At 38.9% G+C, this 72,089-nt stretch overlaps 3 protein-coding genes and 1 pseudogene across 6 annotated transcripts in view; 3 read left to right on the top strand and 1 right to left on the bottom strand.

The window, feature by feature from the left end:
- The window catches only part of LOC145781275 (alpha-(1,6)-fucosyltransferase-like), a 9,537-nt gene extending 8,906 nt beyond the window's left edge, over window positions 1–631 (top strand). Inside the window, exons 9-10 of the mRNA XM_082593052.1 lie at window positions 128–278; window positions 536–631. Of these exons, the coding sequence (XP_082449178.1) occupies window positions 128–278; window positions 536–631 (247 nt within the window). The remainder of the gene's footprint in view (window positions 1–127; window positions 279–535) is intronic.
- Window positions 632–18,952: 18,321 nt separating this feature from the next.
- LOC145780737 (malate dehydrogenase, cytoplasmic pseudogene) lies at window positions 18,953–22,310 on the top strand (annotated as a pseudogene).
- On the bottom strand, window positions 22,294–35,038 carry LOC145780738 (uncharacterized). Of its 4 annotated transcripts, none has more exons than XM_082592363.1 (9): window positions 33,238–35,038; window positions 32,697–32,785; window positions 30,436–30,602; window positions 29,885–29,973; window positions 29,055–29,185; window positions 28,183–28,349; window positions 27,638–27,726; window positions 26,982–27,142; window positions 22,300–22,425 (listed from the first exon to the last, which is right to left on the bottom strand). In XM_082592363.1, the coding sequence occupies exons 3-8, from the start codon at window positions 30,571–30,573 to the stop codon at window positions 26,986–26,988; spliced, it is 771 nt and encodes a 256-aa protein (XP_082448489.1). In that variant the 5' UTR covers window positions 30,574–30,602; window positions 32,697–32,785; window positions 33,238–35,038; the 3' UTR covers window positions 22,300–22,425; window positions 26,982–26,985. The 4 variants fall into 4 exon arrangements, with proteins under 4 accessions (XP_082448492.1, XP_082448489.1, XP_082448491.1 ...); XM_082592365.1 differs by having other exon boundaries at window positions 32,697–32,769; XM_082592366.1 differs by lacking the exon at window positions 26,982–27,142 and having other exon boundaries at window positions 22,294–22,425.
- Window positions 35,039–58,016: 22,978 nt separating this feature from the next.
- Window positions 58,017–72,089, top strand: part of LOC145780954 (uncharacterized) — a 15,132-nt gene continuing 1,059 nt past the window's right edge. The window contains exons 1-6 of the mRNA XM_082592633.1: window positions 58,017–58,102; window positions 61,747–62,121; window positions 67,573–67,764; window positions 69,227–69,601; window positions 70,724–70,915; window positions 71,988–72,089. The exon at window positions 71,988–72,089 is cut by the window's right edge and continues 58 nt beyond it. Of these exons, the coding sequence (XP_082448759.1) occupies window positions 58,057–58,102; window positions 61,747–62,121; window positions 67,573–67,764; window positions 69,227–69,601; window positions 70,724–70,915; window positions 71,988–72,089 (1,282 nt within the window). The 5' untranslated portion in view covers window positions 58,017–58,056. The remainder of the gene's footprint in view (window positions 58,103–61,746; window positions 62,122–67,572; window positions 67,765–69,226; window positions 69,602–70,723; window positions 70,916–71,987) is intronic.

The raw sequence follows: 72,089 nt of genomic DNA, 5'->3' as shown, positions 1-72,089 counted from the left end.
TAGACTGTGATTAGTAATTCAAAAAAGCGTCCTTTGAATTATACACAGGTTTTGTTTGAAGATATACTATATTAAAATAAGTATTTTAACATTGCATTTTCTAAATTACACTTACCTGTATACAAAGCTATCCTGATTACGTATTCCTGCATGAACCGTTGTTAAAACAGCAACACTCCTCTCTCTTCCGCTATTGGAAAGGTGCGCTTATGGGAGCTGCCATTGACTTTACTGTTTTGTCGCAGTCTGACTACTTTGTAGGAACTTTTTCATCCAATGTAAGTAGCCTATGTGTTGTTTTTTCATACAATGTACATCGTGGCATAACTAATGTGGGTAAAGGGGGCATCTGCTGTCACATTGATTCAACTTCTGCAACATCTGCAGACGTTGAATCAATGCAAAAATGACGGATTTTCTGTCTGGGAACTCAATCTATTGCAATCTCAATAATGTTTATTGTAAAGGTGAGCATATCCATTTGCTATTATTCCAATACTTTTGTAGGTGTGTTAACAGTGTCTTTTTTATTTAGTTTGGGCGCTTGGTATACGAACTAATGCAAGCCAACGGCGAGAGGACCCATGTGGTCACAGCGGTAAACCATAATCTCTTCGTGGGAAAATTGTAACGTAAGATTCCCAAATCCGTTCGTCTGCATGCAATGACCCAAAAATAAACACACTTTCGAAACGTCTATTCAAAGTGTATTCCAGTAAAATTAGCCCGAGGCTATCGAAATGACTGGTGCAACGCCGTACACCTAAAAACTGTCACTACAATACAAATTACTTGGATAAAAGACGGAACTTTTGTCCAGCTAGCAAGCACTAAGCCAACAGTTAAATGTGCGGCCAACTTTCAAACAATCATTTTACGAATGACCAGAATAGATAGCAATATCTCAAATTCACGTATGCAGTACTGTGACGCAATAATGAAAGACAATTATGAAGTCATTCCAACAGGTGTTTAAAGCTGATGTAATATTTCCTGTTTAAACAGGCCCAAACAGGTCTGACAGGTTTGACACAATTCTTATGAACGCTGGTGCAATTTTGGCACATTTTCTAGCAACTTCCATGACGTAATATTCAGTAGACTTGAACGGTTTTATATGACGTTTGATTTGTACAGAGATTGGCCGTAACATAGCGGCCCCTAGTTATGACAGTCTAACATGGCATAACTAAAAAAGAATTGAAGGACAATCGTGAGCCAATGAATAAAAACACATGATACACAAATTGTTTGAATCACTCACGTTTAAGTTAATACGCAAATACAAAGGGCATGCAAAGAATGAACAACAATACGGAAAAAACACGATGATACATGAAATTGGTACCATAGGTATTAGGTACACGCAAAAAATGACGCTATATACCATGGTTGCGATAATAACCGACTGTTCTGGGCTCAGACAAGGGTCGGCCACCGCAGACAAAACCAGGCTCAAACCATAACACTTAGGTGTTCTTTACGGGGGCGAGGCACGAAATATCCCTCAACACGTAGTCTACTTTCACTTTCCCCGTACTCTCATCATAGTTGCAGACGGCAACTTTGGCTCTACGAACCACAGGCTTCCCTTTCCTAATTTGTGGAACTACCTCATGCACCCTCCCAAGTTGATACTTCCCACGTTTACCAATGTCTTGGAGAGAACCTACCACTACAAGTTGACCAGGCTCCAAATTCTCGGCCATTTTTAGCCATTTTTTCCGGCCCTGAAGACCTGGCAAGTAAAAATCGATCCATTTACTCCAAAACTGCTGAGAAAGTGACAAATTGAACCGATAATCCCTTCTTAATTGGTCACGATCATGTGGTTGCCCAACAGCACAGTATGGGTCTAAGTATGGGGTCAAAAGTGAGGCAGGGGTGATGACAGTAAAATCCCTAGGGTCGTCACTCAAAGGTACCAAAGGGCGTTCGTTCACGATCCGAACGGCACTACCTGTGTACGTAAGCAGTTCAATAAAATTAGGCTTACGTATTGAAGCGGCCAAAATGTGAAAAAAGTACTTGGTCATATCGGCCACGAAACCAAATCTACTCAGCCAAAATCCAGCCAAGAGATCTGCCAGAGGATTTAACAAATCAGGACGCGAAAACATTACCTCATTAACACAAGTTCCTCGAAATTCAGATTGTTTTAAAGCCTTCTTCCTTAAAGCAGCAGCTCTATCTGACGCCAAAACAAAATTGTTAGGTAAATCAATATCTTCCTTCAACGGTACAGGTATCTCAAATCGACCATCTTTCAACTCATTATTCGGTGCGACAAGTTCTCTAGCCAAAATATCATTGCGAGACAATTCACAGGTTTCATTTTGCAAAGTCAAATCCTGAATGACTTTATTCAGGTCTGCTATTTCCATATCACGAGACTGAATTTTACGCTGAAAGCCAGAGATGACATCCGACTCTGAAGACGTCTGCACTCTGCACACTTTAGCAACGCTTTCAACTAAGGGTGACTTACCACCACAAGCCAACCAACCGAGAGGAGTGAGCAAAGCATGCGGTTCACTACGATTGTCACCAACACGCTCTTCTTTTGTCCACATCAAATAAGCGTTGTCATTGCCAATCAGTACATCTACAGTACTACAATCATTCAAATGAAACATATTCACGTCATGAAAATGACGGAAACCACTTAAATCTTGTTTATGGGGTAAAGTTTTAACATCGTCAGCCCAAGCTGGGTTAACCACCGAGATTATATCACAAAACAGTTCATCAGTCTCTAACGACTGGATGTTGAGTTTAACAAGGTCAGCACAAGTAGGTTTCTGACCAGCCAGAGTATCCATTTTAAACGACGCTTTATCATACGGTTTAAGACCAAGTTCGCACACCAAGTCACTCGAAACAAAGGTCAACTGCGAACCAGGATCATGCTGACAATACACCAACTTCGATTTGCCAGTCATTGGATTCAAAACACGAGCAGCAGTAACGCGGTTAAAGGCTGCTTTAACATTTCCAATCTTAACATTACGCACAGGAACTCTGGCACCAGCCTCATCTTTACCGACCAAATCCAGAGAATCACGTGACGTCACATAAAAATCATGCAGAAGAAAATAGTGTTTCCTATCGTTGTTAGGCCCACACTGACGACAGTTGTTTGCATGATTACAGTCCCTAACCATATGCTGGCGCAAACAATTCAAGCATTTGCCAGCTTTCACAATGACATCTCTCCGATCTTTAGGTGTCAAGCGCAAAAATTCTTTACAATTAGACAAAAAATGATATTCAACTTGACCACGTGACGAACAATAAAAACATGCCGGTATGTCACTACGTCTGGCCACACCGCCGCGCGGTGCGCCAACAGCAGTCGAGTACTGCGAACTCCCTGAAATCACATTATCATGGGGTTTTACCGACGTCTGCCTAACCGGACATGAAGGCAATTTTCCTTTGCCAAACTTTGTAAAATGCTGCGACTCACCAGAATCGCCCATTAGCATAATGCTAAAATCAGTCGACTTGCGCGTTTCCTCCCGTACTACAAAATCAAACAAACTCTGAAAGGTAGGTTCCTCAGTGCTACCATACTGATCACCTAAAAAGTCAAGATAACGCTGCTTAGCGTCAAACGGGAGTCGCTTAGCCAAATCCAAAACAAAACGTCCTTCTAATTTATCACGCTGACCATAAGCTTTCGCGTAAAGCAAACACTGCGACAATTCATCTTTAAACTCTTTCAAATCACTGGAAGAGATAGAAGTCAATTTGCTACCATAGCGATACTTTCTAATTTCCGGTTCTGCGAAAAGACCTCCACGAACTCCAAAACGTTGAGACAAGCGAGCTAATGACATTTCTATCCTGTCTTCCTCTGACAAGCCAGGAGTGTCGGAAACCAAATTAGCAATCGTTTGTGCAGCTGTTCTAACACAAGCTGCTTGCAACAAAGTCAAACGAGTTCCCTTAAAGGGCGAAGCTGCCATCAAGGCCATAACACGATTTTTAAAGAAGACAAATGGCATATTATTACCATCGTAACCAATCAAGGCCGCCTTATCGAAGAACGTCCTACTATTTTGGTATTCAAAAAAGCAATCCTGCTGTTGAGAACTCGATTTAGCGGGAGAAGACAAGCTATATCCCTTAAGGGGCTGAGTGGGCTCAGTCCCATGCACAGCCCGATCACGATCCTCAAACACGTTAAAATCAGGAGACACGATACGCCTCTCACAACCACCCAAATTACGTGTAGCTGGGCGATCAACAACTAGCGGCGCAGAAAACTTTGAAGGGGGCAAAGCATTACTGCTAATGGCGGCCCCGTGACCTGTACGCTCTGGGGGAAGAGTTCGGCTAAAATTCGCAGGCCTTGGCACTAGGTCCTTCGGAAGACCCTTAGCCGCGGCCCCGAGACCTCCTGAAACAGCTGGAAAACGTGTGGATCGCACTGGTCCACTTACAGATTGAACAGGCGTCTGGAAAAGGTTAGGTAAATTAAACTGCGATTGATGTTCACTTCTGGAATGCCTAGAAGAGCCCTTCCTAGAGCTACGCCGGGAGCCCAACTCAGAACGATATTCAGCTAAAACTGCCTCTTTACGTTGTTCGGCCCTCAACTGAGCGTCTTTGAGTGCGAACTCAGCAGCTCTAGCTTCGGCTTCGGCCTCAACTCTTGCGGCAGCCTCTGCTCGTGCGGCCTCAGCAGCTCTCGCGTCGGCCTCAGCTCTCGCGGCAGCCTCTGCTCGTGCGGCCTCAGCAGCTCTCGCGTCGGCCTCAGCTCTCGCGGCAGCCTCTGCTCGTGCGGCCTCAGCTCGTATGGCCTCTGCTCTTGCGATGGCCTCAGCAGCTCTTGCTTCGGCCTCAGCTTGGATCTGGAGCTCCTCTCGTCTTAACTGTAGGTTAATTTGTGCAACTATCCGTGACGAGCTCTCAGACATCCTAGTGCTTACATTTGAGGCGCTATCCTCAGGATGTATGTCAGCATCCAACCTATCTGAGAACTCACTTTCTTTTTGTTCGAAGTTATTTTTTAACGAGTTAAATTCGGGATCTACCCTATCACGAAGTTCTGCCAAGATTGCAGAGTTAACAATTTTACTCAAAAGAGCATGGAAATGCCTTAATTCCTCTGCTAAAGTAGATAAGTTAGATCGAAAAATTAACAGTTCCTGCTTATCACTCAAAGAACCTAGGGCTACAGAAAGTTCCCCAATTTGAGTCAAAATATCCCGTCTAAGATGCCGGGCCTCTCGAACTGACTTAGCCTCATCGTTAATGGGTCCCTCCCCAGAATGGCCTGCCCGACCGCAAAGAACATCATCAGGCTTAAACTCAGTCGAGTCTACGGCGGTCGAGTCCTTGTCACCACCGAGTGTAGACATATTAAATGTTAGGGCTAAATTTAACAATTAAAAAATTAAGTTACACAAACACACAAATTACAGTAGTTATAAAAAACTTAACTGCCAAGACCGTAAAAATACAAAAAAGAATTTAAATGCACGATACCGTAGCTGTACGAGTATGTGAAGTCCAAACGTCCACAAAACTTGCTTGGATTCTTCCACTTGAATCTTCAAGCACAGATGGATTGCCTTTAATCTTCTTTCTTGCCAATAAATGTCAAAGTTATTTTTCTTCTGTACCAAACTGAGAAGAAATGTCTTTACTTTTTAGCTTAAAGTTCTTCAGTTGCCTACCGAGAAGAAATGTCTTTAATTTTCTTTGCTTCTTTAGACTACCAACCAACAAGATCTTCTTTTATTATTTCTTTGCTTTTGTAGCCTACCAACCAACAACTTCGTCTTTTATTTTTTATGGTCACAGCGGTAAACCATAATCTCTTCGTGGGAAAATTGTAACGTAAGATTCCCAAATCCGTTCGTCTGCATGCAATGACCCAAAAATAAACACACTTTCGAAACGTCTATTCAAAGTGTATTCCAGTAAAATTAGCCCGAGGCTATCGAAATGACTGGTGCAACGCCGTACACCTAAAAACTGTCACTACAATACAAATTACTTGGATAAAAGACGGAACTTTTGTCCAGCTAGCAAGCACTAAGCCAACAGTTAAATGTGCGGCCAACTTTCAAACAATCATTTTACGAATGACCAGAATAGATAGCAATATCTCAAATTCACGTATGCAGTACTGTGACGCAATAATGAAAGACAATTATGAAGTCATTCCAACAGGTGTTTAAAGCTGATGTAATATTTCCTGTTTAAACAGGCCCAAACAGGTCTGACAGGTTTGACACAATTCTTATGAACGCTGGTGCAATTTTGGCACATTTTCTAGCAACTTCCATGACGTAATATTCAGTAGACTTGAACGGTTTTATATGACGTTTGATTTGTACAGAGATTGGCCGTAACACCATGACGCGATATCTCTTGATGGAGGATATTATTTCTATGAAGGTTTTGATCAATATCACCAAGTTATCCAAGATTATAAACCTATGTTTCCTAGAGAGATTGAACTTAAAAAAGGAGACTTGATTCTTTTTAAAACGAGAGCAAATAGAAGTTATTATTGCATCGGCTTAAACACAAGGACAAAGCAAAAAGGCCGCTACCCCTTGCATAGAGTGATAAAAGTACTCCTACCAGCAAAATACGTTGGAATACCTTAGCTGGTTAACCCTTGGTTATTGGCATCTCAAGGTGCTGGCTGGGAGTGAAGGGAAATGTATCTGAACGAGATCATTAGCCACGTTTTGATTCTATTGCAATAGTTTTGACGTAAAATATTGTTATATTTATATCTTGCAAGAAGAGTAGTTTATTTTCCCATAAGCTATGGCCTACGCCCTGGGTTTGTGTGGACCGTTTGCTTGCGTGCACATACAATGCATTTGTGTCAGACTGCTATTATGCTTGTAGGCTGTAGAATGGCACGTTGCCTTTTTGCCGTGTAACTTAGTAGGCTAAAACATATTGAACTTTCAAGAAAGTTTTATTTTGAATCGGAATGTTAAAATTTGTATAGACTCTAAATTGAAAACTCTAATCTCAGGTCCTCCATTTTTGATTAACTTATCTTACCATTTCTTTATTTTACAATCTGTTGGTTTGCTGTTACCTTGCTGTTAGCAGAGATTCCAGTATGTAGGCTACTTTTGAACGAAGGGGTCCAGGAACTCAATAAAACTTTTACATATTCTTTAGATATTGTGTATTTTTCTCAGAACCTACCTTCAAACCTCAAGCAGTTTCCGGCAAGTTTCTTTAATTTTTATGCCTTTCATCGTTTTATTTTTGTTTATTTTTTTTGTTAGTTTAGCAGCCATGCACGCTATCGACATGTAGCCTCGGCTAGGCTATTGCAAACCAGTCTACTTGACTGCTATTCTTGCACGTTTTAAACCCATCAAGGTTTCATTGTCTTTTCATTGGTGTGCTTGTAGCCCAGTGGCGGATCCAAGGGAGGCGATCTCCCCCTGGAAAACACAGAAAGGTAACTTAATTGTATTTATAATAATAATAATGTTAGTTTTTATATAACGCTGTATTCATCGCAGAATGCGTTGCTCCACAGCGCTTTACAAAGCAGACAGTGTCAATGCAGCCGTATAGAGGCGCAACTGAGTACATTATTACCCGAATCCATTCCATTGCTCAGTGCCAACCAGGAATTAGATTCAGTACCATTTTTAAAAAGTCTTGGTGTGACCCGACAAGGTATCGAACCCATACCTACCGATTCAGAGGATAACATTGTGTTTTGTTGAAATCACTTCCCCTAAAAATACTTGTTGAATCCGTTCTTGTTGCGTCAATCCAGTATCATGCCAAACACGTTTTCTTTCATAACAAGTGTAAGCTACTAAGTTATTTTAACCCATGCATCATTTTTTAAAGATTTTCTATTTTTCCATCTAAGCTGCTTTACATAGAAAAAACGAAGCTGAAAATAAAATTGCTCACATAATGCTACATTGCAGCCTGTTATTTGTTTCGTTCCGGACACATTAATATCGAAAAACGAAAATTTAATCTGAATTGGGAAAATCTTAAAGCTCTGCTGGGAAAGTTTACTGGTGGAACGTGGAAGTAACTGTAGGCTATGGCAACCGCTGTGAACACTACTAGACCATAACTCTGACTCTAAAAGCAAAAAGTTTCAGATTAAAGTAGCCTAAGGACCCAAAAATGCGAAACCGGGTTGATGGTTTTCTAATTAGAGCTGTCTTAAACATTTTCTGCCTAGACCTGGTAAAGTGCAGGCCTTACTTATTCGAATAATTGGTGTGTGTACAAAACGGCAATACTAAAACGAAACAGTTGCTTACCTAGTTCTTACAAATTCCATTCCTAACATATTCCCTAGTCACCCCAAATCTCCAGATTTATAAACAATTAAACAATGACCATTCCAGTCCTTGCCAAAATGTAAAAAATGATAACTAGCAAAAATGTTAATGCATGGCTGGGGTCACTCAAGCACGAAAAATAGAATCGAGCAGAAATACAGCAATAATATTAAATGTGCGGGGAATCGTTTCTAACAAGAGCGTCTGCCTTTAAATAGATAGCTCCGCGGCGATATAGATCAGTTGGTTATGCGTCTGTTTTTACGAATGAAGATATTACAATATTATTTCGAGGTGTGCCTTTGAGCAACGCATTTCAAAGACTGCTCTCCATTCAGTAGCTACTGAATGGATGTAGGCCTACTGTATGGAATAAATACAGTTTTGGTAAATAGGTGACTTTCTTTAACCATAAACAAATACAACCAAGCGACCACAGGGCATTTAACATAATATATTAAACTGAACATAAACTATAAACTACGAACGTTTTCGGCCATACACATGTTAGCCCTTTTCAAGTAACAAAAAATAACTGATTTTTACATCTACATTGAAATAATTACGCAACCTGTATGGAATAGTTCAGACAACAATCAAAATTAACTTCACTCTGCCAAACGTGGTAACTGGGCCTGAGTCAGAAACTGTCAGGACCTCGGGAAAGCTTTCTCGGTTGGAGGATAAGCTAAAGATTCAAGCTACAAAACAATGTCACGTCTTGCAAAATTTACGTACGGAAATCAGTCAATCTGTTTTCGCATCTACTGTAATTTACCAACAAAGACAGTAAGCTAGCCAAATAAAACTTTTCAGCAATATTGGACGACTTTCCCTAGTTGACGGCCCCACTTAGGCTACGCCAGAGTAGGCTATGTAATGCGCTTTCCTGTCAAACATAAAATAGCAACATTGGACGATCCATGATTTGCAAAGTGTCGACTAGCATCTCCGCGAGACTATGCAATTGAGTGAGAACTTTTTGCGTTTGAGCCCGCCCACAGGTCACGTTGTTACATCCAGGCGCAGCAGCCAATGGAATGTGTGTGCATCGATCGTTGCTAGGTCTACATGTCTATCCCAGGTTTATCCTTAATTGTGTCAATATTGAAACGGCTTACCCGTTTGCAAGCGATTGAGCTTGACTCATTTTTGTTGAGCATTGTAACAAAATATTTTACAATAGGCTATCGCCTAGATACAAAATTTTATATTGCAATCTAAAAATGCAATAAATTACAACTTCTTGAAGGGAACTAGCTAACTGACCATAAGAATCAAGAAATACGCAGCGACTAAAAGCAATAGTGTAGAAAACAGACAGACAGACTGAAAACAAATTACATTAGCAAAAGGCAATTATATACCGTAACTACAAAAAAATTGCACCACAGGGTACGTGATAAGTTACATATAGTAAATGTTGAGAAGAATGGACGCGCTCCTGCAAATAATTGTTTGTTTAAATTTGGGTTGTAGCGTTTGATTATTAGGTTACAGCGCTTCCTGAATTTTTGTGTCAAATTGGGATTTGACTTTGCATAAAATTTTAAATGAGTCAGTAGAGAATTTCCGATCTGTGCAAAAAGAACATTCCGTGATATCGTCTTTGATGGCACTTTTCTTTAACTCCATGAAGTTCAGATGCTCCCGTAGGCTACTCTCGCTGTCAAATGTCTGGTGGACATAATTATAGGCTACCGATATAGGCTTAGCCTACCGCAGGTCAATGCGGAATCACACGGACATGTAAAACTGTAGCCTACAGCTACGACATTTGAGTAGCGAGACGAAGGCGTCTGGGACTTTAATTGAAAATTCGAACTAAATTTGAATGTTTTGTAAGCCTAAACAGGAAGAAAGTCCACATCAAATTTACTTTCCATAAACTGCCCGACTTTACGAGCAAACGTTTTAGATTATTTTCCCACTGATGGATTGGACAAGTAATGCTTCATATTTAACTATTTTTCAGCCTTTTCCGCCAGCTGCATTGCCGAGTGGTGCGGGCCCTGGAACGATGCTCGAAAGGACGCCGGTTCGACACCGCTCAAGAGCATGCGGCTGTGTCATTGGCAAGACACTTAAAGGCATGCCTGAAGGTGGTCATGAAGATTAGCTTCCTTGCCTTCCCGTCCACTTAATCTAAATCTTCAATCACCGAGCGTAAGCCTGGATACGACAAACAAGCCTTTTTTTTTTGTTCGAATTCGCGGAGATAAAGCGATTCAATATTTCCTCAAAGTACCGGTAACCATTATTATAGAATATTTGTTTTGATTTATCTGTTTCAATATTAAAAAGAGCATCATTACAGCCAGTAGCGTAGCCAGGAATTTTGAAAGAGGCGGTTTTGACGACCCAGCGGCGGAGGGTCTGGGGGACTTCTCCAATAAAATTTTAAAAAATTACTTTTAATTTGGTGCATTCTGAGAGCATTTTCAACAAAAATGTGGGTATGAATATTCCTGTGAAATAGTGCTGTCCGGTGGCATAGCAAAAGGATAAGATCATGTTTTCTTCGGCATTTTTCGGAAATAAAGCTAATTAAGTCTCTATGTTTTTTTGTTGCTAATTCCTGGCTGAGATGTTTGAATGTTTGGTATTTGCAAAACTCGTTCTTTTAATGCAGTTTTGTTTAAAATTAGGCAGTTTTTTTTAGACTGAAAGCATTCTCAGTATCCTGACGTCACACGCGTGCCAAAGGGGGGGTTTTAACCCCCAAAACCCCCCCTTGGCTACGCCACTGAATACAGCAAATGATGATGCTTATCAAAATCCATTTTGATGAGCATAGTGCATCAAAATTCAAAAACAAACCAGTGGGCTATGGGTTAGTTTGCGCCAAACTCAAGTATCAAATCCAGTGGCATTAATTTTAATTCCTATGTCCAAAAATAGCAAGGTTTCGCGTGCTTTTTCGATTGTAAATTTGACATTGTTATGTTGTTTATAATTGTGTTACAGTTACAGTGCATAGTCAAATTTATCTTACGATTTTTCATTTTATGTATTGCAGATTTAATTCCTAATGAGGACACACGTACGTGTCGAAAACGTTTGAGTTTATTTTATTTAATTATGTTATATTTTGTGTGAAATAAAGTATGCTAAACCCGCTAAGGTTACTATGTTTTATTTCTCTATGTTTATAATTGTAGGCACGGTATTCTCACAACAGACGAAATAAAGGTTTCTTGCTCTCTGGTCCGACAACCGAAGGCGCCAAAGCCTACAGTACAGGGCCGGATTAAGGGTTTATGGGGCCCTGGGCTGAGCTGAAAGTGGGGGCCCTTATCAAGTGACATTTTTCGCTAAAAATTAATGGTGGAGTGGGGCTACGACACGGGCCGAGTTGCATGTATCTGTGGCACCGAGTCCCAAAGAGCGGACCAGTGGCGTAGCCAGAAAAAAATGTTGGGGGGGGGCAAATATTTGATGAATTGAAGAGAACAACAAAGTGTTTGATTTGAAGCCATCGCCACTTGATGTGCAGTGGCGTATCCTGGTGGGTTGAAGCAATAAAAGTGGTAGGGGGGTTAGAGCTTGCCGAAGGCACGCGTATTCTAGGGGGGACCGGGGCATGCTCCCCCGGAAAATTTTTGAAAAATTACACTCAAATAATGGATTAGGCCTATAGCGCTTTTTGAAAACACTTTTAGGGTAGGCTAATATTTGTATGAAATTTATTAGCAGATGAACAGCTATTAACTTATTAAAGATAGCTCTTACACACAAACGGGCAAAAACTGTGGCTAAATTAGAGAACACTAAAAACTCAGCTACACAAAAACTCAATAACTACACAAAAACCCAACAGAGTAAGCCATTCTGAAATTGCTTCCACAAATTAGTTCAAAGAAACGTAAATCGCGTAAATTTTGCGCGATTTACAATTTGCAAAATTTATTGGTGTTATTCTGTGTGTCTAAAACAAGTCCTTGGAGGTGTTAATAGCCATCAGATGTCTTGGAAAACGATATAAATTTTTACAAACTTTATTATATTTTCAACAAAAGGCTCAACTTCGGAATCCAAACTTGGAAAATTTGGGGGGGGGCATGGCCCCTTTCGCCCTCCCTGGCTATGCCTATGCAGCGGATCACCTTCTTGTTTGCCCTCGGCTTGCCACCCGGTGCAGTAGGTGAGACCTGTCAGTGTATAACTCCGTTGCGGAAGAATGTGTCAATCTGTGGTGTATCAACAAACTTTAGAAGACTCGATAGAAGAAGAACTGCATCATATCTAACTGACCATCTTGTATCAGATAATGTCTTCAAAACAGGCAAACCATCTAGGAATTTTCGATGGACTTGCCAACGATTCTTCTTCTTTCGTTTGAGACTAGATCAAATCAAATTTCAGGGCAGGTGATGGAGAGCCAGGTGAGTGTAGCTTCGTCCAGCGTTGCTATACCATGCGTTCCATTTGGTGCCTTATAGATCGGACATTCGAGAACGACATGGTCAGCAGTTTGTTCCTCCGCGCCACATTCGCAGGCCGGTGAGGGAGCCAAACCCCACTTGTGCATGTTGGAATGGAAGCGACCGACTCCGGTTCGGATTCTGTTGAGCTTGACCCAAGTTGGCCGAGGCAGGTTCATACCAGGGGGGCGCGCCACCGGGTGAGGTATAAAACGATGTAGTTTCGTGTCGGTGGCACACCACGCTGCATTCCAATTGTCTTCCATGAAGTGTGCTGCGCTGATGGCATGATCGCTGAATGGATGTAGTAATTCAACAGCAGCTGGCACAAAGGGATGTCTTGACTTTAATTGCCGGGGAGATTCCTGAGGTGAGATGTTGAGTTTTGCATGAAGCAAGTGGTTAGGATCCCCCGCCCGGCGAGCCAGATGTATAAGGGCTCCCTTTCGGCGAAGCTCAGCAGGTTGGATGCCTACGAGGATTGGTAAATACTCTGTTGGAGTTGGGCGCAGGCATCCAGTTACAGTTCGCAATGCGTCGTTGATTGGGCTGTCGATGAGACGGGTGTGGGCACTGCGGCACCAGGCAGGGGCGCAGTATTCAGCAGTGGAGTGGACCAACGCCAGGGTTGCAGTGCGCAAGGTGTCAGCACCTGCACCCCAAGTTGTGCCTGCCAAACGTCTCAGCAGGGCGACGCGAGATGTCAGCTTTTTGCGTAGCCTAGTGACTGTAGCCTAAATGGTGACGGTATGTGAGTGACCTGTCAAGTGTAACCCCAAGGTATGTTGGTTCTGGGCAGGGCGGCAAAATTTTGCCGTTAACGGTCACTTTCAGGTCACGTTTTGCCTCCCTGTTGTTGAGATGGAAGGCTGCCGTCACAGTTTTACTTTCACTGAGCTTCAGTTTTCATTGGTGAAGGTATCCAGATATGGTCGTCATGTCTTGGCTCAACGTCATTTCTAATGATTGCCAGTCTTTCGCAGAGTGCAAGATGGCCAAGTCATCAGCATATGCATATTTGTCAGATGTTGTTGATGGTAGGTCATGCATATAGACATTGAAAAGGAAGGGAGCCAAGACTGATCCCTGTGGGACACCGTTTTTGAGTCGCCGCAGTCTACTTGGTTTTCCGCTTCCGGTGGTAAGGGTAAAACTCCTGTTGTGGATGAGTTCCATGATCATTTTGACCATGTGCCTGTCAGGGAGTAGGCGGAGTAGTTTGTAGACTAGGCCACGGTGCCAAACATCAGTGTCATAGGCTGCTGTTAGCTCGATGGACAGCTCCAGCTTTATTTTTTGCCGAGAAATTCTCCTCAATATCCTGAGTTAGTAGTGTGACTTGGTCTACAGTTGACCCTCCCGTGTCGGAATCCAGCTTGTTCTTTGGGAAGCAGTGGGTCAATTATTGGTTCGACACGAGCGTAGATCAGTCTCTCAAGGATCTTGAAAAGGATGCAGAGCAAGGAGATGGGGCGATAGCTCTTTGCCAGTGTTGTACGCGTCATTGAAATAATTTGACGGCGTCAGCGCGAATTGCCTAAAAACTTTACGGCGTAAAGGACTGTGTAAGCTCTTAAAGAAATTGACGGCGTCAGCGTCAGCGCGAATTTCTAGCGCTATTTTTTGCCAGCGTCTCATAAAAAGGAAATATTTCAACCAAGTTCAGGCTAACAATAGCTATAAATAAAGAGCAGGTAGCCTACGGTATTATGTTTTGAGACTGTATTGTAATTAACTGCTCAGCCTATATAATTAGTTATTTCCTTGCAGAAAAACAAGCATTTCAAAACGTTTGTCTGACAATCTGCTGCGTTTGAGACGCATATTCAGGGGCGCCGGAACAATTTTTGACTGGAGGGGCAGGAGTATGAAAAAAGGGCACTTTTGTTGCTGAAAGGCCAATTTTTTATGTTTTAAGATAAAATGCTCATCTATCAGCTCATTATCGAGTAATGATACAAGCGTCCGCTATACAAAGAACAATGGCACAGAAGGGCATCATGCTATTTTATAATGATGTAATAGGCTATAACTTACTGTGATGAAGAATTTTGTGTCGTGAATATTATTTTGAGGCAAAAATATAACATTATAATTAGGCTAAAAGCGAATAGCATAAATTGTTATATTGCAAAGTGTGCAGTAGCTTACATGACCTTAAAAGGGCACTATTGCCCCCTCTTCCCTCCCCACCCACAGAAATTTGAGGGCAGAGGGGCATCCGCTCCCCCTGCTCCCCTTCCGCTTCCGGTGCCCCTGCGCATATTGTCCTTTCCAAGTGAAAACATGCGTTCTATAGCAGCGCTGGTTGGTATTGGTGTGTTGTATTTCAAAAACAAGTTGAAAACGTTTAGTCGGAAAGATATCACTGTTCCAAGCGTGCTGTGATAGTTTAGCATGTATAAATCTTTTAACGAGGTCCACTGCACCAACATCGCTCTTTTCAGGGGCATAGAGCTCTTGAAATAAAGTACGGTATATTCAACGTCCGCGATGCCATTCATGGATTTTTCGCTTTCAGTCTCTGATCCCTCGTTCTCAAATACATGGGCGATCACCATTTGGCGAACTTCTTCCGCATGTATTCCAGGGAGCTATTCCAACCAATGCAAAAACTGGTAATTCGGATGAGTCACGCTGGCCAGAATACATTGTGAAACTCTTATTGTGAAACGAGATTTTCCATGAAAATAAAAAATGACGCTTAGCGCTTGACGCTTAAAATCGGCAAAATAGTTGACGGCGCTATCACTTCCGTCAACTGAAAAATAAATTGACGGCGCTAGCCTCAGCGTCAACAAAAAGTTGACGCCGTCAACGTACAACACTGCTCTTTGCATCGTCTAGTGGTTTGTTTGGCTTAGGGATCGCGACGACCAGAGATCTTCTCCATACTTTAGGAATCTTGAGGCGGCGCAGGCAGGACGACAGGAAATCGCATAACCAGGACTTTAGAACATAACCAGCGTGCATGATAAGCTCTGGCCATATCCTATCTGGACCAGGGGCCTTACCAGGTTTTAGGTGCTTGAGGGCAGCATTAAATTCGCTCCGTGAGAAGGAGCGATGAATTAGATGATTTGCCAACGATGATTAGACGAGACGAGCCATGAATAAAGGCTTTGCAACAATTCAAAAAGCTCAGCGGCAGAACGGCATGTTTCTACAGGACATTTAGGCTATCGATTAAATTAAGTGAATGTGCTGTGCAAGGGACATAATGAGCTACACTACATTTCTCGCGCAAAAGAGCTTGAAGACCGTTATAGCCTACTTGCCACTCATATTGGCAGTAGGCTATTATCATAACTTTGACCCGTAATCGGTACCATTTTCGGATATAAAAGTATCAAATAAATATGTTTTTTGTTAATAAAACGAAAAAAAATTGAATAACTGGGGCTGGGCAGGGGTGCTGCAGCAACGCAGCACATATGGGTGAGCCGCCCTTGCTTGTTTGAGATACGAATTAAAGCAGTAATCTCCAGCTGTGCAACTAAAAAAATTAATAGATTTTTTTCTCTGACGTGGGGGCCCCCAAAAGGGGGGGCCCTGGGCTTCAGCCTTCAGCCCAGTCCGCCCCCCCCCCCTTAATCCAGCACTGCCACAGTACCTGGTAACTTTGAAAAGTTGCCAGATACACAACTTTTGCTCGCCAACTGGGCTAGTTTAGTTTCCCAATAGCGGACAATTTTTGGCAGTTGCAAGCTTTGATATTGTTGATTCCTCTAATTTCTTATGGTTACGATTCGACTTCAAAAGAACTGTAGCCTAGCGGACGCTGCTGATTAGCATGCCACCCATGCACAGCCGTCAGTAGGAGGGCACTACTGCTACAGAATGAATATTATTTTTAAACACCTTGCTAGTTGCAACACGGACAATGCGGTACCGTACGGTACTAACTGGTATTTAGATGTGCCTGTCGAATCCAGGCCCACTAGACCAGTTTTTAATATCGTTAGTCCAAATTCTTGGTAGTCAGCCCCTATTTTATTTCCCATTTGTTTTTTTCTTCTAATTGTTGTTTTTGCACAGAATCATTGCAAGTCATGTGGCCAAAATATTTTAATTTTCCTTTAAGACCAACTTCAATTTTGAATCAAGTTTTTGCCAAACCACACTCAACAGTGGTTCCAAGCAGTATCAAATCAAAGGTTCTATTGAACGAACTTCACAGAAAAGCAAATTTTATGTTTTAGTGACTAGGTGGCCACAGTCTCAGAGGTTGTGGCTATCATTGATGGTAACCCTAGCCACCACTGCAAAAAAAAGCTTGAGAATTTGAATTAGCTTCAGTGGTCAATTCAGTTTGTTTTAGGAAGTGGCTATTTTTCCACACTTAATGCCATGATTACAATCAGGTGTTGCCAGATAGAGTTATAATATATTTTGAAGTTGTCAATTTTTGGGCATCTCAGATAGCCGGGCCTACAGTGTTAATTACTGGATGCAACCTAATTCGTACCATGAACAATTCGTACCGTCAGTTCGTACCTTGACAAGATTAAGAGAAAAAATTAAAAAAGCCCAAGTTGCTGATCGCAGTTTCCGCAAACAAACAAAAACTCTTAGGATTATTTAAAGAAATTTTAAAATGTTTGCGGAAACTCTAATCAACCCTAACTCTTTTAAAATGTTTGCGGAAACTGCCATTAGCGACTTCAGCAAACTATTAGGATCATTACCGAAAATTTTAAAATGTTTGCGGAAACTGCAGAAAAAACAGAAACTGCGATCAGCGACTTCGGCTTTGTTCTATTTTTTTCTCTCGATCTTTTCAGTTTGTTTGTTTTGCGGAAACACCCTAGCCCTAAACCTTAACCCAAGGTTTTAAATGTTTGCGGAAACTCCGATTAGCCCTAACCCTTTTAAAATGTTTGTGGAAACTGCGATTAGTGACTTCGGCAAACTCTTAGGATCATTACCGGAAATTTTAAAATGTTTGCATTACCGGAAATTTTAAAATAGTGGCGGAAACTGCGGAAAAACGAAAACTGCAATCTGCAATGTTCTATTTTTTTCTCGATCTTTTCAGTTTGTTTGTTTGCGGATACTGATACTCAGATACCCTAACCCTTTTAAAATGTTTGCGAAAACTGCGATCAGCGACTACAGCTTTTTTTAATATTTTCGTTCTTTTCAAGGTATGAACTGACTGTACCACTAATTTGCATACATCAAATGCTGGCATTTGCACAACAATCTAACCTCTTAGTGTAATTTATTAAGTTAAGAATCGATTTCGCTATAGTAATAGCATCTTCAGCTAGCACATGTAAAAAAAGAAGAAAATTTGAAAAATACGTAAAACGAACAAATAAAGCAAACTCCGATGTTATCAACACGCATAAAAATTATATTTTAAATAGATGGTTACATAATATTAAAATCAAAACCTGCAAGCTTAAATCTTAACTGGTGTTCTCCCACGATTTCCAACAATATATAATAAATACTGGTACAAAATTCAAGAAATACATTAACGGTACGACCGACGGTACCGGTACGAATTGTTCATGGTACAAATTAAGTTGCCCCCTTAATTACTTCCAGTGTAGTAAGTCCAAGAGATAGAATCAATCACTGGTTCACTGTTCCCAAAATAATAGAATAATGTACTAGCCTAGTATTGTACCAGTATATATATACTTTACTTCCTGAGATGAGAAATGGTGAAAACCAAACACTTGGTAAAGTCATTAAATCAGTTTCCACCCCGTACCTTGAAGTTGATATTACTAATGACATCTTACTGGTACCGTATCAAAAGTTATTTTAGAAATTGTGCAGGAGCAGAACTTTGCTTATTATCAGTGGTTAAGGGCCTGAATCAAGATCAAGCGTGCAGGTTTGGCTCTCATGGTGTGCATTTGAGCAATGCATTTCAAGGACTGCTCTCTTAGTCTCCATTCAGCAGCTCCTGATGGGTGAATTAACTTTCTGGCAACAACATATTTTAAACAACCGAAAACTTCACTTTTCCTATATCGGTAACAGGCCTTGCATGAAAACCCTCTAAGTAAATATATATGCAAAACTGCTTGGAATATATAAGTTATCAGAGGCTTTGTCAGTCCAAAGGTGGATTCAAAACCAACCATGTTCAATTTGGGCTAAACATGGTGGGCTTGGTGGCGGCCTACATAAGGAGAGGGTAAGAATAACCGAAAAGTGTAGACCCCTGCTTAATATAATTGTATTTCTTTATTCAGGTATAACATTGTGTTAATATTGCAAGTGCATCAAAGCTTATAATCAGAAGTTATGGCCCCTGATCTTAAAGTTTTAGTAACAGGAGCTGCCGGCCAAATTGCTTATTCTTTGTTGTTTCCCATTGCTAATGGAGATGTCTTTGGAAAAGATACAAATATCACTTTAGTCCTTCTTGACATTCCTTTCATGCAAGAGGCTCTTGGAGGAGTTGTGCTTGAGTTGCAAGATTGTGCTTTACCAAAGTTGAAAAATATTATTGCAACTGTTGACGTGAAACAAGCTTTTACAGATATAGATTATGCCATTTTGGTTGGTGCCATGCCTCGTAGGAAAGGCATGGAGAGAAGTGATCTTCTCAAAGCCAATGCTGGAATATTCAAGGAGCAAGGAAGTGCACTTGATAAATACGCAAAGAAAAGTGTGAAAGTTTTAGTGGTTGGAAATCCGGCGAACACCAACTGTCTCATTGCCGCCACTAGCGCACCTTCTATTTCAAAAGAGAATTTCACTTGTTTGACAAGACTTGATCAAAATCGTGCTCAGGCACAAGTTGCAATGAAAGTTGGTGTTGCCAACTCTGCTGTCAAGAATGTGATTATTTGGGGAAATCATTCCTCCACCCAATATCCAGACCTTCGTCATGCTACAGTTGAAGTTGGTGACAAAGGACCTCAGCCTGCTCTTGGTGTCTTACAAGATGATGCATGGGTAAATGGAAGTTTTGTTACAACAGTACAAAAAAGAGGAGCTGCCATCATTGAAGCTCGCAAACTTTCAAGTGCAATGTCTGCTGCAAAAGCAATTTGTGATCATCTCCGTGATTGGCATTTCGGGACTCCAAAAGGATGCTGGACATCAATGGGAATCTACTCTGATGGATCAAAGTATGGTATACAGGAAAATCTCATTTATAGCATGCCATGCTTTATTGACTCTCATGGGAAGTACTCGATCAAGAGTGACTTAGATATCAACGATGCCGCTCGAGCAAAAATGGATGCTACAGCAACAGAGCTTGCAGATGAGCGGAATTCTGCAATGTCATTTGTTACCAAAAGCTGACTCACATCAGGGTCAAAGTTATAAAACTATTTCGTAAATTGTAGTATTTTAATAAATTTAGCAAGTACACTATGATTTGCAATGTGAAAGCCAGCCAAATTGTTAGAAATGTTTCGTTAAACACAACTGTTGTTGACAGATGAATTAGGCTAATCAACGTAACTTCAAATAATATTCTAAAACATCTTAATACCAGTAGGTTGTTGTGGTGTTCTAAGTTTTACCTTCACCTGAATTGACAGCATGCATGTTGCAATAACTATGGTACAATTTTCGAATAATAATGCATTTATTTTTGCAATTGCCATGTTCAGAATACGGTGCTCTCTTGATTTGACTATGACAAAACTGTCGTTTGTTTCAATTATATCATATACATGAAAAACATATATGCTGATTCTTGTAACATTGTAGTTGTTTGTGATATTAAACATTATGTTCTGTGTCACAAAGTGTAATCTATTATATTCGGTTCTGATATAAGCTGAATGTTATTGTAGCATTAGCATTATTATCTACTACTTTAGCATGAAATCCTAATGCTTTATAGCAAAAGTTTTCAATCTTTTGACTCTACTAGTACTAGCTAATATTTTATATCAGAATTTAAGTATTTTCCAAGCAGTGAACTTCTCTTGTTTTAAGAAAACAGAATTAAGAAAACACAATTTCTGCTATTCATTTTTAACCTAATTATAATCTTTCATTTTTACCTCAAAATAATATTCACGACACAAAATTCTGTATCACAGTTAGGTACATCATTATAACATGTTTCTCGGCAGCCGATTAGTAGCAAGAATTGACAGCGATAGACACTTATAACATAGTATGATGCCCTTCCGTGCCATTGTTTTTTGTATACCGGACACCGATATCATTACTCGATAATGAGCTGATAGATGAGCATTATCGCTATATCTTATCTTAGAACTTAAAAAATGCCTTTCAGCAATAAAAGTGCCCTTTTTTATAATCTTTTCCCTCCCAGTCAAAAATCGTTCCGGTGCCCCTGGTTGTCACCACATGAAGCAGAATACCGTTAATAGAAAGTAGTAAGAAAACAGTTTTTTAAACTGCAAACTGCTGTAGCATGCGATTGGTTTCAACCGTTAAATGTGACTAATGTTTTGTGGCTGTATTATTTTATTGAAATACTTCATTTCACACCAATTTGTTTTTGAAGGATGGTATCGCAATTACAGTTGATTTTTCTTTCAAGTCATCTTGTTACATCATATGCAAACCGTAGGCCACATATTGTAGACACGGGACTGCAATTCGTTTAACAAAATATGAAACCATATCTGGAAGGCCTATTGTTCGGTCATTGTATGAGGGTTTTATTACGATTTATCAGCCAATGTCTGTTTTTAAAAATCTGGGTTTAATAACACAAAATGTGGGAATCTTTTTTGGTTTGAACACATTTATCCTATATTGTTTTCACCAGCTTACAGTCTAACCGACCTTGTTAATAGGGTTGGGGTTAAGGCGGGACTCCATTGCAGGCCTAGGCTCTCTGAAAATAGCTCGTGACTGTGTCTTTTGCAGTAGACCCAACTGCGTGCAACTTGACCAATTAGAGTGATTATTTTATTTGCATCAACAATCAACACGGTTTCCATGCAAATATAATGAACATTTCTATGATGAATACATTTTGTCACCAAAGTAATAGCAAACAACTACACACAAAGCATAGAAATTTCTACGATGAATTAACTTTTGTTAACTGACATGAAGCACAAATTATTATCTTATCAGAAATACAGTAGAACTCGGTTAATCCGGATTCGGTTAATCCGGATCTTCGCCTAATCCGGATGAAGCTGGAAGTACAAATGAGTCAGGTTTGATAGAACCGTCATCGGTTAATCCGGATCTTCGCCTAATCCGGATGGAATCGCCGATCAAATCGAATCCGGATTAACCGAGTTCTACTTTTAACGTCACATATGACGTTTTTGATTGGCAGGTATTGTTTGATACAAGTTCATGTGTTGGATGATTTACAATAAAAAAAGTATTTTTTCAAGTTGATGTTTGTCTTAGTATCTCTTTGAAAACATAGTTGCGCTAATAAGTCTGTAAGTAGAAGATAAAAAATCAAAACTGATGGTAAATTATCGAATGTTATCCAATTCCGAATTATCATTTATTTTTAGCGTTTAATCGTGGTTTCACGCAGACTATGGCGTGTGTTGTATTCTGAGTCGTTGGTTTTAACGTTTCTCGGGCAATTCTAAATTGGCGATGTTGGCTACTTTTTACACTTGTACTCTAAGGTTTACAAAATAAAATTTTCGATCAACACAGCAAGTAAAAATTTCTTCTGTTGAGCTGCAAGAGAAAGTATTCCCACAAGTCACGTTGGCAGTTGCATCCGGGGCAGAGTGTGTATTAAGGACAATCTGTATGAAACAATTTAAGTGTTTTACTCATAGCTGTCTTTATTCAGAGATCACAGGGCCTTGCATGCCAACGTGCGAACTGATGATAATGATTGGAGGCCGATATGACTTTAAACTCCACGTTAATGCGCTCTATATTTCTTTGAAACGATAATTTTGAAAATTCGAATTGCCAAAGTGTGATGCAGGGGAAGGGGGTTCAATCACCCACCTAAGACACAGAAAAGTAACCAATCTGACCTGTTTCGCAAGGTTTTATGTAGACCTGCACATCATTCTGTTTTGTTGAAATCTCCCCTTCCCCTAAAAACTACTTGCTCGGTCCGCCCCTTATATGATCACTGAATCTCAGCTCAAACTCTGTATTCCGATAAAAATTGACAAACTTTTCCCTGCTGCCAGATGCTCTTTGAATTTCCAGTAGGCTAGACTAGTCTACAAATGGCTGTATTTTCAACTACTGCTCAAACTTTCAACTTATAAGCTTACTCGCGATTTTGACAACTATCAAGCGCAGAAAATCGGCCTCCAGTCAAACTTAAAGCTTGTACGTTGCATAGCCAACAGGCTGCCATGGAGTAAATCAACAAATTTATTGTAGAAATCTTTTTCCTCGGACTTAAAAAAACTTTTTGGAGAGCTTAAGATTGGCAGTTTTGGATACTTGTAGAGGCTTTGAACAACTGACGCAGGCATGGTAACAGAATTTGACAGAATGAAGTTTCCGCTTGTTTGTGAATTATTCCATCCACTAGGTGCCGCAGAATAGTGAGCTGTCATTGAAATACGCTGCTCAAGCGCAAACATAGAAATCCGAACCAGTGCCGCTTGATCTTCCACTTTCTTCGTTTGTAAAGTCAGGTGCCTAACCAACTATAAACTATCGGGGCAATGAATAGGCTGCCACTCTACTCAGGACCGTGTTAACTGCGTCCTTGTTAGGGGCCCACTCATTTTAGCCTGTTTAATGTCAAGCCGATGGGACAAGTGTCGAGGATAAACAAATGGAGTCGATAGAACTTCGACGTAGACGGAAGTGCTTGTCGACGGGAGTGCTTGTTTGAAGGAGCAGACACTTTGAACCAGGTGGGATGCGAGCTAGAATGAGAATATTGTCCAGTGGTATGGGACGCAAGCATCTGGTCACTGTGCAGAGGGCGCTATTTGACGGCAGTGACTACTGTGGCACCAAAAAAGTTCACAGGACTCTGCTAAGAGTACAGGCTACACAAAGCATGGCTACTATACGCAAAGTGTCAGCCCTCGCTCTCCTGCTGGAGCCTGTCAGGCGCTTGAATAGCGCAGCACGCAATGACAGTTTCTTGCGCAGTGATGCTAAATGTAGGCCGTAGGCTATGTTAGCAATCTGTTTACTTTAATGTCACCCCAAAGTATTTTGTTCGGGGCAGAAAGACAAAAGTTATCTATTGTTCTATAGTGATTTAGGACAGGAATTTAGATAAAGAACAGTTTTCCGATAGTGTAGATGGAAAGCTTCTGCCACAGTTGTGGTTTCGTTGACTTTCAGTTGCCATTTATGGAGATAAGCTGGGAAGGTTTGTCCTGGCTCAAGGTGTCATTTAGTTTTTCTCACGACTTTGCGGAGTGGAGAATTGCCAGGTCGTCCGCGTAGGTTATGCGTATTTTGCGGAGACTGTGCTTGGCAAGACGTGGGTATAGATAAGTTATTGAAAAAGTGGAGCCAAGACTGATCTCTGTAGGACACCATTTATCAGGCGCCTCAGTCTACTTCGCTGTGAGTTGCCGGTGGTGAGAGTGAAGCTTCGATTCCAGACAAGATGCATGATTATATTATGGAGCATAGCCTATGTCAGTCTGGAAGCAGGAAAAGCAGCTTGCAAGTAAGGTTGCGGTGCCATACGGTGTCACAGGCAGCTGTAGGCAGCGTAGCAGACACACAAAAAAGATGGAGGTTTGCATTAACGACACCTTGCGCATCATCACTGGTTGTCTCCGCCCACACCTACTGCTTATCTGCCAACTTTGGCTGGCATTGCTCCTGCTCATGTCCGTAGGGAAGAAGCCTCTCGCAAACTGGCTTTGCATGCAAGACTCGATCCTCAACACCTTCTCCACAGTCACTCCCAAAGATATGGACCAGTCAGACCCCAACGCCTGTCATCAAGGCGCCCATTCCATCGATATGCTACACAGCTTGTGGATAAGAACTTCAGCTGCATGGAGACATGGGCCCAGGAATGGAACGAGCTGCCACATATCCCTCCCCAGTTTTCAGTTACACCAGCACTCTCCATCCCTCCTGGAGCAGACCTCTCAAGAAAGGCACGGGTCACATTGAACAGGATCAGATGTGACGTTGGGTGCACTGGAACTAATCTATTTAGGTGGGGGTTGCATAATATGCCGATATGTGTCTGCGGAGCGGTAGAACAAACAATGCAACACATACTCCACGAATGCCCCATCTTACAGTCCCCAAGTGGAATCATTGGTATTCGAAAACTGGACCCAACTACCGTATCATGGCTGCACGATGAAACATTGCCAATCTAAGCTACTACAAGTCAAACGAGAGAGGCAGCTGTAAGATCTAAATAGACAGCGCGGCCTTCTTTTTCGCCTCAAAAGTCAAAGCAATCTTCGATGTCTTTAGTTCAGAATGTGACCTGACCCACAGTGGATTTTTAGCGCAGGAACCTAGCTTGCTCCTTTGGAAGGAGCCGGGGATCAGTCTTTAGAGAATTTTGAAAGGGACACAGAGGGGGAATAGCCTATCGGACGATCACTTCTTGGATCACTTTATCGCAACCTCTAAAGCTTTTCCCCACATTTTTGGGATTCTAAGTTGGTGCAAGCGGGAAGAAAAGTATTCTACGTAACCAGGACTGGAGAACAGAGTCAGCATGGATCACATACAAGTTCAAGGCAGATCTTATCCTGCCCTGGAGATTTGTGGGGTTTCACCCGGCGGGGCGGCGGATATGGTGAACACTTTTTGGAGTGAAATCTTCAGAGATTGTTTCTTCTTGTTGTGCTTCCACTCACCACAGGGCAGATACTTCGTTGGCGACAAGGCGGGATGCCTTGTGGTTCTTTGTCTTGTAGACCTCGTTTTGCACAAGCTGGGAAAGGATGGGATTTGCAGAAACGGGGGACTGGCGAAGGTAGTTTGCTGAGCGCCCAGTGAGGTTGTTGATGATGCTCCAAGCTTTACAGCTTGAGTGTGAAAAGTCGATTGTTTAGACAGCTGCATTCCATCGCTCAAGCTTCTTTGCATCTAGCCGCTATAGTCATCTGGTGGTGGCGGTGTTAGAAGCCACACCAGGTGTAGTAGTTAGGTAAAAACGATAGAGAGTCTCACATTTAGAGTCTTAACATATAGCCTAGTGTGTAGCTGGTTTGACAGCTACTTGGTATTGTGGTCTTTGCCGCAATTATTATGGTAGAGCAGAAGCAGGGCCGTTGACAGGATTTCTCGGGCCCGGTACCAATTTATTTCCGGGCCCCTTTCATTGACATTATTATGAATATAAAGGTTGTGTACAAACTTTTATTGATGTAGTTTAAGCATGGTCATTTAACAAATCTTGAGCAATCCTAAAATTTCTTGAACCTCAAAACTGGCTATCTCTATCTAGCGGTTGCTTTTTTGAACTTTTATTTGTCACATGGCGTTAGAGTATTACTTCACGATTCCATTGATGTTTCACTGGTCATTGTAGGCTCACTACAAAAGAATTTACAGCACTGCAGACAGTCAGAAAGTTTTCAATTTGATTTAGGAAAGGTGTTTGGGTCTAGGTCAAACATTTGCTGATTGCTGCAATCTAAAAAGCGATTTTGTTCTAATTTTTAGTGCAGAAATAGAGATAGCAATCTTCTTACCTTTGCCATTTTAATTTTTGAGTTTAAACAAATATTAGTCTGTTTAATTTGAAATTCGTGTTTTGGGTAATAGTGGTGGTTAGGGAAATCATTATACGTTACTAAACTTGCTCGGTTTTGGTATCGAGCACGTTATAACGTCTGGGGTTTGTCGCTTCAACCTATTTCTAGACCTCCGCTGTGTTTGGTATTATATTGGTTTTTGTTGTGATGGTCAGAAACCAAAACAAATTGAAAAGCATTGCCAACAACATCAGCAAGTGGCTGAGACGGCACAGTAATGCTACGGTACCCCTTGACAAAAGCTGAAGACAGGTTACAAATTTTTAGCTGCTGAATCAGCTGTATCTCAGTTCAGTTTAGTTGTTTTTATTTCTGACCATCACAGCAAAAACAATACACGTCACCATAGTAAAGGTCAAAAAATGGTAGAAGCGACAAAACGAAAACGTTAAAAAACTGGCTGGTTCCTTTGAGTTGTACAAGAGGGCAAGATCATTTGTAGAGGCCCAGTCATCCAGCAATTCTCCGTTGCCGCTTGTGTTGTTGTAGCCCTAGTCAGTGTGATGATGATTGAAATCACAAAATTCACATTACTTTGGTGATGTGATTTTGATGTTTAAAATCAAATATTCTTGGTGATCTTGCTCATCTTTAACTGTTATAAACTTTTATGAAATATCACCTACAATATCAAAACAAGACAAGTTTCAACTTATGTGGTACCACGCATTCTTCAGACGCAGAACCAGGAACACCAACAATAAGACTGTCAGTGTCGGAGAGATTGAGGACAGTCAGAGTTGATACAAAACTATTCGGTGACGTAACACTGTGGTCAGGAGTATTGCTGTTGAAAAATAAAAATTGTAAAAATGACCTTGAAATTTTAGTAAAGAGGATATTTTCACATGAGATGGCGACAGCACACTAAAAAAGCCCAAAAAGCTGTCTCTGTCAAATCATTGCTGTCTTGAAAGATTGATTCTCAGTTCAAACTTCTACGTTATTATTAGTAAACCAAGAAGATTTGCAGTTTTTTTAATTGTCTTTCAAAACCAACTGAGCAAACAAAATGCAAATATTTTACAAAAACAAAATAGGATGTTGCATCAAAACCGCTGAAGAGCAATCGATCATCATGTGACTCATCAACAAGTGATGGTTATCAACGATTCAAGATGCTTGGAGTTTTTGTAAAAAAAAAAATTGAAAAAAGTGCCAAAATGGCACAAACAGTCAAGCAGTCTGCTCTGTGAAAATCAATCTGATCAATTCAAAGCGACAGTTCGAAACATAATTACTGAAACTGAACAAAACTACTTAATGACAACAGACTTCATACCTTATATCATATTCGAACGGAAATAGGCCTGTTGGAGTTATAACCATTGGATCATTGCCTGGAAGAACTGTAACTGAAGCAATAATAGTCTGAAAAAAAATTAAGTTTACAGACACGTATCTGTACCTCCGATTCACGTAGTAATAAATATAATTTTGTTCATACCACTTGGGTGCCAAATAGCGTTAATAAATAATCTCAATAATTGGTGATTGCCTACCATCTCAGATCTTCTGGTTGTGATCTGTGAATCATCATTGTATTTCACAAAGATAAAATAAATAATACAAGTAAATTGAATCACTGTATTATCTAAGTAACATTCACAACCTGCTTCACCCAATACGGGATAATCAGAGGGTGCTTATTCAAACAATATAGATTGTTAACCAATCAATGTAGCCTGGCAACAAGCAATCTTGAGATTTAACTTTATCTGCTATGTGTCTGCAATGCCAATAACAATTGGAAGTCTACCAGAAATAACGCAAATATGCATTGAGCTGTCCTCGAAAAGCAATAAATGTTTCAACACAAATACTCACATTTTTACCATCAGGATCCCAAACCCAATTGAAAGACCACGGGAGCCCAGAAGAAGGAACAACAGTTGATGAGAAGGAAACAGTTGCAACTCCGTTTGAGCAAGTTTGGATTGTGCAATCTCCAAGGGAAGAAAACATTGGTGAACTTGGATATTGAAAGCAGGTTTCTAAAACAGTGTAAACATAACTTTGATGTTTTGACAAACAATTCGCTCCAAGTCATTCAAGTCATCTGATCACGAACTTTTTGCTTCATACGAATGACGACGAACATAACATTTTTACGTCAATGCAGTACATGAAGTTGTCTTGCAATAAAACTCATCACGGCAATGTACTTTTACAGCCAACCATCTCAGTTGGTTTTCGTTGTGATGGTCAGAAACAAAAACAAACTGAAAAGCATTGCCAACAAAATGAGCAAGTAGCAGGAAGTCAAAATAAAGCCATCCCTTGACAAAAGCTGAATGTACAAAGCCTTAGCTACTGAATCAGCTATATTTCAGTTTAGTTCAGTTGTTTTTCTTTCTGACCATCACACCAAAAACAATACACGTCATTATAGTAAAGGTCAAAAAATGGTAGAAGCGACAAAACGAAAACGTTAAAAAACTGGCTGGTTCCTTTGAGTTGTACAAGAGGGCAAGATCATTTGTAGAGGCCCAGTCATCCAGCAATTCTCCGTTGCCGCTTGTGTTGTTGTAGTCCTAGTCAGTGTGATGATGGTTGAAATCACCAAATTCACATTACTTTGGTGATGTGAATGTGATGTTTAAAATCAAATATTCTTGGTGATCTTGCCTATCTTTAACTGTAATAAGCTTTTATGAAATATCACCTACAATATCAAAACAAAACAAGTTTCAACTTACGTGGTACCACGCATTCTTCAGACGTAGAACCAGGAACACCAACAATAAGACTGTCAGAGTCGGAGAGGTTGAGTACAGTCAAAGTTGATACAAAACTATTCGGTGAAGTAACACTGTGGTCAGGAGTATTGCTGTTGAAAAATATAAATTTTAAAAATGAGCTTAATATATCAGTAAAGGAGGATATTTTCACATAAGATGGCGACAGCACACTAAAAAAGCCCAAAAAGCTGTTTTTGTCAAATCATTGCTGTCTTGAAAGATTAATTCTTAGTTCAAACTTCTACGTTATTATTAGTAAGCCAAGAAGTTTTGCAGGTTTCTTTAATTGTGTTTCAAAACCAAATGATACACGAAACGCAAATATTTTACAAAAACAAAATAGGATGTTGCATCAAAACCGCTGAAGAGCAATCGATCATCATGTGACTCATCAACAAGTGATGATGATCAACGATTCAAGATGCTTGGAGTTTTTGTAAAAAAAAAGTGCCAAAATGGCACAAACAGTCAAACAGTCTGCTCTGTGAAAATCAATCACATCAATTCAATGCTAAGGTGCAGACATGTTGCGCTGGGTCTTGGCAGAGAGTGCTGCTTGACAGTGTACTGAAATGCTGACGGCAGCCCACATTATCAAGGATTGCCGGCTATACAGACCACCTCATGGTATGGAAGGCCTAGTTTCCATCGATGACAACACCAGGCAGTGGCTAACCAACGGATGCCCTGACATATTGCGACAACACGAGAAGATCAATTCAAAGCGACAGACCGAAACATAATGACTGAAACTGAACAAAACAACTTAATGACAACAGACTTCATACCTTATATCATATTCGAATAGAAACAGACCTGTCGAAGTTATAACCATTGGATCATTGCCTGGAAGAACTGTAACTGAAGCAATAATAGTCTGGAAAAAAAAATAAGTTTACAGACAGGTATCTGTATCTCCGATTCACGTAGTAATAAATATATTTTATTCCACACCACTTGGGTGCCAAATAGCGTTGATAAAAAGTCTCAATAATTGGTGATTGTCAACCATCTCAGATCTTCTGGTTGTGATCTGTGAATCATCATTGTATTTCACCAACATAAAATAAACAATATAAGTAAATTGAATCACTGTAACTTATTATCTAAGTAACATTCACAACCTGTTTCACTCAATACGGGATAATCAGAGGGTGCATGTTCAAACAATATAGATTGTTAACCAATCAATGTAGCCTGGCAACAAGCAATCTTGAGAATTACATTTATCTGCTATGTGTCTGCAATGCCAATAACAATCGGAAGTCTACCAGAAATAACGCAAATATACATTGAGCTGTCCTCGAAAAGCAACAAATGTTTCAACACAAATACTCACATTTTTACCATCAGGATCCCAAACCCAATTGAAAGACCACGGGAGCCCAGAAGAAGGAACAACAGTTGATGAGAAGGAAACAGTTGCAACTCCGTTTGAACAAGTTTGGATTGTACAATCTCCAAGAGAAGAAAACATTGGTGAACTTGGATATTGAAAGCAGGTTTCTAAAACAGTGTAAACATAAGCTTGATGTTTTGACGAACAATTGGCTCAAAGTCATTCAATTCATCTGATCACGAACTTTTTGCTTCATACGAATGACGACGAACATAACATTTTTACGTCAATGCAGTAGGGGGAAGGTTTGGTTAGTTGAGCCGGGTAACGGTTGATCCATCCGGTTTTATCGCAACGTCGTGCATGATTTGTCAACCGTTTTATAACAAAAATTTGGAAAAACTTGAAGTCCATCAGCACATGTAGTTTTAGGGATTTTCTACAAGCAGAAAAATTGTGAAGCAGTTAAATGTAAAATGGTAGGTAAAGGTAGTTTTGAGAAAAATAAGAAATGTGTAATTTTTTCCTATGATGTTTCATCGTTGTCTTAATGGAAATACTGGGATAGGTGAGGGTAACTTACTCTTTGTTTTAGTAGTTCTCATTGCTTGATTAGCCAGTTGGTTCTTGGCAATTTTTCATGAATTTTGAAAATGGCGGCGATGTTAACAGTTGAGCCACTTGCAATGTTCACGGTTGAGCCATGCCTTTATCATAAGGAGTGTAGTTTATGAGCCGATGGTCCTTACGTACTTCCCTAATTTTGTTGTACCGTACTGTAATTGATGCATAGAACTGGTGTCCTAGCCGGGGGCGGTCCACTGCCCCCCTTAAACTTCCATAAGAGTAGTTTTTTCTGTAATGCGCCAGTTTGAGAGTAATTTTTTTAGCACTCCCCCCCTTATATTTACTCGATGGCAACGCCACTGGTTACTAATGTTCGTTTTCTTCACAAACCTCGCGAAATCGTTTCAGAAAGGTAAAAGCACCTTCGTGCAAAGTTTCCTATTCAATGATTCTCAGTGTTTTCAGTAATATAAATTTCTGTTCGTTCAATGTTCACTGTTATTTCATTTTAAGACACTAGACACAACACACAGTTTAAACTTTTTTGATTGTTTATTTGCAAGACGTTCAAGAGAAGAGTTTATTGTGTTTGATGCAGATTAAGCTCTGTTTTGGGATATCTTTTGGAAGTAAAATAATGGTGGATCAACCTTGAACAACGGGTGGCTCAACCGTGAAATTTAGGGTATCATTTGATATCTCAGTTCAGTTGTTTTTCTTTAGGACCACCACAGCAAAAACAATACACTTCAACATAGTAAAGGTGGAGAAAATGGTAGAAGCGACAAAATGCAAACGTTAAAAAACTGGCTGGTTCCTTTGAGTTGTACAAGAGAGCAAGATCATTTGTAGAGGCCCAGTCATCTAGCAATTCTCCGTTGCCGCTTGTGTTGTTGTAGCCCTAGTCAGTGTGATGATGGTTGAAATCACCAAATTCACATTACTTTAGTGATGTGATTTTGATGTTTAAAATCAAATATTCTTGGTGATCTTGCTCATCTTTAACTGTTATAAACTTTTATGAAATATCACCTACAATATCAAAACAAGACAAGTTTCAACTTATGTGGTACCACGCATTCTTCAGACGCAGAACCAGGAATACCAACAATAAGACTGTCAGTGTCGGAGAGATTGAGGACAATCAAAGTTGACACAAAACTATTCGGTGAAGTAACACAGTGGTCAGGAGTATTGCTGTTGAAAAATAAAAATTGTAAAAATGACCTTGAAATTTAGTAAAGGAGGATATTTTCACATAAGATGGCGACAGCACAATAAAAAATCCTGAAAAGCTGTCTTTTTCAAATCATTGCTGTCTTAAAAGATTGATTCTCAGTTCAAACTTCTACGTTATTATTAGTAAACCAAGAAGATATGCAGTTTTTTTTAATTGTGTTTCAAAATCAACTGAGCACGCGAAATGCAAATATTTTACAAAAACAAAATAGGATGTTGCATCAAAACCGCTGAAGAGCAATCGATCATCATGTGACTCATCAACAAGTGATGGTGATCAACGATTCAAGATGCTTGGAGTTTTTGTAAAAAAAAAAAATTGAAAAAAGTGCCAAAATGGCACAAACAGTCAAGCAGTCTGCTCTGTGAAAATCAATCTGATCAATTCAAAGCGACAGTTCGAAACATACTTACTGAAACTGAACAAAACAACTTAATGACAACAGACTTCATACCTTATATCATATTCGAATGGAAATAGGCCTGTTGGGGTTATAACCATTGGATCATTGCCTGGAAGAACTGTAACTGAAGCAATAATAGTCTGAAAAACAATTAAGTTTACAGACACGTATCTGTATCTCCGATTCACGTAGTAATAAATATACTTTATTCCACATCACTTGGGTGCCAAATAGCGCTAATAAAAAGTCTCAATAATTGGTGATTGTCAACCATCTCAGGTGTTTTGGTTGTGATCTGTGAATCATCATTGTTATTCACATACATAAAATAAACAATACAAGTAAATTGAATCACTGTATTATTTAAGAAACATTTACAACCTGTTTCACCCAATACGGGATAATCAGAGGGTGCTCATTCAAACATTACAGGTTGTTAACCAATCAACGTACCTGGTAACAAGAAATCTTAAAAATTCACTTTCTCCGCTAAGTGTTTGCAATGCCAATAATTAAAAGTCTACCAGAAATAACGCAAATATACATTGAGCTGTCCTTGAAAAGCAACAAATGTTTCAACAAGACTACTCACATTTTTACCATCAGGATCCCAAACCCAATTGAAAGACCACGGGAGCCCAGGAGAAGGAACAACAGTTGTTGAGAAAGAAACAGTTGCAACTCCGTTTGAGCAAGTTTGGATTGTACATTCTCCGAGGGAAGAAAATGTTTGTGAATTTGCATTTTGAAAGCAGGTTCCTAAAGCAGTGTAAAATAACCTTGATGTTCTGACGAACAATTGGCTCCAAAACAAACCCATCAACGACGCCTTACGTATTGTATCGGGATGCCTGAAACCTACACCTACTAAATTTTTACCAGTTTGTTCAGGCGTCGCCCCTGCTGAGCTTCGCCGCACAGCTCCCACACTCTCCCTGGCTCGCCGGTCACTGGAGCCACACCACGCGCTCCACAGCTACATCACCAGATCGGTAATAAAGAAACGCCTCAAATCGAGAAGCCCCTTTGTCGCTCAAGCACAATCTTTGCTGGAGCACAACACCAGTGCCTCATCCTGGATCGTCAATACCTGGCAAGAGGAGTGGACAGACAACACCTCCAGACTCCACACCTTTGTTCCCGACGCTGGACCCATGCCACCAGGAAAGGAGCTTAGCCGACCTGCCTGGGTACGGTTGAATCGCCTCCGCACGGGTGTTGGGCGCTTCGCTTACTTGATGCACAAATGGGGCCTATCAACATCTGCGGCATTCAACTGTGCTGCAGAGGAACAGACAGCAGATCACATCCTATACCACTGCCCGACGTTTAATCCTCCAAGGGCAGTTGGCCTGTCAACGCTGGAGGACTCTACAATCAAGTGGCTGCTCGACGAATGCCCGGATATTTGACCCCAATGAAATGTAGCCTAAAAACAACCTCTCATACGAAAGAAGAAGATTGGCTCCAAGTCATTCAATTCAACTGATCACGAACTGTTTGGCTTCATACGAACGAGAACGAACATAACATTATTACGTCAATGCAGTGCCTGAAATTGTCTTGTAATAAAACTCATCACGGCAATGTACTTCGCAGATTGCGTGAATGGCATATGCCCCATTTGCAAATAAACAAGCAACGCAAAATAAACAATAATAAACAGCACCGACTAAATTTTTACAGCGTAAGGACATGCGAAGGTCATATATGTGTCTTTCAATGAAGTTGGGTGGAACTAAAAAGGCGATAATGATTATGACGACAGAGAAAAGACATTCCATTACTAAAGTAGAGTCTTAAACTACTTTTGGCGTTGTCTTTGCTTAAATGCTACAATGTCATCGTTTTTCTTTTGGCTTATTTATATAATCTTTTGATAATTATTATAGCCTAATAAATGTTGGTCACAATTTGAAGTGGGGTGGAATTGAAAAGATGTTGGTGATAATGGTTATGACGACGGCAAAAAGGTTCCATTACTACAATAGAATCCTAAACTACTTTTGTGCGTTGTCTTTGTTTAAATGCTACAATGTCATCGTTTTTTTTGTGGCTTATTTATAATCTTTTGATAATTATTATCATAAACATTGATCACAATTTTCAATGCGAATGATTGCTTCAGTCTACATGCGTGCTCTACACCAGAGAAAATGTATTTTTTTAAAACATACTGATCATAGCCTTTCAGCATGGCAATCCACATTTGGATAATTTTTGTTCAGCAACATAAAACAGCAAAAGACCAATGCCCCTCAAGACCATCAGCATAGTGATAACCAAGCATACTGATAACGCACCAAGGTCTATCAACATAGGAACCAATTATTTTTTTTCTTGTTTTTATTTCTTTTTAATTATAAAAATTTTGAAAAGTTTAATTGCTTTCTTTTCTTTCATCGTTTTTGTAATTTTTAAAATTTTATTAAGGTTCTGCGACCGTTGCATATTCAAACCTGATTGTTTTTAGCCAGGGCCTCTGATTGATTCTAGCCAGGACCTCTGAGAGAAATTTTCACTAGGGGTACGAAGAGCCATTCCGGGCCTCTTTCTCACTCGGGGCCCCTCTTTGTTATGGACAAAACGCGTGATGTTTGCTTAGGCGTGTTGCACACCATACAACATTTTACTGCAAAATTGGACATCTGTGCGCAATAATAGTATCAGGCTGCAATAAAAACTATTGTTTGGTGTCCGACATTTTTTCGTAAACAGTTGTTCGTAAAATAATTGTTCGTAAATAATTGTTCGTAAAATTAATTCTTTGTAACACAATTCTTCGTAAAGCATTTCTTCGTGCAGGCAATTGACCGTAATACTAACTGTCCGTAAAACAATTAGTCAGAGTGTAGCGTATTATGCTAGAGATGTGCTAGATGTGACGTGCTGCAGACGAGCAGACAGAGTGTACATAGTATAGAGTCCCTGATTCAGAAAAAAGGAAAACGAAAACTTTTGTATGGTGGCCAGCTTTATTACAAAGATTATAGTGCACTTAACGCACAAGGCAAGAATCTACTTATTGCAAATTTGAGCATTTTCAAAGGTAATATCCTGCACGAGTAACAACAGGGGCGCCGAAACAATTTTTGACTGAGGGGGCAGGATTATGAAAAAATGCACTTTTGTTGCTGAAAAGCCAATTTTATTAAAACTTTTAAGATACGATATAGCGATAATGCTCATCTATCAGCTCACTATCGAGTAATGATACAAGTGTCCGGTATACAAAGAAAGACATCATGCTTTGTTATAATAATGTAACCTACTGTGTTGCAAAATTTGTGCTGTGAATATTATTTTGAGCTTTTGACTGAAATCTTTTGATTAACGATTTCAAAAATATTTTCATTGTCGAATATTTCGCAAACTAGAGCCAATTCGAAAAACCTAAGTGCATTTTCGGAATCAGGGGCCTTGAAATACTTTAAAATGACTCTTACCTTTATTTGTGCCAAAATTTTTTTGCTGGCCCGTGTTATAATTAGGCTAAAAGCGAATAGCAGAAATTGTGATATTGGAAAATGTGCAGTAGCTTACATGACTTTAAAAGGGCACCATTGCCCCCCTGCCCTCCATGGTGCTCTCCTGCCCCCCGCTTCCAACGCCCCTGAGTAACAACTGAAGCATTTTTCACAAACAATTGACTTATCACCTGTTTACAAACAATTCACTATACGAACAATTGATGTATACGAAGAAATGATTCACGGAGAATTGTTTTACGAAAAATTAATTTTACGAACAACTGTTTACGAACAATTCACCTATAACCCTATTATTTAGTGTTTAGTGTTGTGCATATCATGTGATCTGTTCCTCGCCAATTTGTGTATCCTGCATTGAATTCGTGTGTCAGTTGTTGATGATGCTGTTGAGAGGTTTCTCTTGTACAGCTTTAATGTAAAATTATAATTATTCCGGATGAGGACAGTATGTGGTGCCGAAAACGTTGGATTTAGTAGTTTATTCTTGTTTTTTTAGTGTGTTTAATAAAAAATGTTAAATTGGGCCCTTAATTTGCGCGCAATGCATTCAATTAATTTTTTTGCTCTTTTTCTGCATTATGGTACGGCCCCCCGGGACTAAAGAGTAACAACTTTTATGCTTGAATTTAGTCGTTTAGGATGATTTTCACCAAACATTTTTGAGCGTGAATTATAAAATAACAACTTTGGGCCCCCTATCAATCACATTCCTGGGCCCTCAAGGGTACGCCGTACTTTCCGTACCCCCCTCTCACAGGCTTTGACTCTATGCTGTGACCAACTGCGTATGAGTTTACTCCCTCCAAACAAAATGTCCAACTGCGCAATATTTCAACTACTCATTTACAAAACTTTCCAATTACAAGACATTGAGTTAACATCTATTAACCTGTGAGGCTGTGAATCATGTCTATAGACTCTCCAAGCAAAAATAATTCGCTTTGTTTGCGTAACTGTTACGAAACAGTCACCCTGGTATTTTAAGACTTGAAAACGTGATATAGCCGGTCATCTCTTATAGTATGGTCATGGTGAATGGTGATCCATGTCTTGTACATTCTAACATTTCTAAACATTCTAACTTTATATATCGCAACAAGCCAACAAGCAACTAGTTCAATTCACTTGTCACCTACAGTAGGCTACACCCTGTTGTAAGCTACAACTGTGCAATGTGGTGTGAGAAAACAGCTAAGTAAGTTGCGTAAGCATTACAAGTTAAGAATAGTGTATTTCCAAGTAACGCGAACTCAATAAGTTTATAGTTTCGGGAGAGAGTTTGCTTTTTTATACCAAAGACAGGCAAGACACAACAATAACACAGGGTTGAGCATTACAACAGTATATTACATATTTACAAATAGTTCAACATTCAAACGTTTTCGACTTAACTTAAGTCCTCATCAGGAATCTGTAAATAATTATAAACTACAATAAATTTCACTTCTTGACAGTGACTACCGTAACTAACTAACTAACTAAAAGCATCGAGAAACACGCACGATTAAAAGCACTGGAGTGGAAAACATACAGACAGACGAAAATTTACATTAAGAAAAGGCAACTGCATGACTAAGTTACAAACGAATTGGCACCACGGAGTACGTGATACAACTAGGCTAATAAATATTGAGGAGAATGGAGGCGCCACCGGCAAATAATTGTTTGTTTAGATTTGGATTGTAGCGTTTGATTAACAACGCTTCCTGAATTTTTGTGTCAAATTGGGATTTGCCTTTGCGTAAAATTTTAAATGAGTCAGCAGAGAATTTTTGATCTGTGCAGAAAGAACAATCCATGATATGGTCCTTGATGGCACTTTTCTTTAAGTCTCTAAAGTTCAGATGCTCCCGTACTCTCGTGGTCAAATGTCTGGTGGACATACCGATGTACGTCAATGCCGAATCACACGGACATGTAAAACAATATACGACATTTGAGCAGAGAGACAAAGGCGTCTGGGACTTTAGTTGAAAATACGAACTAATTTTAAATGTTTTATAAACAGGAAAAACGTCCACATCAAATTTATTTTTCATAAACTGTCCGATTTTACGAGCAAACGTTTTGGATTCTTTTCCCACAAACGGAATGGACAAGCAATGCTTCACATTTAACTCATTTTCAGCCTTTTCTTTTTGGTTGGAATTCTCAGAGATAAAACGATTCAATATTTTCTCAAAGTACAATTTTGGATAACCATTATTATAAAACATTTGTTTCAATTTCTCTATTTCAATATTAAAAAGAGCATCATTGCAGCAGATCATTTTAGCCCGAGCTAATAGGCACAAGATCAAACCAGACTTCCATTTCAATGGGCATAATGCATCAAAGTTCAAAAACAAACCAGTATGAGTTGGTTTGCGCCAAACCCAAGTATCAAATCCAGTGGCATTAATTTTAATTTCAACGTCCAAAAAAGGAAGGGTTTCACGTGCTTTTTCGATTGTAAATTTAATGTTTTTATGTTGAGAGTTCAGCATATCTAAAAAGGTTTCACATGAGGTTTCTTTATTGAATACCGCAAAAATGTCATCAATGTAACGTAAGAACATCTTCGGGTGAAATGCTAGATGTTTTTCAAATAATTTTGTTTCCAAATGTGCCAGAAAAAAATTAGCAATAGTAGGGCCCAATGGAGATCCCATGGCCACACCGTCAATTTGTTTAAACAATTGGTTTTTATACATAAATATGCCTTCGGTAGCTAAATTCATCAACTTGACAAATACGTCACGCTTGAAAGGTAATTGAGTTGGTTTTGTTTCCGAATAAATGTAGTCAGCAATGATGTTAACAGTCTCTTTCAAAGGTACGTTCGTAGTTTAAGTGTCTAAAGTGCTGAAATGAATAATGCACTTACCAAAAATAATGCAAAACAAACCCAAAGTCAGATGTAGGTAGCTCATTGTATTAGATATTGCAACGTCTTGCTTTGACTATAAAGAAAATCTTGAATGACTTGGACAAAGAAGCAGGTTATTATATATTCCTATATTACAGGGTTAATTTATCACAGCTATACTACAAATTATTTCATCGGGAAGTAACTCTCGTTGTAATGTCATCTGCAAACCAACAGTTTTCATGTTGACACATTGACAGCACAAAACATCTTGGAGATGTTACATACACATGAACTCGTCAGCTGATTGGATGAATTTGTTTCAAGGAACAAGAATGCAAACAGTATGAGCAAACAGAACACATGGATTCCAACGATCTAAAACGAAAGTAAATTTCTCACTAGGCCGACAACAATTCCAGATGTTGTGTGAACAAGTTTTTATAGACTAATAGTTGTTACGGACCGCCTTCAAATCAAATCATTATATTTGCACCGTTAATTCTTAATCGATTAATTAATTATTATCAATCAATTAATTCCATGATGTCATCTCGCGGTCGCTTAAGAACTGCCTTTTTGAGTCTGACATCATTAGAGTGAAGGTGTATTTTCTGCCTCTTACTAGACCAGTGGTTCTCAACCTTTTTTCTTTTGTCTCCTATTTTCGTTGCACAAAAATTCTTATTGCCCATTGATTGTTTATGCAAGAAAAAAAACTGCAAATAGATTTAAAAACAAAAATCAGCAGAAAATATCAGAAAATGTTCCAAAACAGATTATACCGTGCATCAATGGGATACGTGCTCCTGAACGTGATTGACAAACTTACAATTACAGTGGTTCTCAACATTAATGCCGTATTTCTTCTTTGAAAGACACAACTATTGTCAATTTCTCCCCACAATAATTCTCAAAAAAATACTAAAAACAGATCTGCACAAATTTCAGTAGGCTACCGTTTTCAGTTTGGCTATGACTTGATTTTAATCACAAAGTGGTCTATTAGCCTACATCATAAAGTGTTGTAAAAACTCGACGTTGATCTAAAACTATAGGCTATGTGCTCAGTCATAAATAAATTAACCATTTCAAAAGATTATTTAGATAAAATTACATTTGATTTACATTTCTTCCCAATTCCTTTTAACACGATCATTCCTCTCTTTAAAATCTAGACATTTTGCGAATTTTCTAAACTTGAACAGGTCATATTTCTACTTTCCTGCCCTTCACAATAAGCATTGTGAAGGGCAGCAATGGCGGCAGCAATGGCGAGTGGTTAGCGCGTTGGGCTCACAGTCGAAAGCCTGCATGTTCGACTCCAGTCACCCGCACTTGCTGTTGTTTTTCTAGGCAAGAAGCTTTATGATAATTGCCTCTACCCAGTGATCGATTTCGAGTAATGGGTAGTACCAAATTTAAGTCATAAATAGAGTAGACAACCGGAAACAGACATTGCCGTCGGCTGCAGTGTGGGTCAGGTGTACGTCGGAAGGCGTACGCCGATGCATAGCGCTCAAGTCCGCTTTCCCGCAATGCAGGATAAAGATAAACAAACAAACATTTCGTCTCAGGTGGCTAGACATTTTCGTGCAATGCTAGTTATATACTGTATATGCTAATGTTAGTGCAATATAAATGTTAATGCAATTACTTTGAAATGTAAAAACGCCTAAAGTAGCTTGTATAAGAAAAGTAATTTTTTGTTTAGTTTAGCATTAGGCTACTTTATGTTTTAATTCAAAAGTTTCAATTTTAAAGTTATTTTTTGGAAATTAAAATGAAAACCGATTTTCTGACGCTTTTTCAGCTCAACCACTTTATTTTAATAAATTTGTTGGGTAAAAATTTAATTTCTATACGCATAATACACATGGCTATTGTCTTGTAAAATATTTTGGCTCTGTGATCAGTGGTGCCAAAGTAGGGAGGGGATGGGGGGAGCATATCCCCTCTCAATATTTTGGCAGCATCCCCCAATAATTAAAAAAAAATAGTTGCTATGAAGTTGTACTTCGATTTAGTTGTTTGCAAGCATCACGAAATGCTGTTATTGGTTCTTTTATTCTTTTTCTTGCGTTTGAGGCCACCACAGATCGATCACATTGTTACATCCAGGCGCAGAAGCCAATGGATTGTGTATTCATCGAGCGTTGTTAGGTCCACATGTCTATCTTGTGGTCGGTATACAGGACATTGATAGATAATGTGGTGTGCAGTCTGAAAATCTGAGCCATGTTGGAACATGTTGCTGCTGAAACGGCCCACTCCAGTCCGCAGGCGATTGAGGGGTACGCCGTTCTTTTATTGATGTTTGATCACAATTCTAAATTGTCTTGGATTTGACGCTAGACAATGCAGGACCTTCATTGAAGGTATTAAGGACGAGTTGGACCATGCCACTGGCCACGGCACTGCAGTAATGCTTATTAGGGGACTCATTGCATTGACCTCCTGTGCAGGCCTTGTGTCTCTGGTTTTGAAGCATTTGGCACTTACGGAGAAATTTAGTACCACGTTGCAAGGAGAAAAGCTTGACATTGACTCTTGTAAAGAGTTGTTTCAGACCCTGAAAATCACTCTAGAGAAATCTTGTGATTTGGAGTTTGAGAACAATTACAAAAATGCAGTTTCACTTTCGGAAAAAATTGCTGCTAATTTACCACGCCCAGTGATGTATGCGCATACAAAAAATGCTGACGCAGTCAGCCTAAACGCAAACGTTCGAAAAACCATACGCCGTATGCGTCAACCTAACTTGTAAAAAAAAGTTGGCGGCGTCAGCGTCACCGCATACACCAGCGTAAACTCATTTTGTTTGCTAAGTGCCAAACATTCACACGGTACAAACCACTCGAAACAAACAAGTTTTATTTTGAATTTCCACGAAGAAACACAAGCATCTGAAAGTGTTCATCTGACATTTTGCTGCGTTTTGGTTTCTATATGTCTTTGCCCATTGAAAATATTCTTTCAACTTATAGTCCGGGGCTGGTGCGGTTGACCTGTACTGAAATACTGAGTGGAACTTTTTTGTAGAAATAGTTAGAGGAGTCCTATAAGAACAATTTTAGAGATGTTGCCATCTTCCAAACCCTGGGCAACATCCCGATTTCGTTCGGTTTCTAAAGTCCGTAAAATCCGAAAAATTTGCCAAGACAAAATTAGGAAAAAATCTCAATTGGTCCAAACATAGGCGTGTTATATATCATTTTAAAGGATTTTTTGTCCAGATTAATAATATTGAGGTCTTAAGTTATTCACAAAAACTCTGATTAGTTTATCACATTTTCTCCCATTAGTATTTGTTCATTTTGTTGGCAAATTGTGTAAAAATAGAACATGAAGACATGGTAATGCATTGTGAAGTTTATTCTAAACTTCTATGGCATGTCTTCATCACCCTTGTTTGAAATATTTGCATTGAGTTTGTTTTCTCATTTTATTTCTTTTCGTTCTTTCAGAAAATAAAAAGTGATTTGCCTAAATAATAATATGCAGAGTATGGAATCCCTTTGTATGTTTCAAAGTATATTGGATTGTTCTGATACGCATAAGCTAGTGGAGGCACAGTTGACATTGACACGTAAAGAAAAAGTAAAACAATGCAGCGAAAGAAGAGGTGATCACTTTCATGAAACATTGGATTCAAGCAATGCCTTATATTACCATCAAAACTGTTATCTTACTTATACATCAAACAATCATATCAGGAGATATCTGAAAAGGAAGGACAAAAATCAAGAAACGTCATATGTGAAACGTAGCAAACGATCTTCAAGTACATTTTTTTATTTCAAGAAAAATTGTCTAATAAGTGGGGAAGCATGTGACATTGAGAAAGATAAAAAGCATCCAGAAAGATGGGAAAAGAACAAAAGCTTCTTGTGCAGAACTGCCCATCGTGGAAAGGGAAAGCTATCATTTAAAGACGTACTTCTTCAAGTATGCGTAATTGCATTTGAATTTTGTGTTGTCTGGAAAAAGTTTTGTGGAGTTACAAAACAAATCTTGCTTTATACAAAGTTAATGAATTCCGAGTGTACTTTTTTTAATTCTTTGGGATTTGGCCATGGTTCAATTAGAGATTAAAGAGTAGTGTTTAGAGATTAGTATTAGAAATTTGCATATTTAAAATTGAATAATATTTGTTTTAGCAATGTTTGGAACGTGGTGATGCAACTGGAGAATTAGTTAGAATCAGAATAGCAGGTGCATGTAGCGACTTGCATGCAGCAGAGGCGAGGTATCAGTGTTACTATTATTAATGAGTCATTATAGTTTTTGAAATATAGTGAAATCTATCAGCGTACAGCCTTTTTTTGGTAGGTAGCACAGCGATCTTCTCTGAACTTTGTTTTTGTCTGTGTGGTGCAATATTCCTTCTTTATAACATGAAGCAACTGTCTTTAATTGCCCATTATTTTGTTTATGTTATTTATACAGGTACCATGAAAAATGTTTAAAGTTATTTCAGAACCCCAAAGAGATCGCATCAGCAAAGCGTGATAATTCTATCAATTCACCAGAGATCTCTGCTTTCAAGGTCAATTAGAAACCGTTTCGAGGTCAATTAGAAACCTTCCAGACAAAGTATGGTCATCTTTGGAGCTTCACGAAATGTATAGGGCCCAAGGAGGGATAGAAGGAAACCGATCAAGATTTATCACTAAATTGAAGGATCACATGAATGAAGAAATCTATGTCTTTTCTTGTCCAGGAGTAGCAAGCATTATGATGTTGACGCGAAAAGCGTCCCATTTGGTAAAGGCTGTTTCTGAAACTGACAACGCTGATTCGTCAATGAGTGTCCTTTCAAAGAAAATAAAGGAAGAAATTCGTAAGCTGCCACATTCCAAGAATAAATACACTGTTATTGAACCCAAAAATCTCATGGATGAATGCAGCGAGACTCTGATGACTTTCTTGTCAAATATATCTCCGACTTTCGAAAGAAGTTTACCTGCTGCTATGATTGGACATATATATTGACCGCTGTGGTAACAAAACGTTTCACAAAATTACAATTGGCACTTTCACTTCTAGCAAATGACAGGAAATTGATTGAACACTTGCATGAGTACGGGATCACATCTACATATCAAGAATTCCAAAGATTCAAAATATCGGCAGCATCATCAAGTGACAACAACGACAATGAAGTTAGGTCGAGAGATGGTCTTATGCAAATAATTGCAGACAACTGATCGATGCACGTATTCATTGAAAGAATCACTGTTCAATCAGGGCAAGGATTTACTGTTTTCACATTGGATCAGCAACTTTACAAAGTAGCTTTAGATGTTATCTGGTCTGATGCTTTACGATGGAACCACATAATTCTAAGACACTGGTTAATGAGTTTCATAGGATGTGTTGGAGTTCTAATGGAAAACAGTGGTCTTGTCCCTTGGTTACAATCTGCTTTTGCAAGTGTACCGAAAATGATGACTGGTTGAAAGTTTCCTATGAACATGCGCGCACTATACGTTTTGCTGTCATGGAATTGCTTAAGAGTTTCATAGATGATGTATATTCCTTTGAATATCTGAAGAAAAGAATGGAATTTATAGCACAGAAGAGTATGATTGCTGAGCATTGGATTAACAATCTGATACGGCCAGTTCTGCTTATGATGTTGTTTGTACGAGCGAGCAGAACGAAAAGGAGGATTTTCCCTACATCTTTATGCATGTCACCAAATGATTCCTTACTTCTCTGCTGCTGGACATATCAATTATGCAAGGTTTGGGTTATATTATCTGCTGACAATGTCAAGGTTACCACCAACAATCCTCGACTAGTTTTTGAAAGGAGAACATGTTCTGCGCCAAAGAGAAGGCATATGGAATGGTATTTGGTCTGACATGATGATTGAAACCTCCTACATGAAGTTCGGCAAAGGTCCTAATGGAATCATCGGAAAGACAACAAAGCCAAGAACCTTGCAAATCTGGGCCAAAAGTCAACACTCATGCAATGAAGTACTCCAATCATTGGATGCCATCAGAGAGAATCAAGAATGTACAATGTCAACCCACAAGGAAGAAAAAGAAGGAAGGATGAAAGCAGATCTTACAGACAAGGTAAAGCTCCAAAACTTTCTTGAAACATGCCTCCATCCTCTCGATTTTTCAAACCATCCAGAAAGTGCTCTTTGCAACATTAATACTGGTCAGCTGTCTGGTACTAAAGTACATGTCAATAAATCGGTGGAGATTGGTAAAAAACAAATGGCTTCATTCCAGAAATAATTCCCGTACCTGATGGTTTACGATCGATGGCACGTCACATGATACACGAATTCATTGTTTTACCTTTCAGTTTGGCTGCTCCATCCATTTTTAGAAGAATGAATTGACAGCCATGTTTACTGGTAAAAAGAAAAGGATTATCATGAACATGAAAAATTCTTTTTTTTTCAGCTTAGAAATGTAACACAAAAGCATGTTCCTGGTCGAAATCGAAAAGTGGCTGTATCGATTTTTGTACATGCAGCGATTGCGAAAATGAATGGAATGTTGGCACAATAATCCGAGTGAGAGTGACAGCGACGAAGAACTTTTATCTGCTAAAGAATGACTATGTATTTTGTTAAATAAAAAGAAGAGTTCAGCAGTTTTTCAAAATAATGCTTCTCCAAATCCCTTTTTTTCTTACAATTTTTTATAAAAAAAATCGAGAATTGTTAATTTAAATCTTAAATTCAAAGAACTTTTAAGACTTCAATATTATTAATCTGGACAAAAAATCCTTTAAAATGGTAGATAACATGCCTATGTTTGGACCAATTGAGATTTTTTCCAAATTTTGTCTTGGCAGATTTTCCCGATTTTACTGACTTTGGAAACCGAACGAAATCGGGATGTTGCCCAGGGTTTGGAAGGTGGCAACATCTCTAAAATTATTCTTATAGGACCCCTCTAAGTATTTCTACAAAAAAGTTCCACTCAGTATTCCAGTATAGGTTGACTTTAAAAACCCACTTTCAGCTCCGGACTATTATTCAAAATTTGGAAAGTTTGATAAAAAAAAATGTAAACAACAGCTAAAACATTAAAAAGCGTTGACGCTATGCTATGTTGACGCTAAAAAGCGTTGACGCTATAGGCTAAAAAACCGCGAAAAACTTTACGGCGTAGCCTCAAGCGACAAGTATCCAAAAAAATGTGGCCGCAAGCGTTAGCGTAAACAAAAGTGTACGCCGCAAGTCTACGGCGTAGAATTTTCGGCGTATACGTACATCTCTGATCACGCCTTTGCAAGCACCACGGCAAAGAAGAGACCCTGAAAGATTAGGCGGAGGCTCGATGGCAGCTACTGCAGATACGCAACTGCATTATAAAATACTTTCCAATCAGTTCATGGACAAAGTTATCTCTGAACTGACCGAATGGTTTGAAAGTAGCCTGAATTCTGATTCGGCAAAGTATAAAGAACTTGCACGAATTTCCAAGACCGGCTTAGTTCCTGAAATGGTCAAAAATTATGCAGAGCTGAATAGACAATCGATCAGTTATCAAATTGATTTAGTCAGAAAGGCAACAGGAGCAAAATCTCTGTACGATGCTTAAAGAGCTTACCAGGCATTATCCGAGTTGGAAAAACCTTTTTATTGTCAAATATTCCAGCTAATTAAGATCCTCTTAGTTTACCCGGTAGGAAGCTTCGCTGTTTGTGAGAGGTCGTTTTCCAATCTTCGTAGATTGAAAACCTGGCTGAGAAAAACTTTGGGACAGGAAAGGTTAAATGCTAGCATTGTTCGCAACATTCACCAAAACATTCTAAATGACATCACCATAAATGACATTGCTAATGAGTTTTCAATGCGCACTATCGTAAAACGCAATATGTTTGATTGTAACAAGTGATGTCACAGTTTGAAAGTTACGTTATTATTTTTGTCATAAATTTGCAGATGTTCTTTTGTAGATTTGATTGTTTAATTGTTTTCAGTCGCCTGACTAGTGACTTTATCCTATAGTGCACTAAATGTAGTGATTCTAGTGAAGGAGAGGACAAAAAGAAAACTATAAATTCTGTTTTTTTTAAGTAGGCTATTCATTGGAAGGTCATAGGTTCAAATCCCGCTGGAGGTACCAAGTTTTCTTTGCGTGTTTCTTAATCTTGCAGCAGTCATTCACAAGAGCACTGGTAGCACTTTTATCTTCATGATTTCTTACCTGTATATTATGCTGTTAGCAGCTAATTTACCGAGGTCCGGTGATTGTTTAATAAACTTAATAGCCTACCGGTAAGTTTACCATTAAAATTGTGTATAAAAATACGCATCCCCCAATATCGTCTAAAATTTGATACAATATTGATTTATCCCCCCCAATCCTCAACTAACTTCTGCACCACTGTCTGTGATTTTCACATTTTCCGTTATTAGCGATTAATAAGCACGGGGCTAAGATAGCCCGTGACGTACTTACCGCGTACGAAAACAGCTCGTATTAAGATAGGGTTAATCTAAATCTTCAACTACCCCACCATCAACACTACTAACCTTATCTTTTCATCCAACGATCTCTTCTTGTACTGTATTAAGCTACAGAAATATGGCACGCACCTGTAAATTGTATTCAATTCAGTGAATCTATTTTACTAATAGCAATAGTCTATTTGAGCCTCTGGTGGAAATCTTCACTTTTGTCAGTACCAGTAACATATGCAGCTCCGTATTCAAAACCGGTGTGACGGTCCAGGAGTTACTGCGGTCCAAATGTTACCGTGCTGCTGCAACGTGGAAGTCTATAATGACTTCAGACCACAAATGACCAAACTGCCCAGCGCTTCCGAAAGCCATACAAAAACAAAAAAAATTACAACTAAATTCAATTGAGTAGTTGCTCTCAAGCTAGTGCATACCTTTTCATTTAAGATTAATCAATGCTTAAAATTGTCAATGTAACTTCTTGAGCAGTAGAAATTGTAATTATTTTCATAAAAAAAATGATTAATTTTAGTTGGCAACCCTGGTAACTCTTGGACTGCGGTCACTCCTGGACCGTTGCACCGGCAAAAACGATAGTAAATTAAGGATGCTTGGAATGAAAGTTAGTGGTTTAACCTTACCTGTAGTGACACGGGGTTTGATGAGGACGCCCCACACTAGTCGTGAAATATTTCACAAATAAAAACATGCTAGAAATGTGAAATTTCTTGACTTTTAGTTTTTATTATTTGCGAACATTCTATACCTAAACCGGTCATTTTTCTACTTCCCTGCCCTTCACAATAAGCATTTCTTCTCAATTGACTAGACATTTTCGTGGAATGGTAGTTATTATGTTAATGTTAGTGCAATATATATGGTAGTGCAATTACTTTGAAGTGTAGAAAGGTTCAAAAATGCCTTATATTAATGAGCACAAGTAAGTTTTTGTTTAGTTTGGTTATAATTCAAAAATTTCAATTTTGAAGCTATTTTCGCGAAATTAGAATAAAAACCGACTTCCTGACGATTTTTCATCTCAAACACTTTATTTCAATAAATTTGTTGAGTAAAAATTTAATTTCTATACGCACAATACACATGGCTATTACCTTGTAAAATATTTTGGTTCTGTGGTTTTCACAGCTCCAATTATTAGCGATTAATTAGCACGGGCCTAAGATAGCCTGTGACGTGCTTTCCGCGTACAAAAACAGCTCGTATTAAGATAGGGTTAACACTGCAGGGCTTGTATTTTAAGTTTGCACCTTTCTTAGCTTATCAGCTTGCCCAAAATTAGTTAATATTTAAAAATAAGATATGATAGGCTACATAGTAACTTGTAAGGTAAGCTATTGCTTGCATCAGCGCTTTATTTAATTTTAAACTGTTGTTCAAAAACATTGTCCATCATTTCACATAGCAAACTGTGGCAACCGTGTATCAAGCACTTTCATCAACAACTCAAAATTTTAATTCAGTTTAAGTTTTAAAATTTAGAAGACTTAGTTATAAGCAGTGATGTACGCGCATACAAAAAATATTGACGCCGTCAGCGTTAACGTAAACGTTCGAAAAAAACATACGCCGTATGCGTCAACGCAACTTGTAAAAAAAGTTGGCGGCGTCAGCGTCAGCGCATACACTAGCGTAAACTCATTTTGTTTGCTAGGTTCCGAACATTCACACGGTATAAACCACTCGAAACAAACAAGTTTTATTTTGAATTTCCACGAAGAAACACAAGCATCTGAAATTGTTCATCTGACATTTTGCTGTGCTTTGGTTGCAATATGTCTTTGCCCATTGGATACATTCTTTCAACTGCAGCGCTGGAAGGTATTGACGTGTTGTAGCGAAAAAAAATACACTAAAAAGTATGCGTTGACGCTATGCGCTAAAAACCGCGAAAACTTTACGGCGTAGCTTCAAGCGCAAACTATCCAAAAAATGTGGCCGCAAGCGTTACCGTAAACAAAAAGTCTACGCCGCATGTATGCGGCGTAGAATTTGCGGCGTATACGTACATCTCTGGTTATAAGACAATTTTGATAAAGAGGTGACTTTCTTCAACCATGGACAGATAAAACCAAGCAACCATACGGCATTTAACATAATGTCACATGCCGTGTGGTTGCTTGGTTTTATCTGTCTATTTACTCTATTAGATATAAGAAGTGACAAGCAACTAGCAACAATGTAATAAAATCAACAACGGGAAGGCGTAATCGAAAGTAGATAAACCATCCCAGCTATCAGAAGGCGTCTTTTTGAATTGATTTACGTCAACAGACGCGGAATCAGCAAAAACGGATTTTGCGAGCTGTGATGAGATCGGTTGGAGACTTAAAAGTTTGCTAGAAAATGAAATAAAGTTTAGCACACCAACCATACATAAAAATTGAGCATTACGAAATGAATCCCATTAGGTGTTCTACACAAGAAGGATCTAAAGTTTTATGGTATTGCGCCCAAACAAACGCCCTTAGTAGTTGATACAATCAACAACCTGCTTTCCGCAAATAAAAACCATTGAACGTGTACCGACACCGATGATAATAGGAACGGTAATCATGTTTAATTATGGCCTATCGCAACAATATATAGCGCTGTGCGATCATTGATACAGCACAACAGAACAGACAACAGGAAGCAACATAGTTCATCGAATCATCGAATCAACTGTTTCCATTCTTTTGGTTTACCATTTAAGCGTCTTGATGAGGCACAACCGCGTGCTTTCGAGCAGAGTCGAACCGACGTCTTTTGCTCTCACCACTCGGTCATCATCCTCGGCGTATGAGCAGATCTTTCCAGGCTAGATTGGAGAGCAGGAAATCATTAGCCACTCAGCAGTCTCGTCGTCCAGGACCCTCAGACCATGAGCACCGTTTAGAGGCCAATGGGTTAGGCAGTGGTGGATGACATGGTCCGCGGTCTGTTCCGTGGCACCACACTCGCATTCTGATGAAGAAGCCAGGCCCCACTTGTGCATGTCCGAACGAAAGCGGCAGACGCCAGTTTGCAGGCGGTTAAGCCTGACCTAAGCAAGCCTTGCGAAGGACATCCCGGTGGACGGGGATAGGCGTCGGGTATGAAGTCACGGAGCGTAGAGATGTGGTTTTGCCACTCCGTGTTCCACATATGATTCGTCCAGCGTTCCGCTCTTAAACCAATCATGATACAGTATGATATAGTATTGTAAATGACTGACTGTAATCCTGGAAATAAATAAAAACACAACAGGTAGAAAAGCGATACTTATAGTCAATGTTACAGTATGTAAGGCAAGTAGTTGATTGCATATGAATCAAAAATATTTCATAAGTTCCCAGATACAAAATCAACCGTTTTTTACATTGATTCTATGAATTGATCACTGATTTACACGATTTTTGCAATATGAACTTTGAAAACTGATTTAGAGTAATTTTGGGATGCTGAATAGGGTGGATCGTTTTTCAACTTTTTTTCTCAATCGCTTATTAATAGTGCGGAAAAGTTGTGCACTGACATTATAAGCACAACACAAAAAAAAAATTCAAAAATTTTAATATCTTGGGTTGCCCCAAAGAAGTTGAAATATTGGAAAAAGGGGAAAATTTCCAAAAATTTTATTTTTTGTTTTAGTTTTTAATCGCTTTTTAAGAGTGCGGAAAAGTTGTGCACTGACATTATGAGCACAACACAAAAAAAATTTCAAAAATTTTAATATCTTGGGTTGCCCCAAAGAAGTTGAAATATTGGAAAAAGGGGAAAATTTCCAAAAATTTTATTTTTTGTTTTAGTTTTTTAATCGCTTTTTAAGAGTGCGGAAAAGTTGTGCACTGACATTATGAGCACAACACAAAAAAAATTTCAAAAATTTTAATATCTTGGGTTGCCCCAAAGAAGTTGAAATATTTGAAAAAGTGGAAAATTTCCAAAAATTTTATTTTTTGCTTTAATTTTTAATCGCGTATTAAGAGCGCGGAAAAGTTGTGCACTGACATTGTAAGCACAACGCAAAAATAAATTTCCAAAAAAATTAATATCTTGGGGTGCCCTAACAAAGTTTAAAATTCAAAAAAGAATTGCAAATTTTTAAAAATTCTATTTTTACACATTTGTAACTGCACTGCCTCCCGCGAATCATTGTAAATTAGGCAGAAAATCAATATTTACAAGTAGAATTATGGTACAAGTACATGTAAGATACCCAAACTTTTTAAGAACATAATCTAAAATCTTGTTTTGTACTGAGACGGGACATGCTTTGCTGGACAGTAGCCGACTTCTGATGAATCCAACGCGGTTAGCGGCACCACATACTGCAACAGAGGCCTCCGTGACAACCTTGATACCTCGCTCGAATGCTTGCGTGTGGCAGAGGAAATTGAGAGAATGTTGGCTTGTGTTGATGTTTTTGCACGACCACAGTTCTCTGTTGTCATTTTCATAGTTATTGGAGGTTCGGTTTTGTCGTTATCGGTTTGCCAGCATATCATATCAACATAACTGACAGCGTTAAAAACGAATTTTGGCAGTTTGAAGCGCCGGATTTCAGCGTAAACGGGAGTTTCTCGTGCAAGCAGTATACGGCGCATTCCCAGCTCACGCACATGTGATTTTTGTCAAACAGCATTGATAAAAGTATGTTTTCGCTGTGGCCAAAATTCCATTTCTTTGAATAACAGGGTCGACAATGGCCTTTAGTTTATCCGACAGGTAGCAAGATTTGCTAATGGTTTGCCATAGATGAAAAGCACCGCTGATACAGAGCAGATTGCACTTTATTTCGAACCACATAGGAGCATATACCTTCATAATGACAAAAGTAGCCAGCGTTTTTAAATTATCAGAGGGTTCTGTGGTCCCTATATAAAACGCAGAATGCGATTCCCCACAGTTAGCCAGCGTGAGTGATTAAACTTACCTGGACTTCTTGTGGCAAGTGAACTGGGAATTTCTCCTGTACAAACGCAATGACAAATGTCCGGAGGTATCTTTGGTCTGTGCTTAAATCGGTCACACCCATATGAGGAAAATTACTTGGTATTGATTCAAATCGTCGGATAGGCATTTTATCACATGTAATTATTGTAAGTAAAGCCTTTCCAATCTGTCCGGAATACCCACGAGGAGCAGTTGCACTGCCATCCAAAAACTCAAAAAGATGCCGCAGGGGTATATCGTTTGCGTGGAGTTGACATACCAACCATTGCAGCAGTTTTCGAAACTCTAATTCCAACAGTCGGATAACACCGCCTGCATGACCCGTATTTACCACAGTAGGCTACCATCACACCCCCACGGCTGTTACTAAGTTGGTGTCTGTTCCTCTATCATGAACTGCTGATATTATGGAGTCGGCAATGCTTCTGGCTGTTCCCGCAGTTGAACTTACCTGGCCAAAATACTGAGATCCAGGTTTGGCAATAATAATATACACACATGCTCTTCAACAACAGATCTTCTATGAGACACCCCATGATCGTCTGCTTCAATCTTTAGTGTCTTGTCTTTTCTTCCATCAAAATACAAACCGTGTAAAAGGTCCGACATGGACTCTTGCAATTCTTCTCGATTTCTACTTCTTCATCTCCGAACTTTATTTCTATCAATAATACCAGTTTTATCAGCACTAACCATTACCATATCTACGTCGTGCAATGCAGCAGACGCTACAGCGGCCGCTGCTCGATCAGAGATGGCATAGCGATCCCACATAAGTGCCATCGAACGCATCGCCACAGGTCTGGTGGTCTAGTATGGTGGGACGAAATTAGAGTCATGGTCGTCGTCATGAGATCGATTTACGATCCGTGTAGCTGCGTGAGAGAGATACAGCTTGAAACCTGCAGTAAGTCAAGTGTGTGCTGTGTTGCCTACACATAACACACAAAAGGCCCGCACTAAGGGGAAGAAAGCAAATAGTGGTGAATGTTCATGTTATTAAACAGGATACAGACAACCATGACATCAGCAATGCGAAGTAAATATTGATTTTCAGCAATTTTCTGAAGCAGTTAAAAACTAAATCCAAAAAATAAATTTTTTGGATATTTTCCACTTTTTCTAATATTTCAACTTCTTTGGGGCACCCCAAGATATTAAAATTTTTGAAATTTTTTTTGGTGTTGTGCTTACAATGTCAGTGCACAACTTTTCCGCGCTCTTAAAAAGCGATTAAAAACTAAAACAAAAAATAATTTTTTTGGAAATTTTCCACTTTTTCCAATATTTCAACTTTTTTGGGGCAACCCAAGATATTAAAATTTTTGAAATTTTTTTTTTGTGTTGTGCTCATAATGTCAGTGCACAACTTTTCCGCACTATTAATAAGCAATTAAGAAAAAAAGTTGAAAAACGATCCACCCTAATGCTGAATCCGAATCTGACCTCAGATTTGGCCTTTCACGTCAGGTTTGTGAGGTATGATAACAACAAATTGTTACTTTTGTCAAAAGGGGAAAATTTGACGTTTCGTTTATCACATATACACATTGTGCTATATCCAGAAATCCAGGTCATGTGGTGCATAAGTAGCTGAAATATACCAGCCGATTATAAATTTGATACCAATTAGTTTTCTCAGCAATATTATTAACCATGCTGTAATAACAAGCTAAAATGGAGGCTAAAAGTATAACTGACCACTTCCTCCGTCAATGTTTTGCATGAAACCACAAAGATTTAAGCAGGCCTATGGCGATGCTTATCTAGTAACTTTATTTAAGCTGTTTTGGCCTGTCTAACACTAACCTTTCGTGATAGCAAAAATCCACGTTTTTTTTAATAACTAAATCCAGTTGATTCACAGCGATCAAACAGACGATGGCCTTTCTGAATGACTTCAAGCACATATTATGATATTCCACAGACTAACATAATTATACAGTACATCATAGTGTTTTGATAGAGCCCTTTTTCATTGGTCTATTGAGCATCCCGTGCACTGACTTCAGTTTAGGCAAAACGTTCATTTTCTGCAGCAGAATTGTTTGATACAAAACTGCGATCACGTCTAAGTGACAAACCTATCAATACCTTGTGGTTTTTACGCAGTCATTACATGAAAAATAAATAAAAACAAGATAGATGTATTTTTTTATTAGATATACTATACGCCCTATTGTTTGTATTTGCATGTTGTTGATTTGCTGTTATCAGTAGCGGTAAAAACTCAGGCGGCCGTGTACCCCAGTTTCTACATTGTATTTACTGTGTAGGCTATTTCTGGTCTTTATATAATTCACTGCTAGATCAAAGACAGAACACAAGTTGAACGAAGCAGCACGTATTTCTCCGCACCACTTTGATGCTGAGGTCCCAATAAAATTCCTTCTATATTTTGACCTGATCGAGAGTTGAAACTCAATCTGCCGATATGAAAACGGGCGTTCCAACCAGGTGGCCAACACATAATACTGTCATTAAGATTCCAGGAGTTTTTTAATTCACTTCCAATTTTCATCGTTGAAATCAAATGTTTCTGTTGACTCATACTTTTGAATAAACCAACTTTAAACTTTCTCCATTTTGCCTTCTGCAAATATATTTATCCAATATGCTGCCGAGCATGTCCAAGATGACTTTTTGTTTTCGATCCACCAAGGAATACGAATTGTTGTTTTGCACATGTTGTTGCAGTGCTAGTTACTACCTTCTGAAATTATTCTAATTTGTGTAGCTACAATAAATTAACTTTGTAACCAAATAAACTACTTAATAACTTACTACTTAACCTATTTGAAGTAATAACCTATTTTGTCGCCCTGGCTATTCAAGATTTCTTGTGTTATCAAATACGCTGCAATAGCTTATACAATAAGCTACCTACATCTGACTATGGCCTTATTTTGGATTATTTTTGGTTAGGAGCCTACATTATTTATATTCATATTTTAGAAAATCACAAATTGTAACATGACTTATTAATTGTATCTGCGCTACGTAGAAATGTACCACTCTTAGCTTGTGTTGTTTATACAACTCAGCTGTTGTCTCTCACTAGATTGCAATGTTGCAGCTTACAACACGGTATAGCCTACTGTGGGTTAGGAGGTTTGAAATGAAGGTTAAAGTTGTTACTTATTGCGATAATGTGAGAACATTCAATACGGTAATAAAACGCATAAGTTCATAGACCACACACTCAATGTGGTTGGTTGGTATTGAATCTTTATCTTTGGACTGACAAAGCCTTGATAGGTTATTCCTGGTAGATTCACATACTTGTAGAGGCTCTTGACGCAGGGCCGGTTACCGAGATTGACAGAGTGAAGTTTCCGATTGTTGAAATGCTGTTGCTTGGAAAATTGTCCATCCACTGAGTGCCGCTGGAGAGCAATCTTGAAATACGTTGCTCCGGCGCACACCCCGAGAGTCGAACCAGCACCGCGTCATCTTGAGTCGAGGGCTTAACCAGTGAGCTAACAGAACGGACTGAGAAAAATATTTCCATGATGAGTTTTATTGCAGGACAAGTATATAAATTAACATGTTACGTTTATACTGATTTAGGAATCTGCTTTCAAAGCGAAAATTCACAAATATTTCAATCACTTGAAGATTGTACCATCAAAGCTTGTTCAAACGGAAATAGAACTGTTTCCTTCTCTTTAACCACTGTTTCTTCCCTTGGGCTTCTTGGTTTTTCAATTAGGTTTGGAATCTTGCTGGTAAAAATGTAGCCTAAGTATTTCAATGACTATCGGTTATTTACAGCATTTTTTTTTTTTATTGTTGATGGTGTTTGTTTAGGTTTTAGTACATTTACTTTATCTTTTGCGGACAAATTAACACAGAGAACACGGGGCCGGAGTTCAAATTGCACTAAACAGAGGAATGGCAGCAAAATAAACACATTATAAAAAAGCAAAATTAGTGAAATTCGTTATCTCCAGATTCTTCAACCACAACTTCAACAAACTTGAATTGTTCAAGGAGTGTTTATAAATGAACACACTAAAAGAAATTTTTGATTTTCCATAACCAATTGTACAATTTAGCCCTGAGTAGCAATATGACATTTGTGAAATGCAAAGAAAGCCTCTCTACGGGAACACACTTGTTCTGGACTAAAAAAAATATCTTCCTTAGTTAGCAAGACAAAGTGATATAAAACAAAAACTTGAATACTTAGAATCATATGCAAACATTGCAATCTACATGACAAACATAACTTATCGATGATTGCTTTCTTACACTTTGTAAGATAATGCAACTTGTTTGTACTGTGTAGCATACGTTCAATAAAACAAAGTTTCCAGATGATTTAAAATATCAACTCAGTGAGCGTAACACTTTTGACTAAAACAAAATCACATTCAATTTTTTGTTATACTGCCTGGCCATTGATTGTGTGATGTAAAGCGAGAGACTACTTGACTCCATGCCAAAGTCTAAACTTCAAACCTGGACCACAATGGTGCAGTCGTTGATGATGGTGTTGTCTGCGGTCTGTTCTTGATCATCACATTCAACAGAAGAGGAAAAGACTATTTTTCATTGGAGCATGGTTTAGTGGAAAAGCCCGATGCCCATACCGAGAACGTTTGAGGCGCATCCGTGGTTATCAGGAAGATGAACGGATATCGGCGTGAACGAATGTAGTCTGGTGATATTTGATTTCCGTTCAGGTTTCCATTTATGGTCTGCCCAATAGGTCAGCGCCAAAACAAATTACAAATCACCTAATCGGAAATTTGCTGTTGACCAGTGTAATGTATAAAACGAGTTTACCAAAAGCATTTCTTCGTCTTTGCATTACTGGTGGAAATTATGTTTTCTTTTGAAACATTGCCAAAGTGTTTATAATCACAACACATCTATCCTGGGAAAATGGCCGTTGTTCTTTCTGGCGAGCATTTTATAAAAATTGATGAAATTCACTTTCACTTTACACCGTTGTTATCCTGGTATTAATCTGTTGACTTATACTGTTTGCATAAACTAAGTTGAGATTTTCTCCATTCTGCCTTCTTCAAATATATTTATCCAACAAGTTGCCAAGCATGTGGATCTTACATCACCAAAATGACTTTTTGTTTTCGATCTACAGTACCAAGGAATACGAATTGTTGTTTTGCACATGTTGTTGCAGTTCTAGTTACTACCTTCTGAAATTATTCTAAATTGTGTAGCTGCAATAAATTAACGTTGAAGTATACGAGTATGCTTATATAATAACTTGTTTCTTCTCTAAAGCCATTTAAAATTTTCTGTATCATGAAAGTAAGACGAAAGAAGAACAAAATACAACGTAAGCCAAAAAAAAAGTAAGACGATCCCAGAAGAAGAAGAAAAAACGAATGTCTGAGATACACAGATATTACTATACTGTACAGTAACACAGATATTAATATTGCATATTAAGCAATTCTTTAGGTTTCCTACTCAATAGCCTGTAGGCCTATTACTGAAACCATGCCTCAAAATATCCTACAGATGTTACAAAATGGTCATCAATGTACTGCAGCTTACCTATAGTTCAGGAGAGCAGTTATTATTTGTAAAATTCTGTATAACATCCAGTATTCACTGTCAGTCAACTCTAAGCGATTTAACAAAATTAAATGTTTTATTTTTCTAAAACGTTTTAAACAAAGATCAAGATAATTGTTGATTTTATCGTATAACTCCATAATGCGGTTAATGATTTGTGTTTTGTTTTTGACATCAAACTTAAAAGGTGAGCTTAATTATAATATTGACTGGTGTTAACAATGTAATGTAGTTGTATTGAACATCAATATCTCTCCTGTAATGCTTAGAGAAAAGTCATCTATCCATGAGACAAATATTAAAAGATTTACATGATGCATGCCCCTTTTCATTTTAGTAAATTGATTTTGATAATTGTCGTTTGATCCCTTTTTTTATGATAGTAGCTGCATCGCTAAAATATAAATAAACAGTTATTTACACTACAGTAATATTTCTGATCTGTATAATACAGCGCTGCATTTATCGCAGATATGCGTTGCATCCAGCGTTTTACAAAGCGCTGTCAATAAATTCCTCTGGTTAGCTGAGTGATAATGGCTTCTGCAAAATGCTAGAAAACCAGATGTTTAACTCCAGCTTTTAGAAGCATATAGTTTTGGTTTGATAAAACAAAAATTGTGCATCAAACCAAAATCACTGTTGAGCTAAAAATGCTTAAAAAGGTATCATCATCATCATCAGGCACCATCTCCGCTTGCAGCAGATTGCACATCAACATGGGTTAATTATTGTTTCCAAGAGTGGCGATTTTGAGTTAACTCACCCAGTGTCGCCAAATTGAGTCCAACCCATGTCTGAATGTTGTCTTGACATCATTTTGGCTGTCTGCCACATTTGCTGTTTCCTTCGACCTTACGTGTAAACTTTGCTGATTGCAAATTTTGATTTGATATATTGATTCTATATGATTTCACAAGTCGTACTGCTTTGATGCTGGCTCAAGGCAAATGGGAAGACAATGATTGATTTGTGTCATATTGTCATTAGAAGATTGTCTTAGAAGGCCAGGGGGCTTTTTTGCCAAGGTCAAGTGCTACGTTTTGTCTGGCCTCTACTTTTCGACCAACCTGCGGCTTAACCCTTAAACGCCTATGTGTTTCACCAACCGTTATTACCTATCTGGGTCTCAAATGACCCGGCCTGTTAAAGGGTATTGCTTTATCTTTCAATTTGTACATTTTTCTTAAATATGGTTATAAAACAAATCACTGTGTTGCAATTTCACTATTATACACTCCAAAGCATAATACTTCGAAAAAAACTAACAAAATTTGCAATAATTGCAAATGTAACATTTTTTTTTTGTGCAAAAGTAACCGAATTTAAGATCAACACTGCAAACTGTTAGCAACAGAAAAGAATTGAAATAATGTGTAACTTCAAAACTCAACAAATGCTCAAGTTAGTGAAAGAAAAGCAATAAATTGCAATTTTCTACTAGGCTACTAGGTGCTCTAATGTGGTAGCCTAGCCATGATGACTCTAAGCACAAAAATCATGCTGCACAATAGGGGCATAAAACCGTGACTTGTAGGTGATCGATACAACACGGCTCATTACATTCCTCGCACACATGAGGTGTTTTACGATCCAGAGAAGATGGACAGATGTGGCACCGCCGTCTATTACGCTTTGCACCCTCATGTGTAGCTGATGATTGAGAAGAGTCGATGTCAATTTTGTATCCACATTTTTGCAGCGATAGTTTAGCAGCTCTTGGAAGCTGTTTTACTTGCACTCGACGTTGTAGCCATGGATGAAGCAAACTCATATCTAAGTTTGCCAGAAATATTCGGCGTCGATGACTTGCTTCTTTTTCTTTTCTTGGAAATTTAGCTCGGAAGACCACCATGCTATTGATACCCGCAATATTGAGGCAGTTGTAGAAGTAGGCAAGTGGCCAGCGATTTGTCCTTTTCTGCACACTGTAGTTGTGACAAAGTTGGTCAACTTTGTCAACAGCTGCTTTAGTAGCATTATAGGCTTGTATCATGTCAGGTAAACCTTTATCTGCATCAACTTTGCTATCATCAGGCCCGGATTTAGGGGGGGGGGGGCAGAGGGTGCAGGTTCTCCGGGCCCCCCGACTTTTCAAGGGCCTCCTTACGTGGAAAAAATGTGATTTTATGTTATTATTATTTTTGTTCTTTTTGCCTGTGAAGTTTCTTCAAAATGCTGTGCAGTGCTGGATTAATGCTACTGTAGACGTAGAGGTGTTTTTTTTGCTCGTGGGCCCCCCTGATCTAAAAGTGCCCCGGACCCCCCATCAGCTAAATCCGGCTCTGGCTATCATTATGCATAGTTGATAGTAAAACTACAACTTTTTATTTCCTTGGCACATACGATACTAACGTTTACCTGTCACTAAAGCCAAACAAGCTTGACCCAACCCTTTTCGTCTTTCTTGTTGCAAATTCAACGGGAAGCTCTCGCCTATTTTCAACTATACAAAACTTTCACCAATGATTGAAAAGATAGAAGTTGCTTTATGGTTTATTTACTATACGAATTAAGTTTAATGTTTGTGGTAGCCTACTTTAAAGAGTTACTGCTGGCAAAATAAACTGTTAGTCAAAAAAAGTTGCACTATTACTTAACATGGGTCTCTAAAGACCCTATAAGTTTTTTCTTCTAAAACAGCAGTAACTAGTTTACCAGTGGAATATTTTTAAATTATAAATGTGAAATGGGAGAAGAATAAGTGCTTTGAGAATACTGGAAGTCACACAGAATATGGCTAGAATGTAAAGACCTCTGGGTCACTAGAGACCCACATAGGCGTTTAAGGGTTAAGTGGCCCTTTTAGGACCAGATGCTCCAGCCAGTACAGCTGTAGTAGAGGTCATCGAGGCAATGAAACTCTCTCAACGAGTTAAGGTAGTACTGTAGTCTATTGAGAGAGTAACGAAATAAGTAAAAAATATATATCAAAATTGGAATAAATTTGTCATAGTATTTAAATAATAAAACTTTGGTAGAGAGTTTGCTTTGTTGAACCTTAGAGAAATAAAACATAGTAACTTTAGCGGGTTTAGCATACTTTATTTCACACAAAATATAACATAATTAAATAAAATAAACTCAAACGTTTTCGACTCGTACGTGTGTCCTCATCAGGAATTAAATCTGCAATACATAAAATGAAAAATCGTAAGATAAATTTGACTATGCACTGTAACTGTAACGACACTCTGGACTGAAAGCACAAACTGAACAAATGATACGAGAATGATTACGAGTAAATTATGCGGTGGGAAACAGATCACGTGAGGTGTAAACTACAGGCATTGGACAAAACAATTAGAAAACACACAAAAGGAACGATGAGCCACAGGCGAATAACTGCCGGTTAAGAGATGGATTGTTACGTTTGATTCCTAAGGCTTCCATGATCTTAGTCTGAAAATCAGATCTGCCTCGAGAGATGATTTTAAATTGGTCGATCAAGACATTGTCAGTGCACGTTTCACAAGAGGCGATGTGCTCTTTATTCGCCTGTGGCTCATCGTTTCTTTTGTGTGTGTTCTAATTGTTTTGTCCAATGCCTGTAGTTTACACCTCACGTGATCTGTTTCCCACCGCATAATTTACTCGCAATCATTCTCGTATCATTTGTTCAGTTTGTGCTTTCAGTCCAGAGTGTCGTTACAGTTGCAGTGCATAGTCAAATTTATCTTACGATTTTTCATTTTATGTATTGTAGATTTAATTCCTGATGAGGACACACGTACGTGTCGAAAACGTTTGAGTTTATTTTATTTAACTTTGTTGCTTTGTTGAAATTACAATGCCCTTTTTTTGATCTGCTATTTTGTTGTGTATGTTTAGGAGGAATTTCACTTCCAACCATTGAAACAAACCTTCCATCACCAACCAATACTTTAGCGACTGGTTATCCTGGTCTTGTTGTGACAGCTCAGTTTGAAAAAGATGATTTTGAAAGTTATCAATGGATAAACACATATGCAGACAACATCAACGTTCCACAGTTTTACGTCGGTGCTGTCGGATGCGTATCAAGACAATCAATTGATTCAACACAATCTTGTGTTGAGAACAATGGAGTGATCACTTCAACTTTGACTTATCTTCAACCACTGACAACTAACCTGGATCTCAGTGTTCGAAGCGGGTCAGTAGCTGCTGGAGGCGATATATCGACATTGCCCATCGTAGTCCAGCTTCCACATATAACTATTCAAAGTAAGTTTTTGCTTTTATTTTTCTAAAACTATTTTTTAATGCTACTTCATCATTGCCAATTATTGTTGTCCTTCCACGTAGGCTATAACAGTCCGAGGTAATTTCTGTGGACTTTTGTAAAAGGAAAGATTATTGTCAGATATTCATTTAAAACAGGGGTCACCAACCTTTTTTGCATGCGGGCCACTTTGGCACTAAGGAGAGCTGTGGCGGCCGCACTAATAATATGTTAGGTAGGTTTACTCTATGCTAGAAAAGAACGCATTTCGTACCCAGTATCCAGCGTTACATGTTGTTAATATTTATGTTAGAATAGCCTACCGCAGCAACAAAATTAATCGAATAACGCTACTGCCAGGCCAAGCTCCTTTTACAACACTTTTAACTTTTTTAACAATGCCTAATAAACGAGGCCACTTGTTTTGCGCATTTATAGCGAGGCCAGCGGTTTCATCAGAATATTCATCGCCAAGCATGAGTGGTGTTATCACTTCGCTTCACAAAAATATCTTGCAATTAACAGTTTCAGTAAACAATCAAATGTTCGACATATCGCAATACAGGCAACAGTAGTGACCTGCAAACATATCAGCGAAAAATAGGCTCCATTAACAGGGAGACAGAAACCAGGCACCATGACACAAACGCTTGTGGAAATCATCGACAAAAACGTTTCTATCGTAATGCATGAACAGTCTTCCCTTTAAAAAAGCAATGAGTTGGTTTTTCATCCTTTTTGTGAGAGTCTATAAAACCGCCTTTCTTTGATTATATTAGACAACTGTCACTTGCGGTGCTTATCAGCATGGCAAGAATTTGTTGATTAACAACATTTTGCAGTACTAAGATAAATATTTTCATAATACAACTAGAAAAAGTCTTTAAATTTATATATAGGGTAGTGCGGGGCAAGACTAGTCACATTTTGGTATTATTGTGTATATCTTCACATAAAGTTAAAAATGTCTCAATTTTTAGTGTTAAACAGTTGTACTAAGGCTTCCTTAAACATGATGGCAAAAAAAAAGTGAGATTTATTTTTAAGTTATGTTATTACAACATCATTTTTACGACAGAGTCAAATGACTGGTTTTGCCCCTAAGTAAGGGTAAAACAGGTCAGTGTTTTTTTGATGAAGGAAAGAGTATATTTACACATAAAAAGTGCAGTTACACATACAAAGCGCACTACTGCAGCACATTTGTTCAGAACAGACATCAGCAAACATGCTGGATTCCATTTTATGACATTATTTGTTCAATTGCTGTGCCGAGTATCCATGGTTCTTCTTGACGACAAAACAAACTGAGCAAGGAAGATTATGACAAAATTTGCCATTTTGTTCATGACAATGAGGTCCACATGGTACATACAGTTGTCAAATGTTAGAACAATTGCTTTGTGACCAATCGATACAAACACAATCAAAAATACACTTCAAATGTTTTCTAGTAGCCTCTATAGTTCAATATTGTTACATTTATTTTAAATCTTTCATTTGGGATTTTTTGCGTTTTTGTACAAACTTTGACGCACACTTTCTATAAAAGAAAATTGAAAAACCATTGATAAATTTTGCATGGTAGCCTTACCATATCTTAGTGAATAAGTGGACAAAATTAATTTCAGTACAAATTTTCACTGGGGTCATGGGCAACCAAGATATTAAAAGGACCCCACTTATTGCTTTTTTTTCATTTCGACCCACGTTTCACATTAAATAAACTCCCAAACCCTTTAATATTTTCTCAGTTTATTGAGAATCTTATAAACAACATTTTTACCAAATTTCAGCCAAAACTAATCAAAAATGAGGTCTTGGCAAGGTTTTAAATTTTGGAAAATCTTAGCCGGGAGCTGGAAACGGCCAAATTTGGATGTCTATGACCTTTGACCTTTTAGAGTGACAATGTAAACGATGTTATTTTTTCAATATTTGGCACAAGTACTATCACCTGTAAAAAATTTGGGTTGTTACCTAATTTGGTTTAGCAGTGATAGGGCCTCAAACATGGCCAGAAATAAAAAAATCGTGCCCCCTTGGCATACCCCCTCAAAACTAAATGCTTCGCTCACACTAGGATAAGCTGATTTTTGATTTAATAGGCAAATAATACCCTATGAACCAAATGCTAAATTCTTTGGTTAAAGCATTTAGCATTTTCACCAATTGAGGCAAAAATTTGGCACAGCACTTCGTGACTGACTTGTGTTGCCCCAACCAAAATAGCCATGACTGAACAAAAATAAATACCCAATAAAACTAATTTCCAAGGAAGAACTACAAAATGAGTAGTTTTGAGACAAAGTACAATAATTGTAATTTGTTTAAACTAGAAAGTCTTGGTTTAATTAACAATTTTCATAGTGTAATGCTCTGTTTAGTCGAAACCACAAAAAAAAAGTTAGTCCAAAATATGAAGGTAAAATTTTACACCAACTTACGTTTCGCAGCCCAGACAAAGACAGCAAGCAAAAACTGCACAGCAGTTGCTGTTGTTGAACCACAAAAGAACCACCAAGTGCTCTAAAGCATTTTTTTGAGTGTATTATTTCCCAAAAAAAAGTTATGCTTGATTAAAATCAAACTGGCCGGTTTTACCCGACGACTTGTTTTGCCCCGAACTACCCTAATATTTTGCCAATTTATTATTATAAATTCAGTTGGCACACTGACCTATTTTGCCAACAAAACTTTCATAAAATGAACACTGCTTGTAAAACACAATAACGGTGAAATGTAGCCTACACTAGTGTTTGCATGACATTTACAAACTTAAAATAAGCGACCCTATCAAGGGCGCGGGAAGTAGGGGTGCTCAAGGGGCTGCAGCCCCCCCTAGAGCTATTTCAGCCCCCCCTGGAAATTTCGATAATTGCTTCAGCCCCCCCTAGAAAATTCTGACAATTTCAGTTACATAACATATTTTCAGTAATCGTGTTGCAAAACGTTTTTCTTGGGTTTTATAATGCTCCCGATTCGAAATCGGAAACGTTGTTTTCGTGTATTACCGATTTGTTTTCCCTGCTGAATTTGCCGATTGAACGCCTTCAAGGCTACTGTCTTGACGGTGCAGCAAATACAGTATGTCTGGTTGCTAGAAGTGAGTGCGGGCCAAACTTAAAGCATTATGCCCTGGATCGGTATACATTCACTGCAGTAATCATGCTCTCGATTTGATTTTGCAAGACGTTGTAAAGGAAGCGAGGCTTATTGCCGATGCCTTAAACTTCGTTCAAAGTGTTGCAGTTGTAATTCGTGAATCGTCTAAACGTAAATCTTCATTCATGTCGCTTTTTGGTTCCGATGAAGTTGCCTGCAATTGGCTGGGTTTGCGTCCTACTCGTTGGTGCTTTCGTGCTTTTGCCTCGCTCGTGTTGTTAAGTGCTACCCTACCCTGTCGCAATGACTGACCGACATGACAGAAGATAGTGCAATGCGAGGAGACGCACGTGCAAAAATATTCGGCTTTGTAAAACAAGTACGCACGATGCGGCTTTATATTGCGATTACCTGCAGTGGTGAAGTTTATCAGCCTGCAGAAGCCGTCGCAAGACAGCTCCAAAACAAGAAGATTTCTGCTTCTTCAGTTTTTAAATCCATCACCATTCTCCGCAAACGGATTAAAAATCTCAGAAAAGATGAATCCATTTCCAAGCTTATGGATGCAGCGAACGTCTTTATGTTTGCCGATAACCTAAAAACGCCAAAGAATCCCCGAGTGGGCAAAACTCCAGCAAGGATTCGAAACACAGAAGAATCCGATGGTTTGTCGTCTGCGGGAGAAAGAGCGTGGAAACGGTAATAGGCTACATTGAAGCCCTTGATTTGGTTCAAGCTGAGCTTGATCGAAGATTCGACCAGGCGGATCTGCTTACAGCAGCCAACAGATAAAAGGCCCTTCTGAGCTGTGCAAATGGTGAGGAAAGATCTGATAGGCTACTGAGAACAGCTTATCTGATGCCATCAGAAAAGATCGCCTAAAAATCGAACTTTCCTTGTTCAGCGAAGTTGTAAGTGGAAAAACCGCAAACTCCGTTCAAAAGGTTGCTGAGATACTATCACAACTAAATCCAGGGCCGGATTTAAATGATAGGGGGCCCAGAGCACTTTTACATCGGGGACTCCCGGCGAAAAACTACTACGTCTACAGTAGCATTAATCCTGGACTGCACAGAATTCTGTAGAAACATTAAAGGCTAAAAGAAAAAAATAACACAAAATCACATTTTTTCCACGTCGGGGGCCCCTTTCAAAAGGGGGGCCCGGGGCACCTGCATCCTCTGCCCCCCCCTCCCAAAATCCGGGCCTGAATAAATCCTCAAACACTAGATCTTTTCAAAGAATTGCGAAAATTCGTGGAGCTCTGCCTTTGCCTCCCTGCTTCAGCTGCAACATCAGAACGTTCTTTTTCTGCTCTAAGACGCTTGAAAACGTGGTTGAGAATCTCAATCACACAAAAAAGACTTAGGGTACTCATCTTGCGTTGATGCATATCCACCAAAACATTTTGGACTCTGTCGATGTCAAAGAACTCATGACACAGTTCCTAGAGAAAACACCTGAGCGAAAAGCAATCTTCGGAAGCGTGTGAGAACTCACTTCCACAAACTATCGTTTTCAAATCACTTTCTAATTTGTACGTTTTCATTTGAATTTTCTGAACAGTTGCTTTGTTGTTGCCGTTTTTCATTTGTCATAATTTACAATGCAAGTGTTTTGGCGTCGGCTCTTACACCGGAGGGGACCGAATGCTTATAGGCTACTACCACTTTTAAATGCTGACCCATATAAGGGGGGTCTGGGGGGCAAATCTCCCCAGAAGCTGACAACACTACGGCATCTTCAGCCCCCCTAGAGAAAAATAGTTCCCGCGCCACTGGACCCTATGCTCACAGACAATTTCGAAATTCGAAAACAGAAGCTTTAATCAACCACTAGGAGAGTGTGGCTGGACATCGCATTAGAATAACTTTAAGCGACCCCAGCCTAGAATTACAATCTGATTGGTCGGTCAGTGGAATCGTATGCAAAGCAAAAATATGCTTCCCAAAAAGTATTTTTTTGCCTTCATGCTCTTTAAATCCTCAAGAAAAGTATTTTTGATTATACTTGTACGCTGATACCTTCTGCGGGCCGCACATAACAGCGTGGTGGGTCGCATGCGGCCCGCGGGCCGCCAGTTGGTGACCCCTGAAAGAGGTTTGTTATTTGGTGTAGCGTTATTTACCTGTTCCATGAAGAAAAAAAAAGATACGTAATGCAATAAATATTAAAATTAGTTTAAATATATTTTTAATCAGTCTAGATTCGTGATAAAAATTTACAGAGCGGAAAACTATGTTGGAGCGGAAAACTCCATTATTACAAAGCAGATAAAGTTGCATCATGGAGCATATTGGTTCGTTAAACAGATTCTAGGAAATGTATAAATTCATTCTTTGCTTCAGATTGCCCACAAACACTCGAAGACAACGTCACTGTTCAATTCAACTCAGGTGGATACAATGACGTTGGGACATTCACTTGTTTTAACAATGGACAATTGTTCTATTCAAACGGAAGCCAACCTACTTCTGACCGAACTACTTGTCAATACAATGCTAAATGGAGTGGTCAGGATAATCTACAGTGTTGGGAAGGTAATTAGGGAAAGTAAATTATTCTACTTACTTACTTACTTAGCCTACTTACTTATTAAAGCCATACTGTTATGCATTCTGAGGACAAGTTGGTCTATGACTCTCAGCATTCTTTGTTTCACTTATTTTTATACACTATTTTGCAACTATAAAGATGTCATAGATCTCAAGTAGGCTATTGTCGCACTGAATGCATTTTAGCTACTCCAGTTAAGCAATGAAAATGATATTGGCTACTAAAGCGAATTTAGAAAATAAGCATTTAGCCACGTGCCTCTCCAAAACCACAAAATATGTGCCATTATGTTTTTTGTAAAACTTTCACGTTTTCTCTTAGGCTATTCAACTACATCAGGGGCAGAGGGTGCAGGTTCTCCGGGCCCCCCGACTTTTCAAGGGCCTCCTTACGTGGAAAAAATGTGATTTTATGTTATTATTATTTTTGTTCTTTTTGCCTGTGAAGTTTCTTCAAAATGCTGTGCAGTGCTGGATTAATGCTACTGTAGACGTAGAGGTGTTTTGTTTTGAGCGGGGCCCCCCTGATCTAAAAGTGCCCCGGGCCCCCCATCAGCTAAATCCGGCTCTGGCTATCATTATGCATAGTTGATAGTAAAACTACAACTTTTTATTTCCTTGGCACATACGATACTATCGTTTACCTGTCACTAAAGCCAAACAAGCTTGACCCAACCCTTTTCGTCTTTCTGGTTGCAAATTCAACGGGAAGCTCTCGCCTATTTTCAACTATACAAAACTTTCACCAATAATTGAAAAGATAGAAGTTGCGTTATGGTTTATTTACTATACGAATTAAGTTTAATGTTTGTGGTAGCCTACTTTAAAGAGTTACTGCTGGCAAAATAAACTGTTAGTCAAAAAAAGTTGCACTATTACTTAACATGGGTCTCTAAAGACCCTATAAGTTTTTTCTTCTAAAACAGCAGTAACTGTTTTACGATGAGCCACAGGCGAATAACTGCCGGTTAAGAGATGGATTGTTACGTTTGATTCCTAAGGCTTCCATGATCTTAGTCTGAAAATCAGATCTGCCTCGAGAGATGATTTTAAATTGGTCGATCGAGACATTGTCAGTGCACGTTTCACAAGAGGCGATGTGCTCTTTATTCGCCTGTGGCTCATCGTTTCTTTTGTCTGTGTTCTAATTGTTTTGTACAATGCCTGTAGTCTACACCTCACGTGATCTGTTTCCCACCGCATAATTTACTCGCAATCATTCTCGTATCATTTGTTCAGTTTGTGCTTTCAGTCCAGAGTGTTGTTGCAGTTGCAGTGCATAGTCAAATTTATCTTACGATTTTTCATTTTATGTATTGCAGATTTAATTCCTGATGAGGACACACGTACGTGTCGAAAACGTTTGAGTTTATTTTATTTAACTTTGTTGCTTTGTTGAAATTACAATGCCCTTTTTTTGATCTGCTATTTTGTTGTTTATGTTTAGGGGGAATTTCACTTCCAACCATTGAAACAAACCTTCCATCACCAACCAATACTTTAGCGACTGGTTATCCTGGTCTTGTTGTGACAGCTCAGTTTGAAAAAGATGATTTTGAAAGTTATCAATGGATAAACACATATGCAGACAACATCAACGTTCCACAGTTTTACGTCGGTGCTGTCGGATGCGTACCAAGAGAATCAATCAATGAAATACAATCTTGTGTTGAGAACAATGAAGTGATCACTTCAACTTTGACTTATCTTCAACCACTGACAACTAACCTGGATCTCAGTGTTCGAAGCGGGTCAGTAGCTGCTGGAGGCGATATATCGACATTGCCCATCGTAGTCCAGCTTCCACATATAACTATTCAAAGTAAGTTTTTGCTTTTATTTTTCTAAAACTATTTTTTTAATGCTACTTCATCATTGCCAATTATTGTTGTCCTTCCACGTAGGCTATAACAGTCCGAGGTAATTTCTGTGGACTTTTGTAAAAGGAAAGATTATTGTCAGATATTCATTTAAAACAGGCGTCACCAACCTTTTTTGCATGCGGGCCACTTTGGCACTAAGGAGAGCTGTGGCGGCCGCACTAATAATATGTTAGGTAGGTTTACTTTATGCTAGAAAAGAACGCATTTCGTACCCAGTATCCAGCGTTACATGTTGTTAATATTTATGTTAGAATAGCCTACCGCAGCAACAAAATTAATCGAATAACGCTACTGCCAGGCCAAGCTCCTTTTACAACACTTTTAACTTTTTTAACAATGCCTAATAAACGAGGCCACTTGTTTTGCGCATTTATTGCGAGGCCAGCGGTTTCATCAGAATATTCATCGCCAAGCATGAGTGGTGTTATCACTTCGCTTCACAAAAGATATCTTGCAATTAACAGTTTCAGTAAACAATCAAATGTTCGACATATCGCAATACAGGCAACAGTAGTGACCTGCAAACATATCAGCGAAAAATAGGCTCCATTAACAGGGAGACAGAAACCAGGCACCATGACACAAACGCTTGTGGACCCCCACCTAGAATTACAATCTGATAGGTCGGTCAGTGGAATCGTATGCAAAGCAAAAATATGCTTCCCAAAAAGTATTTTTTGCCTTCATGCTCTTTAACTCCTCAAGAAAAGTATTTTTGATTATACTTGTACGCTGATACCTTCTGCGGGCCGCACATAACAGCGTGGTGGGTCGCATGCGGCCCGCGGGCCGCCAGTTGGTGACCCCTGAAAGAAGTTTGTTATTTGGTGTAGCGTTATTTATCTGTTCCATGAAAAAAAAAAGATACGTAATGCAATAAATATTAAAATTAGTTTAAATATATTTTTAATCAGTCTAGATTCGTGATAAAAATTTACAGAGCGGAAAACTATGTTGGAGCGGAAAACTCCATTATTATAAAGCAGATAAAGTTGCATCATGGAGCATATTGGTTCGTTAAACAGATTCTAGGAAATGTATAAATTCATTCTTTGCTTCAGATTGCCCACAAACACTCGAAGACAACGTGTATGTACAATTCAACTCAGGTGGATACAATGACGTTGGAACATTCACTTGTTCTAACAATGGACAATTGTTCTATTCAAACGGAAGCCAACCTACTTCTGACCGAACTACTTGTCAATACAATGCTAAATGGAGTGGTCAGGATAATCTACAGTGTTGGGAAGGTAATTAGGGAAAGTAAATTATTCTACTTACTTACTTACTTAGCCTACTTACTTATTAAAGCCATACTGTTATGCATTCTGAGGACAAGTTGGTCTATGACTCTCAGCATTCTTTGTTTCACTTATTTTTATACACTATTTTGCAACTATAAAGATGTCATAGATCTCAAGTAGGCTATTGTCGCACTGAATGCATTTTAGCTACTCCAGTTAAGCAATGAAAATGATATTGGCTACTAAAGCGAATTTAGAAAATAAGCATTTAGCCACGTGCCTCTCCAAAACCACAAAATGTGTGCCATTATGTTTTTTGTAAAACTTTCACGTTTTCTCTTAGGCTATTCAACTACATCAGATTAACCTGGACAGCGGTGTAAGATACTCGTGTTTTAAATTAGGAATGAGTTTGAGAGATAGAAATTTAGTTTTGCATTTTTGAAATGCTAAACGCTGAATTTTTTTTTTACCAGGCTAACGAGGCTCTGGTGAAGCTAGTTGGGCCAGCCACCCGCTAGTGCGAAATTACGATTTCGAAACATCAAAAAACTATATTTTGCAACCAACTGGTGTAAAATAAATTATTATTATTATTTTCATGTTATACAGTAGAATTCGTCTGTAGTGACTTTGGCTATAGTGACACTTCGCCTATAGTGACACCTGTTGCAAAGTCCCGTTTGCATACGCAACAGTTGAGTAGAATTCGGCTATAGTGACACTTCGCTTATGGTGACACTTTTTCCGCGGTCCCTTCAGGTGTCACTATAGGCGAATTCTACTGTATTAGGATTAGCCTACCTCTAGCCTGCAGTTAGAATATTGATGTATGAACGTAAAACTGAGTGGCTACTTTGAATAGATTTTGCATTGAAACCAAAAGCATGGCAGATATGTTCATACCAAATTTTTTGTTGAAAATTTTCTCGCAGTAAATTGACGATAAATAATTGTTGGTTGTTTTCTAAAAATGAAAACTCAGACTTTGATATTAATTTCGTTCAACTGCTATTGCAACTTTTCGACTTCTGCATTCTAATGCAGACTGGCTCTTTAAACTGAATTGTTATTCCAGATCATCGTCAAGTCAACGACGGTTGGATTGAAGTAGGGAACGGACTCAGATATCGAATGACTCCTTCTAAGTTGAATTGGAATGCTGCAAGGAATTGGTGTC

This window comes from Aplidium turbinatum, chromosome 12, assembly GCF_918807975.1.
Source record: "Aplidium turbinatum chromosome 12, kaAplTurb1.1, whole genome shotgun sequence".
Classification (NCBI taxonomy): Eukaryota; Metazoa; Chordata; class Ascidiacea; order Aplousobranchia; family Polyclinidae; genus Aplidium; species Aplidium turbinatum.
The sequence above is the reverse complement of the archived record's forward strand: the minus strand, read 5'-3'. Positions and strand labels throughout refer to the sequence as shown.

Bases quoted from the DNA above. Each gene is read 5' to 3' on its own strand.
- LOC145780738 (XM_082592363.1), bottom strand. From the start codon at position 30,573: ATGTTTTCTTCTCTTGGAGATTGTACAATCCAAACTTGTTCAAACGGA. The intron at 29,186-29,884 runs GTATGAAGTCTG...ATTTTTCAACAG, and splicing joins CTATTCGAATATGATATAAG to CAATACTCCTGACCACAGTG. The intron at 27,143-27,637 runs GTATGAAGTCTG...ATTTTTCAACAG, and splicing joins CCGTTCGAATATGATATAAG to CAATACTCCTGACCACAGTG.